The sequence below is a fragment of the Orcinus orca genome, chromosome 5, assembly GCF_937001465.1.
Source record: "Orcinus orca chromosome 5, mOrcOrc1.1, whole genome shotgun sequence".
NCBI lineage: Eukaryota > Metazoa > Chordata > Mammalia > Artiodactyla > Delphinidae > Orcinus > Orcinus orca.
In genome coordinates, this window is record NC_064563.1 from 145,920,465 (window position 1) to 145,981,412 (window position 60,948).

At 49.6% G+C, this 60,948-nt stretch overlaps 1 protein-coding gene and 1 non-coding gene across 2 annotated transcripts; one reads left to right on the plus strand and one right to left on the minus strand.

Moving 5' to 3' along the window:
* The first annotated feature begins 2,299 nt into the window (after nucleotides 1–2,299).
* UBASH3A (ubiquitin associated and SH3 domain containing A) lies at nucleotides 2,300–43,195 on the plus strand. The gene is made up of 14 exons (XM_004264589.4): nucleotides 2,300–2,688; nucleotides 4,662–4,715; nucleotides 7,420–7,606; nucleotides 10,297–10,495; nucleotides 14,372–14,541; nucleotides 15,469–15,677; nucleotides 22,085–22,208; nucleotides 27,730–27,829; nucleotides 30,619–30,741; nucleotides 32,051–32,143; nucleotides 36,574–36,718; nucleotides 37,373–37,479; nucleotides 40,685–40,794; nucleotides 42,655–43,195. The coding sequence occupies exons 1-14, from the start codon at nucleotides 2,576–2,578 to the stop codon at nucleotides 42,790–42,792; spliced, it is 1,872 nt and encodes a 623-aa protein (XP_004264637.2). The 5' UTR covers nucleotides 2,300–2,575; the 3' UTR covers nucleotides 42,793–43,195.
* Nucleotides 20,940–21,067, minus strand: LOC117199336 (small nucleolar RNA SNORA61). The gene has a single exon (XR_004480563.1). It is a non-coding gene; the product is annotated as a small nucleolar RNA SNORA61 (small nucleolar RNA).
* Nucleotides 43,196–60,948: the final 17,753 nt, after the last annotated feature.

Below are 60,948 nucleotides of genomic sequence, written 5' to 3' on the forward strand. Positions count from 1 at the left end.
GTCAGGGCTTCCCTGGTGGCGCGGTGGTTGAGAGCCCGCCTGCCGATGCAGGGGACACGGGTTCGTGCCCCGGTCCGGGAAGATCCCACGTGCCGCGGAGCGGCTGGGCCCGTGAGCCATGGCCGCTGAGCCTGTACATCCGGAGCCTGTGCTCCGCAACGGGAGAGGCCACAGCGGTGAGAGGCTCGCGTACCGCAAAAAATAAAAATAAAAAAAAAGAAGACACAAATCAGAGGCCTTAGCATTATAGTAATTAAAATAGTGTAGTGTGGACACAAAAATGAACAAATCAAACAGGAAAACAGAGTCAGACACAGACTAATACATATTCAGTCTACTGACTTATAATAAGCATTCTACTGCAATTCACTGGGCAGAGGATGGTCTTATCCATGAATAAAGAAAGGTATAGGGAAATAAGTGAACTTTTATGCCTACCTCCCACCATATAGAGAATGAATTCAAGGGGATCATAGAGCTAAATATGAACCGCAAACATGGAAAAGCTCCTAGCAGGAAACATAGGAGACAATCTTCGTCAATGTTGGATTAACAATGATTTCTTAAATAAGATGTAGGAAGTTCTAACCATAAAAGAAAAGATTGCTACATTAATTTTTATTCAAATTAAGAACTTTTGTTTTGCCCAAAGACATTAGTAAGAGATTAAAAAAGCAAACCAAAGCCTGGAAGAAGTTACCTGTAAAGGCATCCAACCAAACACTCATCTCTAGGGCTTCCCTGGTGGCGCAGTGGTTGAGAGTCTGCCTGCTAATGCAGGGGACACGGGTTCGAGCCCTGGTCTGGGAGGATCCCACATGCCGCGGAGCAACTAGGCCTGTGAGCCACAACTACTGAGCCTGCACGTCTGGAGCCTGTGCTCTGCAACAAGAGAGGCCGCGATAGTGAGGGGCCCGTGCACCGCGATGAAGAGTGGGCCCCGCTTGCCACAACTAGAGAAAGCCCTCGCACAGAAATGAAGACCCAACACAGCAAAAATAAATTAATTAATTAATAAACTCCTACCCCTAACATCCTAAAAAAAAAAAAAAAGACTCATCTCTAGAGTTTCCACAAATTGATAAGCAAGCACAAACAATTCAATTTAAAAATGGCAGACAACTAGAGGAGGCCCATCCCCAAAGAGGAAATTCAGATGGTCAACAGCCTGTCTCATGGTGGTCAGTGTCACTGACATTTGGGGAAACGCAAATGAGAACCACAGTGAGATACAACGACGCAGCCCCAGACTGGCTGAAAGACTGATAACATCAAGTGTGGGCAAGGACGTAGAGCAGAAGGAACTTTCATCCGCTGCTGGCAAGGGGGCAAGTTGGTACAAGTGCTTCACAATTGCTTAGCAGTTTCTAATGAAGGATGCACATGTCCTATGACCTCACTATCCCACACCTAGATGGGTGCCTAACAGAAATGCATGCATGGGGCACTCAAACACATAGACAAGAATGTGTGCAGTGGCAAAACTGGAAACCCCCCAAATGTACATCAACTGAGAACTAGAGAAATAAATGATGGTGCATTTATCTGATAGTTCACAGCAGTACAGTGAACCATGGCTACACTCAATAACGTGGATAAATTTCACACTCATAATTTTGGGCAAAAGGAATCAGACATGAAAGAGTACATGCTATACGGTTCTGTTTATGTCAGATTCAAAGATGAGCAAAATTAATATACAAGTGAGCACAGCAGCTACATTTTGGGGGAGGGAGGAGAAAACGAGGAGGCTGGGGGAATGATGCTGGGGGCCAGGGGTTTTCTGAGGTTCTGGTGATGTTCTAGAACAGGGTTTCTCAACCTTGACACTGTTGACATCTTGGTCTGGGCCCTTCTTTGCTGTCATATACGCTGCAGCATTCCTGGCCTCAGCCCACTGGGTGCACGTAGCAAACACCCCCTCCTCCAGCTCTGACAACTAAAAATGTCTCCAAACATTGCCAAAGGTCCCTGGGGATGGGGGCCAAAATTCCCCTGGTTGAGGACCTTTGTTTTATTGCTGGTCTTGGAGGGTTAGGTTAGCGAGCTCACTTTGTGAAAATGCATTGAGCTATACATGTAGGATTCATCAGCTTTTCTGCATGCATATTAAACTTTAAGAGTTTTTTAAATTAAAAAAAAAAAAGTCAATGAATAACTAGAAGAGCCAAAACTTTTAGAGCTAGCAGGGACACTAGATGCAGTGCCTTGCAGATAAGGAAGCTAAGATAACAGTGGCTCAGAGTTAACCCCACACCGGCTTCCCCTCCCCCACCCTGCCCCCTCCCTCTCAGCCCGACTCGCTCCCCAATACAGCCCAAGTCAGAGCCAAGGCCGATCCCCTGCAGGTACTCGGTTGGACCTCTAGACTCCAAACCCCACTGTGGAAGGGGCTTGGTTGACCTTACACCCATACTCTGCAAAGAGAATTCTGAAAACCAATAGCTCATGCAAACAGGATATTAGCTTTTGTCAGAAAGATCAAAACGGGCTTGAGGTTTTTCTTCTCAGCCTCAGCCTCCCCTGCCTCTCCCTCCCTGCTTTATCTGCTCGCTTCAGTCGGCATCAGGAAGAGATGGCAGCGGTCGAGACTCAGATCTATGCCAAGGTTTCCAACAAGCTCAAGGGCCGCAGCACCACCTCGCTCCTGGACCCCCTCCTGGGCATGGGCTTCCCGGCACACACCGCGTGAGTACCGCCCTGGCTGGCCATGTGCCCTGGACCCTGAGCTGGCCCCTCTGGGGCCACCAAACTGCAGGTGGCTCAGAGCACTTACTTCCTGTCAAGGGGTGCACCGTGCCAGGCCAGAGACTGGCTCAAAATGAGGCCTTTTCTGCTTTTATAAATGACACGATCTTTGCCTTTTAAAGACAAACTCTGCTGGCTGGTGATGGAGGGACCTTGAAATTTGTGAAAATTGGAAGCAGGGTTTGGAGGGGCCTGGCTGTACCTCCTCTGTGGGCAGCTCAGTGAATCTGAGACAGCTTTTTAGACTCGAATTTGAAAGCCCCAAAGCCGGGTGGGTCTCTGATGCTGGGATCTCTTGAAATACACAAGAATGTAGTTCTAAATGTGCAGGGAAACCCCTTGTCCTTAGGGGGGGACTCTCTTGAATGTCTGATAATGGAGCGAAATGGTTAAGGAACTCCCCGAGCAGGGTGGACATGAGCCTACTTGTCCAAGGAGAAGGGCCACACAGAGACAACTCCACCTTGAAGGTTACCCTCCGGGAGAGGACAGGGTCCCCCAAAACAATGAGCTTGAGACTGACATCAGGTTGCAGCTTCCACAGTGTTCTTAGATCTGGTGCTTTTCACGTGTTTATTCATGTGGGAAATACATCATAAGTCCCCTTAAGTAACCTCGGATTTGGGGGGGAGGGGGCAAACTCTCCTTAGACAGATGACAAACCCTTGCCCAGCTGCGTGGAATGACTGAGGCTGGACCCCTTTCCTCCCCAACCCAAATCAGGACTTTGTTGTCATGGTATGCTCATAGTAAATCGGGGGTCTGTGAGACGGGAACAGAACCAGGCGTGTGCAGGGTGCTTGCCGTGGGCCGGGCACCGTCCGTCAGGGGCAGATGGGGACACCGAGGCTGGAGAGGGCAGATTCTGGAGGGGCAGGGCTGGAACCCCACTCCCAGTAACACTCACGCTTTCAACACTCACGCTTTATTATGTGACCGAAGCCACCATCGGAGACATACTCAAAATTCCTTCCAGTTTAAACAGCTGCGTGTTGGAGGTGGAGAAACGTGTTTTAAACGTCTCCCTTAGGCGAGAGTGCCCAGGTAAGGCTCCTGTTAACGTCTCCAAGCAGCCTCATCCCCGCCAGTATCCTCTGAAATAGCAGCGCTGGGCACTGGCCATCTTGGGTGCCTGGTCAACTCCAGCTATTTCCAGGCTGAATTCCCGGATGAGTTACCTTCACCAAACTCCATCTGTCCAGTTCAGTCGCCTTCAGTTAAACTCCATTCAGTGTACATTCATCCCAGTTTCAAGGATGATTGAGACTTGGTTGGGCCCAGGGAGCTTGTGGTCCAGTTGATCAGGTAGATGGACTCAAGTCCATTGAGATGAGGGGCAAGGTGGCCATATGTGCGGTGGGGAAGTGCAGGAGAGCTGCACGGGCATCCTGCTTGGGTGGTTTGCGGAGGGCTTCCTGGAAGAGAAACCTCTGAGCCGAGCCTGGAAGACCCAGTGCCATTTGCCCCAGGGCATGTTGGCACCGGGCCTAATCTTGGCAGGGAGGCAGGTGTGCAAGCCTGGGACATGGCCCTGCACAGCCGACTCAAGGGTCCAAGAGCGGGTCCACCTGGCTTGGGAGCAGGTGCGTTGGGGAGGGATGGGGACGCAGGATTCAGGTGTGGGTGGACCTCGGGACAGGAGCCCTTGGACTCCGTGCCAGGGACTGGGGGTGGGGGCCAGGGAAGGAAAATGATGGGCTGAGATGCAGGGCGTCTGCGTTTCCAAAACCACAGTGATGCCACGCGGAGGGCGGAGGCCTGGGCGCTGCATCCCACTGTGAGGTCTGGCCGTCCAGCCCCTGGGGGGGACCCCCTAAGGTCCCATGTGCTGCAGGGACACTCCTGTCTCTCTGACCTTTTCCAAAGAACAGAAGGCAGGTTCTGAGAGCTCCTCGCGTTCTCCCTCCCCACAGGCTCAAGGCGTTGGCGGCGACTGGAAGGAAGACGGCGGTGGAGGCGTCAGACTGGTAGGTGCGGTGAGGTGTCTGCAGGGTGAGCGCTGGGAAGTGCCCAGGACACTCCAGGGGGCGGGGAACCTCCACGCCGCCCACCCAGTACCCAGGGAAAGGAATAAAGAGGCCCCGGTTAAAATGGAAAACAAAAGAGAGAGAACTTTGAACAACGTTTTCTTCACTTAAAAGTCTGATTTAATCCAAACGTGCCTGTCAGTGAAGAGTAATTTCCATGTGATTTGTTGAGTGAACAGGGCAGAGCCATTCCTGCTGATATGAATGCGAGGTTGCCACCGTCTTCACCTCTGATGGGGCGAGAACTTGCAGGCGGTGCTGAATGCCCCCCAAGGCCTCGCACGTTGCCCCTCAGGGTGCCAGGTGCCTGGGGGCTGGGGGGAGCTCTGGGTTCCAGGAGCTCTGCGGCTCTGCCAGCCTCCTGCTGCTACGGGCCTCGGTTTCCGACCCTGGGAATCAAAGAGGACACCCCATTCTCTAAAACTCAGTCCCGCCCGCGTGTGGCCTGATGCCATCATCCTTCCCCTGGTGGGAAGTCCCCTCGTGCTCCGCCCCGGAATAGCTGCAGTGAAAATCAAACAAAAACCCCAGGTCCCGCCAGGCTGGGGTGCCCTCCCCAGAGCAGGATGGCAGACACAGGCACCAGGCCTCTTAGGGCTCAGCGTGTCCTCGGCGGGAACCCCCTCCTCCTCCAACAACTCTAGGCCAAGGGCAAAAATGCCCGCCCTGTACGGGACAAAGGGAAGCACCTGGGACCCTCTGGGCTAGGCTAACCCTAAAGTCCATTGGAATTAAAAACCAAACCCACTGCCCTGAGGGTCGTGCTAGTGGTGACTCAGCCAGAAAGCCCAGCAGACCCGCCGAAGAACAGGGAGGTGGTGGGTCCCCGAGATTCTGTGAGAGCGGGCGCAACCGCACTCCTAATCGGGGGCGGGGGGGCTGCAAATCAGGATGCCGTTAACAGCAAAAGGCGGCTTCGAGTGTTGGTGAGAATGAGGGGAAGGTGGTCTCTCGCTTTCTCAGCTGCAATAGCGGTGAATATCAACACTGAAAATGTGTAGCTGCCCCCCAGAAGTTCATGTCCAAGTACATTCCCTGGAGAAACACAGAGGACCTAAAAGGACATGGACAAAGATCTCGATCACAGAGCTGTGAAATTTTAAAAAAAGAAAACAATTTAACTGTCCATCAATGGCATGGGTGGATGAGCTATGTAGATGGTGCACTGTTATACAGACCTTAGAAGGTTCATTCTGACAAACTTCCCCAGATGTATGTGTATCGATGTGGAGAGATTACAAAAACACAGGGTTGAGTAAAAAATGCAAGTTGCTGAATTATTTGAACAATAGCTTATGATTTATATAAAACACACACAAGTGCTATCTGGATTGGTTACCTAAATGTCTCGAAGAAAACAAAGCAGGTTAAGACTTGAGGTTTCCTCTAGAAAAGGGGAAGTGAGCTACAGTGGAAGGGGTATAGCTTCCTCTATTGGTATTTTTTTTTTATTAAGGAGAAGGTATTTGTGTGTATCTTATGTTTTCTCCAGTGGCTGTACCCTGATTCCTAAATTCAATATTATATCACAAGCACTTCTCTGAGTCATCAAAAATTATTCAAATCCATAATTTCCAATGACTGCATGATAAAGTTGCTATCTTTTCTCTCGTTTTTTCCTTCTTTCCTATTATAAATAACCGTACAATAAATATGTTATATGAAGTCTTATCTATACTTTTTGCCTCGGATAAATTTCTGGAAGTGGAATTATTAGTTCAAATGGAATGGGTATGTTAAGGCTATTGACACATCTTAGCACATTGCTATATGTAAAGGTTGCAGAAATTCATCCTTAAGTCTCACTGCACCTTCGACACAATTAAGCCTAACTTTCACCCTCTCAAAGACATTCTGCTAATTTGACAAGTGAGAAAATTAGTGTCTCGTGGTTGCCTCAATTTTTTTTTTTTTTTTTTTTTTGCGGTACGCGGGCTTCTCACTGTTGTGGCCTCTCCCGTGGCGGAGCACAGGCTCCGGACGCGCAGGCTCAGCGGCCATGGCTCATGGGCCCAGCCGCTCCGCGGCATGTGGGATCCTCCCGGACCGGGGCACGAACCCGTGTCCCCTGCATCGGCAGGCGGACTCTCAACCACTGCGCCACCAGGGAAGCCCCAATTCTTTTTTTATTATTGGTGAGAATGAACTTGAATTGGGGGCTCTATGTCATTTTTCCTAGTATTTTTTTTCTTAGTATTTAAAATAACTTTCTGAATTGAAAGAAAACATAGTAGCCACCTAAGTTCTGTCTAGTTCTTTGTGGCTTTGATTTTTATACTTAATTTGAAGTTGGAGATAAAATTAAAGTGTGAGTTTTTTTCCACAAAATTTTCAACTCTAAGGAGATGACTGGCCCACAAAGACCATTAGAAGACCAGGTTTTGAGTGTTTCTGTCACCTTTCTCTGCTTTTCTGGGTCTTTGGCCTGGGAATCAGACTAGCCAGGATCTGAGACCTGGCTGGACACTGACCTGCTCTGCGGCCACACTCAGCCCCGTGCTCGGCAAGTCCCGCCCGGGCATGGACACCTCTGCTCTGCACGGCCTGCTGTTCTGAGCTGCTGTCACCACTGTCCCGTGTCCTCCATGGGGAAAGACTCTTTTGGCCACGACGCCAGGTAAAAGTGTCCCATTCTCTGTTGCAGGCTGCACTGCCATTGCAATGACCCTTCTCTCGACGACCCCATCCCCCAGGAGTACGCCCTTTTCCTCTGTCCCACGGGACCCCTGCTGGACAAACTTCAAGAGTTCTGGAGAGAGAGCAGGCGTCAGTGCGCAAAGAACAGAGCCCATGAGGTCTTCCCTCACATAACGCTCTGTGACTTCTTCACGGTGAGTCGGTCCAAGCAGTTTTTCATGCTCATTAACACAGCAGCTGAGTCATTTTCTGCCAGAACTAGGTGGTGATGGGTCAAAATTGAGGGGTTTCCTTTCACAGGGTGGTCCACAATGGTGGTGTTACCCAGACTCTTTGTGTGAGATATCCTTTACTTTCCTCCTCATCTTCATCTGGTCAACTTCTATTCATCCTTCAGAACCCAACTCATTTATCCCCTCCCTTTTTGAGTCTTCCCCAGCTCCGCAGGCAGAAGGGGTTGCTGCCCTTTGTGCTCCCACCATCCTCTTGTTTCTAAGTCTAGCGGCCCTCTTTCCCTGTTGCATGGCCACGTGTCTGGTTCAGCTCTGCCTCCCTCACTGGACTGAACCGCTCAAGTGAAGGAGGATAATTCACTTACCATTGCTCCCCAGAGACCAGCACCATGCCTCACACAGGTGTGTGATGGATCAACTAAAGAACGGGCTGGCCAGCCACAGATGTAGGACTTCTCCCTGCGTGGGGGACCAGGCATCTCTCTGATACGAAAGATGTTCAGAGAGCCAGCTCCAGCTCCCAGGATGGGGTCCTGGGAAGGTGAGAAGGACCTGGGATGCTCAAAAGACAAGAGGGAGGCATGAGAATGAGAGAAGGAGGGGCAGACACCAGAGGAAAGTACAGAGGGCACACCCTGGCCCCACCCCGCTCTACTGCCAGCAAACTCTAAGGGTCCCACCGGGGCCCAAGGAGCCCTCTGTTCCAGGCTCCTTTGCACTGCATGGAAAGGGGGATGCACACCTGTGCAGGAAGGCTTCCAGAAGATGCCCAGGAGAAGCAGCATCTTCCAAAGCCCTTGACAATCATCCTCATTTGCCAGTGGGGAGGGATTCCCAGGTTCTGAAACCAGGAAAGTCCCAGGCAAACCAGGGTGAGTTGCTCACCCTACTTGCACATTGACGGCATGTGTGACAGGCTCCTTCCTGGCTTGTCCTAGGAGCTCATCAGGGGAAGGAGAGGCAGTGAAGCCAGCAACGAACATGACCTTAGAAATGGACACACCGGGTCCTGACAGCCAGAGAGCTGACCGGGGCCCCCAACTCTTCCTCCCAGCCTGTCGAGGCATGTCCATTTGTGCACGCACACACACATACACAGACACACAGAGACACACACAGCATCTCACACAGACACACAGACACACCACACGCACACCATGTCACACACACAGATATGCACATAGAGACACACACAGCATCTCACACAGACACACAGACACACCACACGCACACACACACACCATGTCACACACACAGACACACACAGCATCTCACACAGACACACAGACACACCACACGCACACACCATGTCACACACACAGATATGCACACAGAGACACACACAACATGACACACAGACACACCACACACACACACACACACACACCATGTCACACACACAGATATACACACAGACACACAGAGACACACACAGCCTCTCACACAGACACACAGACACACCACACGCACACACCATGTCACACACACAGATATGCACACAGAGACACACACAGCATGACACACAGACACACCATACACGTAGATACACACACACACATTTCCCTCCTCTCGAGGTAGCTGCCCCCTCACGCCCACCCCACGTCCCACACTGCCCTGGTGGCTGAGCGCCCCTTTGCAGCACAGGAGTGTAATAGGGATTCACTCTTGCCTTTGGTTCTGTAAAATAACGCTCAACCACCGCACAGCGCCGTCATCCACAGGTCGGTGTGTAACGCAGCTCCTTGCCCCCAGATCACACGAGATGCGTGCCCTCCAGGCACCATGAGGTGAGTGCCCTCCAGGCACCACGTGCTTTCCAGGCCCTACGAGGACTGCAAAGATACAACAGAAAGGGTTGAATTTAGTGCGCTCCTGGTTAGCAGGGGGGCTGAGGGTGCGCATTACTAATGATGATAAGGTTCATAACTCAGAGAATAGAGAGGGCTGTGGGAAGCCCAGAGGGAGCCCGCTGCTGGGGAGAGCGGGATTTGGCCGGCTCCCCGAAGGGGGTCGCTCTGTCAGGGTTCCACTGGGGTCCCACACGGGCGCGTGGAGTCTTTCCCACTGAGCAAGGAGCCAAGGGCTGTGTGGCCAGAGGGCAGGGGAGTGGGTGACAGCAGGGTTGAGGGGGAGCTTGTGAGCCAAGACCATGTCAGAGGAGACCCCGTTGGGGGCAAGGATGGCTCGGTCACTGGCCGAGTGTGTGGCCTGCTGCCGGGTCTGAAGGTCAGCAGCTGAGGGGTAGGCTACAACCCTCCTCAGTAGGGTAGGTTCTGAGCGGTGCGCCCCGGGGCTGCCTTGGCGTCTACAGGAAACCTCCAGTGATGCAGTGCTGAGCCCAGCTGTGGGCCACAGGACCGGAGGACGGGGCTCAGGATGTGATGCAGGGTTGGGTCAACTCAACATGGAGTGAGGCACATGTTCAGAGGGACAGGGGATGTTTGACCTGGGCACTCAAAGGCTATTCTATTCCAAAAAGAGCTCGACCTGAATTCTGTAAGAAACTGGGGACCAGCTATAGAACGGATCCATCGCCCCAAACGCCAGGACTAGTTAAGTTATGTTACAGCATCGTGGACAGAAAGGAGGCTCCCGAGGCTGCCTGATTTATTAGCTAAGGTAACAGGTGACGTCCTGTCTCTGTCCCTCAGTGCGAGGACCAGAAGCTGGAGTGTCTGTACGAAGCGCTGAAGAGAGCCGGGGACAGGACCCTGGGCGCCTTCCCCCCGGCCGTGCCTCTGGTGCTCCATTCTTCCGTCAGCTACCTGGGCTTCTTCGTGAACGACAGCACCGCAGACATCATCCAGGAATTTGCTGTGATGTTCGCCACGGAAGCTTCCATCTTAGCAGGTAGGCAGCCCCAGGCAGAAGCACACGCGGGGCCCGGTTAATAGAAAGTGGTCCCTTTGTGCCTGGGGCTGAGCCCGCCACACTCGGATGCGATGGGCAGACCCCAGGGCCGCAAGAGTGAGGCTGTTTCCCCGATGCAGTGACGGTCATCCTACGGGCTGGCCGGGCACAGGGCTGTCTGCACCCTCACCAGGTCACTTCCACACCCACCTGGCCCTTTACAGCCAGCAGCTATGACATGGCCTTAACCTGAGGCTGAACGATTAGCTAGAACCTCCGTAACGGGCCAGGATGTCCTGCAAAAATGTGAGCTTCGTCAGACAGAGAAAGACAAGTATCATATGACATCATTATACGTGGAATAAAAAAAAATGGTACAGATGAACCTATTTACAAAACAGAAGTAGTCACAGATGTAGAAAACAAACTTACGGTTACCAAGGAGGAAAGGGGTGCGGGGGATAAATTGGGAGATTGGGACTGACATAGCCACACTACTATACACAAAATAGATAACTAATAAGAACCTGCTGTATAGCACAGGGAACCCTACTCAATACTCTGTAATAACCTGTACGGGAATAGAATCTAAAAAAGAGTGGATATATGTATATGTCTAACGGATTCCCTTTGCTGTACAGCAGAAACTAACACAACATTTACATCAATTATACTCCAATAAAAATTAATTAAAAACAAAACAGAGTGAGCGAATAGAAAGGCTCAGAACTAGCAGAGGGCTCTTCTCTGAGTGGGAATAGCCTTGTCTGCATCGATGCGGTTTTTCAAAACACTCAGCCGCGTTCCAGCTGCTGGGAAACTGTCCCAGGAGGGACGGTGTGTGGTCACATGATGACAGGGGATCGTAGGCTGGGGCACCGCCCCCAGCCCCACGCCCACCAGAGGCAGGCCTCCTCACCAGGCCAGCGCTGTATGTAGAACGCAAGTCCTAGCTGATTCATTTTAACGTTCTAGGTATGAGCGTAGTCTTGTCTCCTTGGCCTCTTGGGGGGAAAATTATCTAGACTCACTTTGCAAATCAACCAAATTCACTTTCCTCAGACACCAGCCCCGGTCTGGAGACTGAGGTTCCAGCTGGGGTTTAGCGGGAAGAATTCCAGACTTGACCTCAGGTGTGAATTTTCCCTCGTCTCTGGTTGGTGATGGGACCTGAATCATGTCCTCTGACCCCTGAGTCGTTTTCTTTCTCTGCAAATGGCTGGGGCTCTCGCCCTTTACACAGTGCGGCATGTTTGGGGAACTTCCCCGTGGTCCTGGTACTCAGAGGTGCTCCGCACAGCTGTGCTTTGCTGAGTCTGAAACTCGAAGAGGCCGTAGCACCCTGGTAGCAGGACCCCTCCCTGCCCCCTGCAGACATGTATGAAGGCAGATGCCGGTCACATGAATAATTTCCTTAGTCCCAGATCTCCATTTGGAGGCTCGCTTGTCGAGTCTGGGGTCATATTTGCAGCTAATGATAACCTTACCCATGTCCTTGCGGGTTGCCTCCCTTATGTAAATGTGAGTTCAGGGGATGGTTCTTGAATCTCCTTGTCTCTAGAAGGACGACGGACATGGCTCTTGTCCTGATGCAGTGTATCAGCCGCTTGCCTCCGAGCAGGCCTAGTACCTCACTTACTCCCATACCCCCCAAAAGTAGCTCTTAATGACCACTCATTTAAAAATAGAGTGACCGAGGGCTGTGCAGGGTAAAGTGCCTGCCCAAGGTCACTGTCATGGGTTGAAAAGTGTCCCCTAAAATTCAAGTCCACCAAAACCTCAGAAAAGGACCTTATTTGGAAATAGGGTCTCTATTAGATGTAATTAGTTGAGGTCACACTGGAGTAGGACAGGCCCTAAGTCAGATGTCCTTGTATGACAAGAAGACACAGAGACACAGAGGAAAGGCCATGTGACCACGGAGGCAGGCATTGAAGGGATGTGGCCACAAGCAAAGGAATGCTGGGGCCACAGGAGCTGGAGGAGGCCGGGAGGGACCCTCCCCGGGAGCCTTCAGCGGGGGGCACTGCCCTGCAACACCTTGGTTTTGGACTTGCAGCCTCCAGACGCATGAGAACAAATTTCTGTTGTTCTAGGCCACCCAGGGTGTGGCCATCTGTGACAACAGAGTCCCCAAGCCAGTGGGTGGTGGACCTGGCATTAGAGCCCGGCCACGTCCTGCTTCACGTCTCCTGGGCTTCGTGCTGACCCGCTCCGCACCCCGGGAAACGGGCTTTGACCTCACGTCCAACGCCCACCCCTTAGCAGGCTCCGCCCTGCCCTCCACGGCCGGCACCCTGGGCCTGACCCTGATGGATCGGGAGGCACCAGGCACAGCTCAGCCAGCGAGCGTGATCCTGGCCAGCTCACGGTCCCCAGGGGCATGGGCCACACAGAGAAATAGACAAGCGCCCATTCAGATCAGGTGACTCAGTGATCTCTCTGACGGTGACCTCAGCGGGCCTTTCCCAGGCCACGCTGACTCATCCACGGCAAGGCCGTCCCCCCCACCTCGTCTGGAACACCCGAGAAAAGGAATTTCCCCGCCACCCACATGCTCTCTTGCTTCGAGCTCCTCTCCCCCGCAGCTCAGGGCCTGGAGACCTCGCCGGTTTCTCTTTTGCTACCAAAGGCTCAGATAGAGGACGGGAGACATCAATGGGGTTTTGCCAAGTCTGGGCTCCAGGAAGTGGGTGCATCACCCTTGACGTTTTTCAGGGGGAAGACGGATCCTGTGTGTTGCTAAGTGTTGCCTGTGAGAAAGGTAGCAGGTAACTAAGATTTACTGAAAGTTTCCTGGGGACCTTACGGTTAAGAGGTCGGTTTCCCAGGACAGCCCGTCCAATCCTCAAGTTGTTGCTGTCGAAACTGAAGCTGAGTCAGACCAGGATGGTCCCCAAAGTCAGTTGCCAAACGGGGCAGCTGGGTCTAAAGTCAGGTCTATCCGATTCCAGAGTCTGTGCAGTTCCACTAATCACCGCCTCCCCGGAACAAAGCTGCTTTGTGACCTGGCTGAAACCGGATCCTGGCTGCCTCGGGGACGCTGCTGCCCACTAACCTGAGGGCCCTGGGATGGGGTCCAGGAGGGCTGGGGCCATGAGGGCAGAGGTCACTCCAAAAGACCAGGGCCTGGTGGCGCAGGGGTTGAGGGTCCGCCTGCCGATGCAGGGGACGCGGGTTCGTGCCCCGGTCCGGGAAGATCCCACATGCTGCGGAGCAGCTGGGCCCGTGGGCCATGGCCGCTGAGCCTGCGCGTCCGGAGCCTGTGCTCTGCAACGGGAGAGGCCACAGCAGTGAGAGGCCCGCGTAAAAAAAAAAAAAAAAAAAGACCAGGGCCTTGGCCGCTCCAAGGGCTTCCTGCTTCACCAAAGTCAGCAGAATATTAGAGGCACTGCGATGCCTGATGGAATCGCATTGCTTAGGGCATTTTCTTCCAGAGACTCCGCAACTGAACAAAAAGCCATTGACTGGAGCGTGAGCCCACCCGTTCAGGCCACTGTGTCACATGCACACCCCGGGGGATGAAGGAGATTTGAATCAATTGTCGGGGCAATTAGCTTGCAAATTGATGGGCCACAAACAGCCGCCCCCAAAAGCTGTGTCTCTATACCCTCTGCTTTCCTGCTTCTTCGTAGAATCTGCGAGTACCCGGCCACCTCCTTAGCAAGGTGACCTCTGTGTGGTGGCCCGTCTGGGCCAACTCCTTGCCCTGGCGGGGGAGCGCTGGTGTGGGGAGGGGAGTGGGCAGAGGCAGGAGGTGCATGTGTAAAGGCGTTTGCACCTCCAGCCCGGGTTCGTGGCCGCCCCGGATGCGGAGACCCCGGGCGTGCAGTGCGGACGTCCGGGTCAAGGTGCCTCGTTTGCGTGATTTCACAGACTGCACCGTGAAGCCCTGCACCAAGCAGCTGCATCTCACCCTGGCCCACAAGTTCTATCCCCACCACCAGAGGACGCTGGAGCAGCTGGCCAGAGCCGTCCACCCCGGCCACGGCTGCCAGTGGACGGCCGCACTCTACTCTCGGGACATGCGCTTTGTACACTACCAGGTGAGCGAATGCAGGCGGACGGCTGGACTGGACCCCGCCATGGGAATAGGTGAACGCTGCCCTCCTGACGGAGCCCTGACCCGCAGGAGCCCTCGGATGGAGGTATTTCAGCAGAAGGACGAACTTCTATCCCTTGTCTAAAATCATTCTGTGGCCTGTGTTTGGGAATTAACATTCTTTTGTATATATGAGTCGCAGACACAGAAATTTGGGGGAAAAGTGGAAACATTTCCGGTATTAAAGATGGACGGTTGCAAAGATTTATGAATACATTGTGCTGCTTGCTAATTTGTTTAGATAATGATTTGAGTGAAGCCTCGGTTCAAGACTCCCTCCCCACGGGATTGATTGCTTTAGATGGAAAGCTTGTTACGCTCCTTTCAGACCCATGGAACAAGTATGAATGAATCCACCGTGTTCTGTGGTGTGGGAGAAGCTGTAAATAACCTCACTCCAAGGGGGCCAGATGTGAACATCTGGTTATACTTTGAGATTTTCATATAAGAAATAAGTAAACAGAGATAAATAGGTAGGTAGATAGTAGACTGATAAAATAGGTAGATGATAGAGATAGATAGATGATAGATAGGTAGATAGATAAATTGATAGGTAGATAAGAGGTAGATAGATAATAGATTAGCTAGATAGGTGATTGATAGATACAGATAGGTAAATAGATGATAGATAGATAGATGATTGATATGTATAGATAGATGATAGGTAGAGAGATAATAGATAGATGATAGATAGATAATAACTAGAGAGACAGATGATAGATAGATACCAAAATTCATTTCTGAATGTATCTGAACAAGTGTATACTTCCTTTTGTCATAGTCTACTGTCATCAGACAGAGGCTTGGATGTGTCTTGGAGACACAGAACCCATCCTTGCTTGAGACGTGAAGACACTTTCCTCCATTCTAGACCCTGAGGGTCCTGTTCCAGTACAAGCCGCAGAACATGGATGAGCTGACCCTCAGCCCCGGTGACTACATCTTCGTGGACCCCACGCAGCAGGAGGAAGCCAGCGAGGGCTGGGTGTTTGGGATCTCGCAGCAGACCGGCTGCCGGGGCTTCCTGCCCGAGAACTACACGGAGCGAGCTAGCGAGTGTGACACCTGGGTGAAGCACAGGTGAGCGCCGCTCTGCCCCTGCAGCCTCTGAGAGCGTCTTTTTGGAAACAGTGGCCATGGTGCTTGTATGCTTCTAGACAGTTCCATTGTTGGTAAAAATTGCCTTCTCCGTGCTGGCAACATTATCCCTGCAGGTATATGGTAAATATCTTGGTTGATTTGTGGTTTTCCACTGAAAACATTCAGAAAACATCAATTACTCTACAAAACTTTTCTGAGATCATAATCCCAAAAGGACTACAAAATACCACTTCCTTATTATGAGCATAACAAATTATAGAAGCATACAAGCACCGTAGAAGAGATAATTCAATTAAAGATAAGCCAGTGAAATAAATTATGATACAGCCATACAATAGAATACTGGAGGTTTTTAAAAATGATCACAGGGAAGTATTTTATGTACTGATATAAAAAAATCCAAGAGAAGTTGCAGAACAATGTGTATAGGATAGTACTAACTGTGGGGAACAGATGCATTAAAACATTACCATCTGTACTTCTATCTGCACAATATGTATTTATATGCACGTTCATACGTAAAGGTTCCCTGGAAGGGAAGATGTCTGTAAACGTCTAACAGTGGCTACCTGCAGGATTGAGGGTGGGAGTTGGGAGAATGGAATAGGAATGGGAGGGAGACTTTTCACCCTCTACCACTGCATAATTTTTAACTTTGTGAACCATAGAAATGCATTACTTATTCAAAATCTAAATTAATCAATTTTAAGTTTAAAGAAAAGAATATAAGGGAACTGGGTCAAAGGGAGAATAAAGGGAGAGAAGTCAGACAAACCCAGGGCCAAGCTCTGTGCACACCATGCACGCTGTGGGCCCCAGGCTCCGAGCTCTCCCACACCCAATGTGGAAAGGGATATGGCTTCCACGAAAAGATCACAGCCATCCCAGGTGTGGGTAGACCAGTCGTCCCGGAGAAGCACAGTTTTGCAGGTGTGGACATGGCCATGTGTCCAGTGGCCACAACAAAATCACAGGACATTGGTGTCACGAGGGACTGCAGAGATAATCAGGTACATCGTCATCCCTGAGAGCTGAGAACACTTGGGCCCAGGGAGGTGGAGGGGCCAGATGACATCACGCAATCAGGGAAGCACTTGGTTCCTTTTAGAACCAGCTCAGACCATCACCCGGTCCAATGAACCATTTAAGGAGTAACAAGGGAGAAGATGCCGGTTCCACCCCAACTGACCATCTGAGGTCCAGGTGGTGTGGGCTCCCGTCTGGTCCCTGTCCTCTAGCAAGTCCTCCAATCCTTGCTCAGGACGAGAGAGCATCACTGTCGCCAGGCAGTCGGCAAACTGGATGTTTCTAGAACTATGCAGCTAAGATTCTGGAGAAAATGAGTTTGTGGCTATTGCACCTTTCACCTCACAGTTAATCTATTATTAGTCACCTGTCACCAAAGTAACGGTTCAGCTTTTAAGCTGAACATTTCTGGGACTATTCCTTCTAGAAACAAGTTTCCCCTAGGAATTGATAAGTATTAACAAGAATTATAGCAAAAGAAGAGAAAACTAAGTACTGGGCTGGGCTGTGGGGTGTCTGATTGGCCGTGTTTTGGAAGCACCCCAGCTGTGCTGGGGAAGAAGTAAGACAAACTGTGACATGTGATTATGGGTCAGAAGGACAGAGAGCCAGCACTGTTGTCGGACTCAGCTGTCCTGGCTAAGTCTTTTAAAATGGCCCAAAGTGTACTTTACTAAACTTCAAACTTTCAAATTCAGAAAATGGCCCTAGAATGTCTGGACACCTTACTAATTCGTTGAGCAGAAATGCCGTCCAATGATACTGTCCCAAGGCTACTTTAGCTGTGGGCAGACAAACTGTTGTTTATAGACAGTGGATAAATATCTCTGACAGTGTCAGCACAGAATTCACACTTGGGACGTGCAACCCAAGCAGGAAAAATTATTGGCCTTACATCGGTGACCCATCACCAGTGCGACAATTCAGCCTTTGTGCCAATGGTTCAGGGTCTCTGGATTTACTCAGCAACAAAATGACCCCATAGTATTTGCCTGTTACTTTGAAGAAAAAGATCAGAGGTGACCACTGTGATATTGATGGAACATAGTCATGCATCACAGCAGTTTTCAACCCTCCACGGACAAGAATGTATGTAGCATAATCTCGAACAAGGAGCCATGAACGTTAGAGCTTAGAGGACACTTTGTCCTCTTTGAGCCAAGATGAGAGGACCAACCCTGGAGCAATACATGCTCAGCAACTTTCCAAAACCACAGAGCAAGCTCCCGGCAAGTAGCTCAGACATAATAGAGAGATTGTCATGGGCCGCATTGTGTCCCCCAGATTCGCACGTTGATGTCTGAAGCCCCAGCACCTCACAATGTGATTGTATTTAGAGATGGGTCTTTAAAGAGGTGACTAAGGTAAGATGAGGTCACAGGGTGGGGCCCTAATCCAATTTGCCTGGTGTCCTTATGAGAAGAGGAGATCCGGACGCACACACACAAGGATGATCGTGTGAGGACACAGGGAGGAGACGGCCGCGCACACACCAAGGAGAGCGGCCTCTGGAGGCACTAACCCCGCCCATACCTCGATCTTGGACTCAGCCCCCAGACTGTATGAGAATAAGTATCTGTTACTTTAGCTGCCCTGTCCATGGTACCTCGCTACGGCATCCCTAGCAGACACAGTCCACACAGCCCCACAGACGGCAGCTGTGCCCCTTTTAAAAGCCAGGGAGAATTCAAATATATCTATTTCTATGGTGTAAGTTAAGCAGTAAGTGGGTCTCCGACGTTTCAGAAAAAAACAGAAGTATTAAAATGCTACGTTCTTTCCTTTCTCTTCTCATCACCAGCATCTCCGTCGTAATCAAGGTTGTATTTCATTTGAAGGAGTAGCAAAAAAAAAAAATTCAATTTTTCTCTCCAGCTGTAAGCTTCACAGATGTTATTTATAGATAAGGAGGCTTCACTCTCTGCCCCGAGGGCCGGGAGCAGGGTTCGGGAGGGCCACACCTCGCCCTCAGGAAGGGGAAACCCACCAGCATTTCCTGTGTCAACATGAGACTCTGCAAATACTGAGAGCGTGCTCACTAGAAGAGGGAAATGTCAATGGTCTGCATATGGGGATCACGTTCTTGTCTATTTACGACCAGTTAAAGATGTCCAATGTGCTGACATCTGACTCTGTGAGAATATGAGCCTGTAAATCTATTTGACCTGGATCCTGCTGTTACGGACCAGGGCTCTTAGCTTCCTTAATCAATGGAAATTGATCAGAGGCCAGACAAGAAATTCAGGCGCGGCTTTGTTGGGACCACTGCTGCCACAGGGGGGAGTGAGAACCAACAACAGGTTCCCTTGCTTGCCTGCTCCCCGAGGGGGGGCGAGCTAGTTCCTTATATGGGGTGAGGGTAGGGTGTGTCCAGGGGTCAGGCTGGAGGGGCAACTTAGGTGGTCTGCCCACCCCTTGGTGGTGGTGTGTGCAGGGGGCACGCGCAGTGCCCTGCTTTTGCTCCCGACACCCTGTTTCTGCTCCAGGCTCTTCAAAAGTGGCAGTTGGGTTTTTTGGTCTCTTTGTATCTTTTGGGTCCAGAATTTGACCCAACTGGGTATGCACTCAGTTATTTTTAGTCCTGTACAGTTTCTTTGTATTCTGTTGCTGGAGGAGAGGTGTGTCCAGGTGCAAGGCCTGCAGCAAAGGGTCCCAGGTCCCAGCAAAAGGTCCCAGGTCCCAGCCTGTCTCACCGCCAGTAGGATTTACCGCTCAAGACAGGACAGGCAACAAGATGGGAAGAGAAGGTACGACTGGCAGACAGTTTCAGAAGTGAGTTCACTACATCGAAACACCGCATGGGCACTGAGGGTCCCGGGCGTATGGTTTTGATGGTGAAAAGCAGGTGGCCTGAGCCTGTGGGCCCCTGAGATGCAGGAGAAATGATGCCACTCCCAGCTCAGGACCCGGTTAGGGTCTCAGGATGGAGGCCTGGGAGCCATCAGCTTTACGAGAACTGGGGGACTTGGGGCCACTGTGGGAGAGAAAGGCAAACATTTACAAATGGGCCGAATAAGTAGAAACACACCACGTTCATGATGGAGCAAAATGAATCCTCCCAGAGCCATTTCCAGGTTTAATGAAATTCCAGGGAAAATCCCAATGGGATCGTCTGTTGGAACTTCACTGAGTGCTTGAAAAATTTATCTGGGAGAATAACTAGGAGAGAAGAGCTGAGAACACTTTGAAAAATAAAAGGGATGAGAGGAGATATTTACCCTACCAGATATTAAAAGCATGTTATAAATCTATAATATGGTACTGACTTGAGGGAAAGAGAAAAAATAGATCCGTGGAACAGACTAGCTAACAGAGCAGGAGACCTGGTATATTAGGAGGTTCCTATCTGATAAATACATCAGAAATAGGAAAATAAATGGGTGTAAAATAAAAGATGTTCTGTATGACCTCACAGCACACACTGATATCAGTTTAATTCTGAGTCAAGAATTAAACAGAAAAAGAAACTCATTTAAAAATAGAAGGCAGTTTAAACGACTGTATTTCTGATTTCTGGACTGGGGAGAGCTTTGAAAGCAGAGAAGCAGTGGAATGGATCTTAGGGTGAGACTTAACAGATGTGTCTTTAATACTGATTATTAAATGCTTAAAATGTAAGCCTTCTGTATGTTAAAACTCATAAAGAATACTACAATTTAAAGAGCAAGATGAGAACATGCTTTCCAGAGAACAGGAATAAAGATGACGTTCCCTTACCAGTCACTCACGTGAGCGGACTGTCTGCCTCCTTCTCTTCCCCCGTAAACTGGAGGCCCAGGCATCCCTGGACACTCTGCCCACCCGTTGATTTGTGTCCAATTTTTTCATTGAACCCAGAGGCCACCTACTGCATTCCTCACTCCTATCCACCGGGACAGGTGAACGTCAGAAGGGTGTCCACCAGCTCTGGTCACCTGCAGCCTCTGGGCCCACGTGCCGTTCTCCCCACAGCACACTGTGATGCTGGGCCCAAACTCCTAGCCAAGGCCACCTGTTCACGGCGTGTTGCATCCCATCCCTCCTGGGCATCCCATGCCCTCCAAGGGCATCACGCCAGCATCACCTGTCATCCCAAGGCCCTCCCCAATGGCTCCCACCAGCAAGCAAACATGCTGTCATCTTAAAAACAAAGTCAAGCACAAGCTATCTTTTTTTCCCATTTCTCTCTCTAGCTACTGTCCATTTCTCTCCTCTGATTGTTTCTTTTTCACTCAGCCTTGTTTGAAACTAGCCCACATGCTCTAAAGCAGACAGCTCCTGAGGACAGCTTCAGTCTAACTAGTCGTCCTTTTACGACCACCAGGACAGGTGTTCAGATCCCATGGGAAAGGGAACCAGAGGTGCTTGTAAATTGTTTTTAACTAGAGGTTACAAAGATGGCCTTTCGCTTTCTAAAGGGAATCTCCCCTGGGAACCTGGCCATTTCTTGCTCTTGGAAGATTTGCATCCATGACGGTCGGCGCCTGGCCCCTCCCCTGTTCCTCACCTCGGCACCAGCAGCCACTCGCCTTCTGGAGTTCTCACAGCTCTGGTGTGCCATGACCTTTGCCCTCAGTGGTCCTCAGAGCTCCCAAACGCCTGCCCACCCGGGGCACCTTTCTTGATCCCCTAGACGAGCAGCAGTTTCTTCTCTGCCTGCAACTGCTCGGGCACCGTGGTCACCCGCCCGCCCGCTAACGCATCTGTACCTTTCCTGTGTGTTGCCATGGTGTTTAATGTGTCTGTTCTGCTCCCTTATCCCTGTTCCCAACCACGAGCATCTTCACACCTTTGGTTATTTTAGAAGGCGATTCTTAGAGGATGATGCATTGGTTTGCTCGGGCCTCATAACAAGATATCACAGACATGGTGACTTAAAGAGCAGGTGTCCCTTCTCTTGCAGCCCTGGAGGCTGGAGGTCCAAGCTGAAGCTGGTCCCTCCCGAGGCCTCTCTCCCGGGTGTGTAGATGGCCGTCTCCTCCCAGTGTCCCCACATTGTCGTCCCTGTGTCCTGATCTCCTCTTCTCAAAAGGACCCAGTCAGATTGAATTAGCACCCACCCTAGTGACCTCATTTTACCTTCATCAGCTCTTTAAAGGTCCGACCTCCAAATAGGGTCCCATTCGGAGGTCCTGGGGGTCAGGACTATACACCTGAGGGCACACAGTTCAGTCTGTAACAGGTGGTGACGGAGAACGTGAACCACCACCACTGGCTCAGGAGCTGCTATGTGCTGGGCACTGAGCCGTTTTGAACCATTGTTTCGTTTCATCCCCATGATGACCCAACCCACCTGTCGTGTCGCAGGCGTGCTCTCCATCACGTGACGACCGGATGCTTCCTGGGGTCGTCACGACACTGATCTCTTTCCTCTCCCACAGGACGTACACCTTCGGTGTAGCCCCAGACCCGAGCTCCGGGAAGGACGGTGAAGCCGGCAGCAGACGGAACGGGGAGCCTCAGCCTCTGCCCGTGTCCCAGAGCAGCAGCCTGCAGTCCCTACAGGTGACGGGGCCCTGAGGTCAAATGAGCCACTCACAGCCCGACTCTGTGTCAACTCTGGGTAGACTCAGCTTCTCAGGGGCAGCTTTCATTCAGACACTGCTGCCCTGAGCTCAGACCCAGGTGGGCCAGCAAGGGCCCCATCTCTCTGCTACCAGGTCCCCCTGCTCCGTCCACCCCGGGCAGAGGGTGACCCCCGCACACACTCACACGCTGTGAGCCTGACCACTGTCATCATGGCACTAGGTCACGGGGCAGGAAAGGGGCAGAGACCCAGCCCTCCTGGGGGGCCACACTCTCACCCTAACTCTGCCATCGGCCAGCTGCCGCCTTCCCCAAGAGCCCACCGGCCCCCAGAGCTTGCCTCCAGTTCAGACAAGAGCTGAGCGCAGGGCAGGGGACCCTGGGAGGACAATGGGTGACCTCTTTAGCTGGGCCTTCAGGGGGTGAACGGCCTGGGTGGAGAAGCTGCAGACTGGGAGCCAGAGGCCTGCCAGCCCCAGACCGATGAAAATGGGGCCCCCGGCCCAGACTCTCTGGGAATGAGGGGGGCTGGCCTGGACTGGGGCCGTGGGCTCCCTGAGGCTGAGCCCCCCTTTCAGATTGAAGGAGGGGAGGAGCTGGCTTGCAATGGTCAGCCCCGAGCTCGAGCTCGGCCTCTGTCTGAACACTGGTGCTTTAAATGAACGAGAACCTGACACCGTCCCCGATAACAGAACCCTCCCCTGGCCTGAGGTCACTCCAACCAGGTAGTGAGAAAGGAAAACTGGCCATCCTTTTGCTATGGTCGAGTAGTGGGCTGAAAAACGTCTCCAAAGAGGTAAGGTCCCAATTCCTGCCACCTATTATGAGGAAAATGGTCTTTGCATGTGGGACTGAGATAAGGATCTTGATGGGGAGATTATCTTGCAGGCCCTAAACCTAATCACAGGAAACAGGGGATGTGATGCTCATAGACGAGGAGACAGGCACACAGGGAGAAGCCACGTGACCTCGGGGCAGAGACTGCAGCTGAACGGCCACACGTCAAGGATGCTGGGGCCACCGGGACCCTCCCCTAGAGCCTCTGAGGGGGCCTGGCCCTGCGACACCTTGATTTTGGACTTCCGGTCTTCAGAATTGGAAGAGAATAAGCTTCCTTTGTTTTCAGCCCCCGCAGTTGGTGCTTTGTTACAGCAGTCCCAGGAAAGGCATCCGGCGCCTTCTGTCCAAAGATCTGATGTGGGCTTTCCTGGCGGCGCAGTGGTTGAGAGTCCTCCTGCCGATGCAGGGGACACGGGTTCGTGCCCCGGTCCAGGAAGATCCCACATACCGCGGAGCGGCTGGGCCCGTGAGCCATGGCCGCTGAGCCTGCGCGTCCGGAGCCTGTGCTCCGCAATGGGAGAGGCCACAACAGTGAGAGGCCCGCGCACCGCAAAAAAAAAAAAAAAAAGATCTGATGCAGCCCTGCTGTTGTGTGGACCCGGGGGTTAGTCCATTCCATTCCCCACGGACCTTCCACTTTATCATAATATTCCTGATGCAAAGCTCTGCATTTCAAAGTTCAACTCCTCCGTGCTCTTCCAGGGAAGAAAATGCCCCCAATCCAAAACCGCAGCCCAAGGCAGTGATGTGCTTTGAGACCATCAGGGAGCAGATCCAGGTTGGGAGCACGTGTGTGTCCTGTGACCTACCGGGAAGATCCGTCCTTGGCAGGGGGAATGAAATAGAAAGGAGGTCCTGGTGTCCGTGCAGGCAGTCCCACAGCCATACTTCAAAATGTAAGACAGCAACGGGACTTCCCTGGTGGCACAGTGGCTGGGACTCCGTGCTCCAAAGGCAGGGGGCTCGGGTTCGATCCTCGGTCAGGGAACTAGATCCCACATGCACGCCACAACTAAGGAGCCCGCATGCTGCAACTAAGAAGCCCACATGCTGCAACTAAGACCCAGTACAACCAAATAAATAATTTTAAAAAAATGTAAGACAGCAAGACGACCTTCCCCTTGCAGCTGCCGGAGGTCGGTGTTTGCATCCTGGACCAAACATCGGCGCCCTCCACCACAGTATTCACTTCACCTTGACCTTGTGCCCATTTTGAAGACTCCGCCCCAAGGCCCCGAGAAACTACATATGGAGATTTTGACCGTCCCATCGGCTCACAAACACCGCATTTCATGCGCCCGTCAGAACGCAGTCAGGTCCACTGAGGAGAACACTGCATGTCAAGCAGCTGGAGATCCTGCACCCCCCCGGGGGGGGGTGGGCCCCATGAGGGGTTGGGAGGGTCTGGCTGGGGCTGCCCATGGTGTCGGACCCAAGAGCGCTTGTGAGGCAGGTGCAGTTTGCCCGAGACCCGACTTTCTGGTGTCTGCCCTTCTCAGCAATTCCCAACCACTTTCCAACATGCGGGGACTCTGCTGGGGCCCCTTCATCCTTCTTGATGAACTTGAAGACGTGCTGGAGGGGCAGCCAGAGGTGCAGACCCTCGAGGCCCCACCCCTGTTGGCAGAATCAATCCCAAGGGCGTGGTCAGTAGCACTGGCTAGTTTCAAATGAACGCTGTGTCTCTCAGGGTGTTTACCTGTTAAAAATACCTACATTTTCCTCTCCAGTATTTGGGGGAAACCAGAGTGTGATTCTGGGTCTGGTGATGGAGTTCACACTGAGGAGGGCCACATCTCGTCACCTCTTCCTCACCTCACTCAATAGCAAAGATACAGGGACTTCTCCGGTGGTCCAGTGGTTAAGACTCCACACTTCCGATGCAGGGGGCGAGAGTTCGATCCCCAGTCAGGGAACTAAGCTCCCACAGGCTGCGCAGAACAGCCAAAAGAAAAAAATAGCAGATACAAAACTATCAGCTTCTCTCATTTGCACCCCGAAGCCCACCTTCAGAGGGACGTGAGGCCAAAGATGGGGAGGGAGAGAAAGGGTCCACCTGAGGAAGAGGAGTGGTCAGGGCAAAGCAGACCTCTGGCTGGAGCTGTCTCCTGTCCAGACGCCCTCCCCCTTCTGACCGTCCCTGGTGATCATGGCTCCAGGCATGACCAAGTCCCGTGTCTTCCCTGGAGTCCCCCCAGCCCACCTCCTGTGGCAGGCACTGTCAGCTCTGCCCCTCGTCCTCTGCCATCTGTGACTCATATTCCCATGTTGGTCCAGAGGCCCCAGTGAGATCCGAGGCCCCCTAAGTGGGGCACCTGTGGACGACACCTTGTGTCCCAGCATCTGGCACGCGTGTCCCCGGACCCTGACGGCGTGAGTCCCCAGAGGCAGCGGGCCTGTGCTGATGTGGAATTTCCCATCCTGCTCCAGAGTCGAGTCCCCTGAATGGTCTGGGCCTGGCACTGGGCAGCATCAACCCCGCCCCCGGGGCTGGGAGGCGAGCTCCTTCAGGGTCCCGGCCCAGCCTCAGCGCCTCCCTCGAGAGGTTCTCTGTCACCTCTGGGGCTCCCGGGGGAGGCCTGTGCCCCACACAGCTGTCCTGGAAGCTCCACGTCGGCTCCACCCTCAGCCTCTGCAGGTCACTCTCACCTCTCTGGCCATCTCAGCTCTCCCTCATTCTCTCCGTCTGTTTTGCAGAAAATGTGCTCAGGCTTCCTCTCAAGGTCAACCTCTCCCTCCGACATAGCACAGCGAGGAGAAGGTTCAGCCCCAGCTCCCCTGAGGAAACCCCCAGCCACCCCGCATATAGAGACCCCCTCCTCAAAGACCCCCCATGCCACAGCCTGGAATGCAGCCCTTGGGTTAATTCACCGAAGCACTGACCTCCCCAAGAGCAAAGGTGGACATGAGCCCTGCAGTTTTGAGGCCCAAAGGCCGTCTGAGCCCCTGCCCAAAGCAAAGGGGGAGAGCTCTAGAGAGCTCTGCTGTTTCCACAGCTGGACCCTGCTAACCTCCTGTCGATGCCTTTCTCTCCCCAAAATAAATAAAGTAAAATAAAGTGCTGTTTTCCCCTAGCACTCAGCCAAACAGAAAAACGCCAGCTATGGGAAAGAAGGACCAGCAAGAAAGGAGAAGGAAGGGGTAGATGCAGGGCTTCTCCCCTGGGTGCCCAGAGCTGAACACATGCCCTGGCACCCTGGAGAACAGGGTGAACCACATTTAAGCAGAGAACCACATTTAACACACCAACACTGGGGTGGTCCCAGAGGGCCCCTCGGAAGAAAACGAGTGCCAACAACAGAGGAGACTAGGATGGATGGATGGATGGTTAAATGATAGATAGATTAGATAGAGAGATAGATAGGTAGATAGATAGATAGATAGAGAGATAGGTAGATAGATAGATAGGTAGATAGATACATAGATAGATAGGTAGATAGATAGATAGATGATTGATAAATAGATAGTAGATAATAGATAGATTTTATAGATAGATATAGATATAGATATACACACACAGATGGTCCCCAACTTACAATGGTTCGACTTACAGTTGTTTGACTTTAAGATGATGCAAAAGCAATATGCATTCAGTAGAATTTTGAATACTTGAATTTTGAATTTTCCCAGACTAGTGACATGTGGTCCAATCCTCTCTCTGATGTTGGGCAGATATCAAATGATATTAAATGCATTTTTTACTTAAGATATTTTCAATTTATATGCGTTTATTGGGATGTAACCCCATCCTATGTTGAGGAAGATTTGTACATATCTACATAGTATATACATATATCTATTATATATAATAGATATTATGTAATCTATAATATAATAGATAGTATATTATAATATAGTGCATTATGATAGATATATTATAATATAGTATATTATAAAGATTATAATTATATTATATAATTGAATTACAATTACATCTCATATTATAAAGTAATAAATGTATATATTATTATATTTAGATAGATTCAGATCATTTCCTAAGAAGTCACTATGGAAGGGTGAATATTTGTGTCCCCCACCAAATTCCTATGTTGAAATCTTGTTGATCAATGTGATGGTGTTTGGAGGTGGGGCTTAGGTCATGCGGGTGGGGCTCTCATGAAAGGGGTTAGTGACCTTATGGAAAAGACCCCAGAGAGCTCCCTTACCCCCCACCGTGTGAGGACACAGTGAGATGTTAGCCCGAAAGAGGGCCCTCACCTAACTGTGCTGGTGCCTGATCTCTGGCACCCTGAGACTTCCAGCCTCCAGAACCATGAGACACAAATTTCTGTTGTTTTTAAGCCACCCAGGGTATTTTATTACAGCAGCCCGAAGGGACCAAGACAAAGGGTAAGAACTTGGAAGAGACAGAAAGTAGATAGTTGATGTGTCGTGATGTGGGTCATTTGTTCCACTTTCTTTTCATTTCCTATGTGTGCTGTAGTGCCCAGAAAATTAAAAGTTGCAAGAAATTAGAGATCACCTGCAATTCCTAGCCCCTTCTTGTCATAATGATCCTGGTAAAACGGGCTGTAGCTACTGAGCGAGGAAGGAAGAGACGTGGTGTCCAGGCCACCACCGGATGAGGGGGAGAAGCTGCTGGAACAAGTCTCATAAGGTGGGTGTTCACTCTCATGTGCCTTTCTTTCCACCATTCCAGGCCACCATACTGAGGAAAAGCGTCCTGGTGGTGCGCCATGGGGAGAGAGTGGACCAGATCTTCGGGAAGTCCTGGCTGCAGCAGTGTTCCACTCCCGACGGTAGGTGCAGTCCTGGAGAATCCAGAGGCAGGAATTAGACAGAGCTAACAGATGGGATCACGTCTCAGACTTCTTAGCCAGAGCCCCTGGGGCACCATTCTTCAGAATGACCATGCATAGATTGTTCATGTGGGATAGACACACGCTCCATCTCTCTCCACAGGCATTACATGTGTGCATGTGAGCGTGTATGCATCTGTAAGTATCTTACCTCAAACGCTTTGGGGAAGATAGAGGAATGGTTTTCAATAGTAAGCAAGTCTGCTGGAGTGACACGTGGACAGCCCTGTGTGTCCTGGCAGCACACACGTGGCATTTGGTTAGTGGGTAAGGCACTGCCTTGAAAGCCAGTCACTCTGACCGCAGTCACGGACCCTCAGCTGCTGGTACATACCCCAACTTGCAATCTCACAGCTGCATCTTTCTGAGGTCATCTTCCCTGTGGTGGTTGCTTCCCTACAATGTCTGGCCGTGCTATACTCAACTGAAGGGCATATTTTTTAACGTATTGGGTGCTTACCCCAACTTCACCCCTCTGGATGCCAAGAACTGAGAACAGGGCTTGTGAATACAAAATACCCACAGTCTCTGTACTGATCCACAATTGTATCACACACATCCCCTAATGGAAAGCCCAGAGTGCCACTATTCCTGAGCCATGGATAATTATATAAATGAAAGTATTAAGTGAACCTAGTGATAAAATCCATTCACAGTGGCTGGACTTGCTGAGCCCTTGGGGATCCCTCCAGGAGCCCAACAGGCCAAGAAAGGGGGAGGTGAATAGGGGAAGCATTGGCAGATGACCTGAATGCAGAAGAAAATTCCTGAGCAAATGACGTCATGACTACACCTATCGCCAAGAACCCATAGAACTAATGCAATGCTTGTCTCTACAAAACAAGACCAAGTAGAGGCACAAAGGCTCAGGGAAGAAACAGGTGGCTCTGAAGATGCATTGGCATTCAAACAGAATTATAAGACACTTCTTGCAATAAAACAATTACTAAAACTACAGACTGAAATGGCACACACGTCAGTAGGTATATGATGGTGGTGGTGGTGTGAGAACCAGACCAAACAACCAACATCAAAAAAGAGTGACTGGACTTCATAAAAAGAGGGAAAAGATTTGGTCATCTATGCAAAAGATCAAGTCACCTATAAGGGAAAATATTTTAAAGGCACTGGAAGTTCCCAGCTTAGAGGAAGCTGCTGATGGGTCTTCTACCAGGTAAGGAAGCCCTGGTAAAGTGCGTTGTGACTGTCTACTTGGTCTGAATTCTGCAAGTTGCAGTGTTTGATCAATTACAATGACGGGTATTTGGGGACACTGCTGGCCTCCCCTTGCATTCCGGCGTCCCTCCTGGTTTCTGCTCACTTCTGGACGAAGGACCCACACCCTCTATGGCCCCTGACTTCCCAGCGGCACTGGCCCAGGGCACCCCTATTCACTCAGACTGTACTCCCGTCAGAACCCAACCACCCCCCAGGTCCTCAGCTTCTTCTGAGCTCTGCCGTCTGCCTCCCAACGTGATCACAGATAAAGCATCAGTGAGGGCAAAAGACCTCAATGGAGTAGTTTCACATTTGGGGATGACAGATGCCCTTGAGAATATGACAGAAGTGACGGACCTTCTCTTTGAATGAAAAACAAATACCAGCTTTCCCTGCGGGCACACCTAACACTGGCATTTAATAAAGGTCTGTAAAGCTTACGGTTCAAACAAAGTCTCTGCCAGTGGAAATTCCAGGGAGGCAGCTTCCAGAAAAATCTTGCATGGAACCTAAAAACACAAGGCATGCAGATAGCCTCCGCCTGCCTCTCCTTGGTGAACTGCTGGGAGGCTGGGGTGGCGTGTTCAGGAGCAAGTGACAGGCCAGCCGTATGACGTATGGCAGGTCTCAGGAGAGGCAGGTTGGCTGCTAGAATCTGTTGTAGCCAGGAGGTTTGGGGGCCGCTTGGGAGGATGAGAGGGCTTGGTGTGGTGTGGCGTGATTATCCATTTATCCGCAGGGATAATTGGATAATCTGAGGATGAGATCAGACCTGACCCTATTGGCCACTACCTCTGAGCCAGGCTCCGGGCTCCAAGCATTATCTTGCTGATTCATTCAGACAACTCTGTTGTTTCCCAATTTTTATTGATAAGGGAGATTAGTCAGTTGCCTCTACACACACAGCTAGTAACTGGTGGTGCCAGGATTTGCACCAGATCGTCCAATCTTCGAGCCCAAGGTCAAACTCAAAGTGAACCAAGGTGCTCTGAGCCTCTGAATGGGTGGTGGTGGTGGGGAGTCCCAGTGGAGCCCCCTGATGTCCAGTCCTACCTCAAGCAGCTGACTAATAATACACAATGCAGGACCCTCTCCCACCATCTGTATTCTGTCCCGTAGGCAATGGGACATCTTCAAGCTATGGGGATGGGTTGAGTTTCATCTAATTAATTAATACCAATTTGAGATTCTTATCGAGTTAAGCTAAATCAGTCTCGGTTCTTAATCAGGAAAATTGTATGAATGACTCTTCGTGGGGGGGGGGGTGTTGAGAGGACAAGGAAGGTCTCATGGTTCCTATGGCTGAAACATACGTTTTCTGTGTTTGAGGGAATGAGAGTAGGACTTCCTCCTGGAATCCACATCACAGAGCATGCTCAAGGAAAAACACAGTCGACCACAATGTAAATAATTACCATGTTTCAAATGTGGGTCTTGATCTTAAGAGTTTAGTGGGACAAATGTGCACTAACTCAGTGGAACTGAGCATCTGGTACGTATTTATGCTTTAGGGAAATACTACCGGCCAGACCTGAACTTCCCTCGCAGTCTGCCCAGACGGAGCCGAGGTATCAAAGACTTTGAAAACGATCCACCTTTATCGTCCTGTGGAATTTTCCAGTCCAGAATGGCAGGTATGTTTGAGGATCATTCTCGTAGGAATAGTAACAATAGTGGTAGCAGTGATTATCACTCACGTGTATTGAGTCCTTGCTACGTGCCCTTTGAGGTCAGATCTCCCCTTTATATGAGGGCACCAGTCCTCATAAATTGCTCGTCTTAACTTGATCACCTCTATAAAGACCCTACATTCAAAGAAGGTCACACTGTGAGGCATGGGGTTAGGACTCCAACATGTGAATTTAGGGAACAGAAATCAGCCCATCACAACACCCACGGAAACCTCACTGGGGTTGGTACCGTGCAGATTTTGTACTGAAGAGATCTCCTTCTTTCCCAAAGACCAGGTCCTCTAATTTTGCAAGAAGAAATGTGATTTACAGGCTTGTCCTTCCATGAGCCCCAGGGGACTTGAGTTTCCATTACTACAGATGACCATGAACTTGAAACAGCACCCACTTGATGCTCACAGTTCTGTGGGTCAGAAACACAAACACAGCATGGCTGGGTTCTCTGTTCAGGGTCTGAACTCTGATATCAAGCTGCTGGCTGGGCTGACTTCCCACCTGGAGCCTCCTGGAAGCAGTTCCACATTCGTTGGGCTGGTGGGAGAATTCAGTTCCTTGTGGTTGTAGGACTGAAGTCCTCACTTCCTTGCCTGGTGCCAGCACAGGGCCTGCTGGATTCCTAGAGCCCACCCACCTTCCTTGCAACATGGCCCCCTCCATCTTGGAAGCCAACAATAGAGAATTTATTGCATGTCAAATCCCTCTACCTTTGGTTTTTAAAAAAATTTTTATTAAAGTATAGTTGATTTACAATATCATATAAGTTTCAGGTGTACAGCAAAGTGGTTCCGTTTTAGATAGACAGACAGATAGATAGATAGATGTTCTTTATCAGATTCTTTTCCCTTATGGGTTATTACAAAATATTGAGTCTAGTTCCCTGTGCTATGAAGAAGGACCTTGTTGGTTGTCTGTTTTATACATAGCAGTGTGAATATGTTATCTGACTTCATTTCCGTGACCGGCTGGAGAAATCTCTGCTTTTAATGGGCTCACCTGAATGGGTCTGGCCCACCTGTGATAATCTCCCTTCTGCCTTATAACATAACCTGGTCACAGGGGTGCTAGCTCACCGTACTCACAGCTTCCACCCACACACCAGGGGGTTATACAGGGTGTGTATACGGGGTGGTGGTGGGGATTCTTGGGGCCACTTAAGACCCTGCCTGCCACGGGTAGTAAGCCACCTGTTGGAGTTGCCACCATGGGTAGCTAGAGTTATGAAGAGAGTACTTCTCCACCTGCTGTCTTCCAGGGGAAGCTCTGCTGGACAGTGGCATCAGGATCACCTCCGTCTTCACCTCCCCAGCCCTCCGCTGTGTGCAGACAGCCAAACACATCCTGGAAGGTCAGTGAGAACTGTAGCTAGCTTCTCATGTGGCCTTGACCTCATGACTCTTCTCCTGGGGGAGACGACAGTGAGCAGAGGTGAGACTGGGGTGGGTGACCACGAATGGCCACACAAAGTCACAAGACAGCTGTGAACCAGCCCTCGAGGACTGTTAGGAGGCACTGAGCCAGTTAGCATTTCTGGAAGGTCAGGATTGTAATTCGCCTTTGGCCTGCTTCTGCCATGTGTTTTTTAAAAAGCTGGGGGCGAGGGTGTTCCCAGAGAGCTGAGAACTGCTGTGGTCCCTTCTCAAGTCCAAAATGCAAGACTCCCTGGGCAAGGGAATCGGCTCCTGGGAGCTGTTCGGCACCATCAAAAGCTGCTGTGTGATCGGAAGCCAGTGGCAGACCCTTCTGAGCGAGCGTCCACCTACAGGAAGAAGCAACTTCCTGCCAGAGATAGGCAGCCTGCCCTGGAGGTCCTGGTTCCGCCCCTCCCAGTGTGGGGAAGGGGGCACAAGACCTAGGTCGCCATGCATGCACGGCCGGTCCTCCACAGTGATGGGAATGAGGGCAGAGCGTGTGGACACAGGCGTAGCAGGTGGGCACATGTGGAGGAGGTGGCTTGCCTCTGCTTTCTCAGAGACACAGGAAGTCAGGTCACGAGGTGAGCATGAGAAAGGGGAGTGCTGAACGTGTGACATGCTTATTGGGGAGGGGGGCCAGGACAGGGATGGGGAAGTACAAGGTGACCATTGGGCAGCACAAAGGCCACTTGACGTCATGGGCACAGCCTTACACGGAGACCCATCAGCTGGGCTGGGGCTGCCCCCAGGCATGGGCCAGGAGGAGCGGAAGGACCTGGGACTGTAACCCCGGACGGGTTTGAGAAGTGAGTACGATGAAGCAAGAAAGGGTGCGAGGTGCACAAGGAAGGGCCGTGGAGATTGAGTGGAGATTTTAAGCTGTGTAAGGTAGGGAGTTAGGGGCTGGGGGAGGCCAATGATACCAAGAAAAGAGTCAGCTCCGTGGAGTGAAATCCCGGGAGGTGGCTGGAGGGTTGGAATCCGACACGAGGGACAGGAGGCTGCAGAGAAAGGAAGGCTGGCTGGAGACAGAGAAGGGGATGGCACTGAGCTTAGAGGGGGTTGCAGCTGCTGGGAATGACCTACTAGATCAAGGTCAGGGAGGAAGGACATCAGTGGAGGAAGGGGACAAAGCAGAAAGAGGCTACTGCTGGAGCGGTGTCAGAAAGAGGGCAGCAAGCGGACCTTCACGGGAGGAGCTGTTGAAACGATGGCGGGTCCGCCAGCCCGAGCCCCTCCCCGATATCTCCTCCACGTAGATCAGAGAAGCTCGGACAAAGTGCCTTCCCAACTCTGCCATGTAGCCGGGAGTCCCTCCCAGGGATGGACCTGATCCTTGCACAGGACCCGTGTGGGCCCGCGGCCAATCCAGTCCTTTCCTACCTTCTCATTAACGTGCTGTCTCTTGATCCACTGGCTAAGTTGTGAGGGTAGAAACCCATTTCATCACCGTCCACTTTCCGCACATTTAAAACTCGGAGGTCGTCTCTGTGCATCGTCAGCCCTGCAGACGTCCTCCGTTTGTCATTTCTCATCCGAGCATGACAGGGGACCCTGGACTCCCCTGCACGGTTTCTCGGGTCCCTGAGATGGAGAAACGCCCATGGTTTCCCCCACTGTTGAGATGTGCACGTTCATTGCTTTGCTTCCCTGCAGCTCTGGGCTCTGGACCCATGGAGCCGAGGGCAGGTTAACGCACAATGTCAGCTGCTAAACAAACCCGGGAGGGGCCCAGGACCCCGCCGTGTGTGCTCTGTTTCCATTTGATAACTCTTAATAAATAGGACAGAAGAAAGCAAAATAAATATGAAGTCATTCTATCCCCGGATAGCTTAGGATCAATATATGTGTAATTAACTCAACCGCTACAGTGATCAGATGTGAAGAAAGTAAGAAACACGCACAAATACAGGATAAAAGGTGACAGGCTCATCCCTGGTTCTCCTATGCCCCCCACCCGCCTTTAAACCTGCCATTTAATGGAACTTATTTTGTTTTAACCCATCCGAGAGGCTGATACGTTTCCACTAACCTAAAAAAACACTTGAATTTCCATCTGAGGCTGGCAGCCCACAGGTGAGCGGGGGTGACACCTGCAGATAGCCCGTGTCCAGCCAGGCCAGCACGCGCATGTCTCTGACGGTGACTACTTCCTCCGAGTCGCCAGGCCCTTTCCTGATGATGCTCTCGGGCTCCCTTTCCCCACCCAGCCTCCCAGCCACGGTCACAATGTATTAAAAAAAGATAAAGGAATATTCTTTTGGCCTTAAACGAATGTAACTGAGAGCTTCAAAAACATTTTTCATAACTTTATCCCCTTTTGGTTATCATTCATGTTTCTTCATTATGAACGTATCTGTTCCAATTTCTCTGACTTCTATTATGTGGATCTCTTGCATTTAAAATAAAAGCTCCCCAAAATGTTTTCTGACCATGATCATGTCAATGTCTTTAACATGATCTCTCATTGACTTTTACTCTATGTGCAGGTGGGGAGAGGACAACAAAGTCAGTTAAAAGAGCATAAATCCATAAATCCTGTGTTAATCCAGAAAGCAGGATGCCCGGCCTTCTTCATATGTCCTCGAACATGACCATCCTGTTCCCCAGAATGCTAAGCTTTATCTCACCACCATGTCAGTGAACGTGTCCAGATGGACCATTTCCCAAAGTGTGACCCACAGAACAGGAAGAGGGCCCAATGCCATTTGGGACACTCTCCAGACTCCTTTTTTTTAATTTTGTAGAGTATTATTTTTCTTTTTTCAATTTATTTTTTATTGAAGAATCGTTGAATTACAATGTTGTGTTAATTTCTGCTGTACAGCAAAGTGACTCAGGTATATGCATATATATTCTTTTTTGTATTCTTTTCCATTATGGTTTATCACAGGATATTGAATGTAGTTCCCTGCGCTCTACAGTAGGACCTTGTTGTTTATCCAGCCTATATATAATAGTTTGCATCTGCTAATCTCAAACTCCCAATCCATCCCTCTCCAAACTCTTTCTTCGTGTCACCTATTCCCGGTGGACACGAGCCCCTCACAGGCTGCGGGAGAGCCCAGGAGCCCCATCAACCAGGCTTACCTCTCTTTTCTAAATGTGCTTTGCAAAGGAACCCATTTCATGAGCCTGAAATACATTTGGGGAATGGGTTTTATTGCCAGCATTTCCGTTTAATGTCATTTTCTCCATTTCGAATAAAAACAATAAGGTCTTGTTTTTCCCCCACTCAAAAAGAGGTGACTTTAGGGTGGGAGGGAGGGAGACGCAAGAGGGAAGACATACGGGAACATATGTTTATGTATGACTGATTCACTTTGTTATAAAGCAGAAACTAACACACCATTGTAAAGCAATTATACCCCAATAAAGATGTTAAAAAAAAAAAAAAAAAAGAGGTGACTTTAGATTATAGGTCTCTTACTGAAGGTATTAAAAAAAATGTCAGCTTATGGAATGTGCTTTTCTGTAGCAAACATATGTACTATTTTTGGCAAAACAGATGAAGTATACTTAGATGCAAATATGATTATATGAAGTCTTGTCCAAAACAACTTCACCAGTTAGATTTTACTGAATTCATGACTTCCATTTCCAGTTTTGTTTAATTTACAATAGCAAGTGGAGGTTTTTTTTCATTAAAAAAAATCGGGCTTCCCTGGTGGCGCAGTGGTTGAGAGTCCGCCTGCCGATGCAGGGGACACGGGTTCGTGCCCCGGTCTGGGAAGATCCCACATGCTGCGGAGCGGCTGGGCCCGTGAGCCATGCCCGCTGAGCCTGTGCGTCCGGAGCCTGTGCTCTGCAACGGGAGAGGCCACAGCAGTGAGAGGCCTGCGTACTGCAAAAAAAAAAAAAAAAAAAAAATCCTAGGGAAGGGCCAGTTGTGAGAGATAGAATGTTCCAGAAGGTGACTCCCATCCACCCTCTGCTTCAGCTCAGTCCGGGGTAAGTGTTTACCAGGATGGCGCTTCCGTGTGACTAACAAGCTCCACGATTGCCCTCGTCTTTTCCTCAGATCATTGGACCAGCCAAGTCCTCATAGGTGCAGGTTCCTTCTTGACCCAAGGAGGCGCGCGGATGCCGCGCGCTATGGGGCTGCATCTGGTGACCAGGATGAGCTCCAGGGAGGCTGCTGCCAGTGGCACCTCCCAGATCCCAAGAGACTCTGGCCCTTCCTGATGAACACAGGGTCATCACTCCTCTCATACCCTCCAACTGCCCGGTGGCTTTTGTCTGAGAAATAGTGTAAAGTCAGATTTTTTTCCAAAGGTTTGATGTAGACCTAGGAAGAGACTTCTTTACAGAAAGCCAGAACAGATGCCGAAGATGATAAACACTTGTATTCTGTTGAATCCAGAGCTCAAACTGGAGAAGAAAATTAAGATAAGAGTGGAGCCCGGAATCTTCGAATGGACCAAATGGGAGGCTGGCAAAACTACCCCGACCCTCATGACCCTGGAAGAGCTGAAAGGGGCGAACTTCAACGTCAGCATGGATTATAGGTGAGCCGCCTCGCGTCGTCTGCTGCTGGGGTTTTCTCGTTCTTGTTAAAGAAAAATTACCACGACGCTTGGTAAAGATACCAAGGAAGGCTTTATTCAAGAGGGACCACTGCAGTGGGGGGTTGCAGAACGGGAGGAAGATCAGATTCCCCTCCGAACATAAGGCCAAGTGGGGATTCTTCCTCCCAGGAGTAGGGTGGGGCGATGGGAGATTTTTTAGGGAACAGGATGATTCTTGCTAAACGGAACCTAAAAGGATCCTTTCCGCAGGCAGGCCAGGGGATCGGACACCTCCTGGGGTTGGAGGGGAAGCCGAGTTTGCTCGGATATCCAGAGTGGTCAGATACGGGGGTGGGCGATTCTGGCTAAACTGAGTCCACAAGGTTGGATGTGAAGCCCACAAGTCGGGTCCGCTGAGAAGAGGGTCAGTCAGTCTGGCTAGAGTTCGTCAGCCAGAGGACCTGCATCTCCCTCTGCCCGTGGCTGGCCGCCATCACAAGCCCGTGTGGCAGGTGCGCAGTGAGAAGGCACGCTGGAGGCCCAACGCCAGCTCTTTGCTGGTTTTGAGCACAGATCTGGAGGCTTGCTGCTGACCGCGAGCCCTGGCTAGAGGCGAGCCGTCACCTTTCTTCTGTTCCCCTCCCCCTCCTCCAGGCCCGCCTTCCCCCTTCCCTCCCTCCTGCCCGCCGAGCGCTACGAGGATTACTTGCACAGGTGTGCGGTGAGCATGGAACAGATGGTCAGCATCCGCCCGCAGGATGGTAAGTGCCCCCGTCGTCCTCGGGTACCAGCCGCCCTGGGGGTTGGGTTCTCACCTCCGGGAGGGAAATGATGGATTTTTGAACCTAGGGATGCCCCAGCTTCCCCTGCCCCATTTCCCTGCCACTGGAGTGCTACACCGCTGCCTCTGCATAGACACGTGCCCCCCGACCCAGGCCCTGGGGCCCCTGATTTCGGAACCAAGACCTGATGGGATCCAGGACAGAAGGGTCAACACAGACCACCCAAGCCCACTTCCTAGGAAACAAAAGAAACTAAGGAGCAAACAGCCAGATGTTGGGTCATGTTTAAATGACAGTTTGGACAAAGCGTCTGTTTAAGTTGATGGTTGAGACCATTAAAGAAATTTGAACATGGAATTTAAATCTGGAATCTGAATATGGAAGTATTTGAGAAATATTAACGCTAATTTTGTGAGGTGTGATAATAGCATGGTTGTTGTGTAAGAATGAAAAGTCCTCATTTGGAGATGCAAACCGAGGTATGTCCTGTGAAATGACGTGATGTTTGGGATGTGCTTTAAAACACTTCACTGAGTGTCCATCAACCAATGAATGGATTAAGAAGATGTGGTGCATATACACAATGGAATATTACTCAGCCATAAAAAAGAATGAAATTTTGACATTTGCAGCAACATGGATGGACTTGAAGGGCGTTACGCCAAGTGAAATTAGTCAGGCAGAGAAAGACAAACACTTATATGTGGAATCTAAAAAATACAACAAACTAGTGAGTATAACAAAAAAGAGGCAGACTCACAGGTATTGAAAACAAACGAGGAGTACCAGTGGGGAGAGGAAACGGGGAGGGGCACGATAGGGGTAGGGGATTAAGAGGTGCAAGCTATTAGGTATAAAATAAGCTATAAGGATATATTGTACAACATAGGGAACATAGCCAATATTTTATAGCAACTAAATGGCGTATAGCCTTTAAAAATTGTGAATCAGGGGCTTCCCTGGTGGCGCAGTGGTTGAGAGTCTGCCTGCCGATGCAGGGGCCGCGGGTTCGTGTCCCGGTCCGGGAAGATCACACATGCCGCGGAGCAGCTGGGCCCGTGAGCCATGGCCACTGAGCCTGCGCGTCCGGAGCCAGAGGCCACAACAGTGAGAGGCCCGCGTACCACAAAAAAAAAAAAAAAATTGTGAATCACTATATTGTACACCTTATATAATATTGTAACTTATACAGTATAATATTGTACATAAACTATACTTCAGTAAAAATAAAATAAAAATACTTCACAGAAAAGACCGTGGGGTAGCAGACAGATGATACAAGATAGGCAAAATGTCAGCAACCGTTGGAGCTCCCTGATGGGAGCACGGAGATTCATCAGACCCGCTTTTGGGGTATATATGAAAATGTCCGTAGTAAAACTCGAAGAACGAATCCTATAAGATTTAAGTTAGCAAGTGCGTATCGAACATCAGCAATGTGTCAGGTACCAGATAAAGCATCATGGGAAAAATCTAAGCAAAGAAGACACACGTTCTGCCCTCAAAGCGTATGAACGTTGTTGGAGGAAAAGACGCAAACGTCTGGAGTATTAGGAATATTAAATAACATGAAAAAGAGCTCAGAAGGAGTCGATAAGGGACCACCCGGCCCGCTTGCCCCACCATCGTTCTTTCCATCCCTTGTCCAAAGGAGCTCAGGGGACCAAAGACTCTGATGACCAGGACCTCGGGGACAGCTGAGCCCCTGCCCTCCCGCCAGAGTCCCCAGTGCACCGTGGGGCACAGGCTCTGAGGCCTCAACCTTGCGGTGTCCAGCGCCGCACGCACACCCGGCCCCGAGACGGGTCCACGTGACCTGTTTTGACTGATGGACGCCCTGGGGAAGGTGCGTTTGGAAACCACACCTTAGTGGCCTTTGATTCATCATCAGTCTCCCGTTGCTCACAATTATCGCTACAGGCCATCAGAGGACAGAATGAAATGAGGGCCTTTCCTGCACCCAGGCCCCGCCCTGGCCCACCTGTCTGCACCTGACCCAGGCTGAAATTCAGTGTCCATGGATGACCTTCCTTCCAAGCATCTCCCTACGGTCCTGAGGGCTTCTGGAAGAGGACGCAGAACCATTGCTTCATTGCCTCTAGGGTCTACTGAGCCCTGCCTGTGACGCAGGTGGCCGTGGCCTGCTGCAGGGATGCAGACCCATCCACCCATGGCTGAGGCACCCGGGACGCAGCACCTGAGCCGTGGAATGAGTGGGGTTTGGAAGGCAAAGGCGGGGCCAGGAGGAGGCAGAGACGTGTGGATCCAGCGGACAGAGCAACGGAAAGTCCAGTGGGGCTGGAGGGTAAAACCTAACACCTGCCAATCCTGCGGCACTGGCGGCCCGTCACAGGCTTTACCTGTTAGGTCCTCACCCTCCCGTGCGGTCTGAGATATCACCTCCACTGACACCATGTGACTTGGAAGCTCAGAGTGTCTAGGAGGCCACCGTGTCCAGGTGGCCCGGCTGGAGAGCACAGCCCAGGGGTCAAACCTGCATGTCCGGCAACCTCACCATGACCTTGGAGGCCAAAGAAATGAGTGTGAAATTACTCAGAAATAACACAGGAGAAGCAGGCGGGGGCTTGGCTCTGGGGGTCACACCGGAGAATTTATAGCCACATTAGGGGCAAATGAATAGATCGCTCTGTGACTCTCAGCTTTCCAGGGAAGCTCGGGTTCTGATTCCGTCCTCAGGTGGCGTGCTGGGTCCGGCCTTGGGGCCTCCCTGGCTCACGCGCGGTTCTAACTCCCAGCCTTGCCCGCGCCCGTCACCTTTAGGAGACTCACTCGGCCCTGGACTCTGGAGGTCTTTCTGTAAAGAGAGAGTCATCCGTGGCCCCTTCGGCACTGAGCAGCTGATCTTTCGCAAGCTCACAGACGAGGCCTGGACGAGGCCACTCAGCGCACGGCGCCGGCCCATCCCTGAAGCTTGCGGGCGGGTGCAGCCACCCGAGCCCCGCACAGGATGCGACGGGCTCAGAAGAACTTCTACACAAACGAGAGGCCGACTGCCAGTGTTAATGAGCTCTTACCAACCACGCCTCCCTCCTACCCGGGGTCCCTCAAGGCCTCGGGGCACCACAAGCCTGTTCCGCCCGACAATTTTGCCCCCCCCCCCCACCGTCTAATAAGATGCGTTCTCTGTGCCTGCTCTGACCTCGGGGTGTCCTTCCTCCCACAGTGGGCGTCATCCTGGTCGTGGGCCATGGCTCGGCGCTGGACTCCTGCACGCGCCCACTCCTTGGGCTGCCGCCCCGGGACTGCACAGTGTTCACCCAGCTAGTGAGGAAGGTACGCGCCCCCTCGTTCGTGTTTCTGCCGCAGAAACAGGCAGCCCGATGATGCGGCGTCACCACACGCCCCTCTCAGGATGAAGACAAGCGTCCTGACAACCCAGGGCAGCAGGGACCCACCTGTCACCTGAGAACATGCCCACCTGCTCTAACGCAAAGGGCAGCCTTGGGCAGGGAGCTGACGGGGAGGTTTGTCATCTTTACCATTATGGCAACTGTGGCCATTTGCTACCCACATAATATAAAAAACAAGACAGAGAACTTTTATTATCAGGTCACATGATAATTCCTGTCACTCCAGTAGTTGAGCACTTGGTCCAGTGGGGGGTGAGACATTTGGATAAGAAGAGAAAGGGCGGTTGCTGGGCTCACTTGCTCTGGGGACTGGGGGGCTGACGGCCAGAAGGGAGCCCCTCCCTCTTGCCTTTGGAGTCATCCAGCCTCGGAACACACGAGCTGGTCAAAGCTGCTGGGGTGCCTGGTGCCGGGCCGGGGCCGTATAAACACATACGCGGATGTGTAGAGAAGGATAACGGGTACTTTGGACCAAACTGTGGAGCATCACCCGGCAAAGCAGAGGTGGCTTTTATCCAGAGGGCGAGGTGAATGGAGGCGGGAAACTCAGGACTCAGACCCCGCCCCCATCCCTGCCCCCTAAATCCACTCAGGGCCTTGCTGCTGCTGACATCCCCACGTCTCCCGTCCCCACGTACTCCGACGTGGCCGCTCCTATTCTTGAAGCCCTTCCCACCCCGGGGCCCCCTGGGGGTCCTCGTTATCCATGCAGACAGCAGTGCTGCACACGCCAGACGCTGACTGAGACTGCAGGTCAATTGCATGTTGACACGGTTCCAAAATCCCATTAGTCTTTGTGGCCAAATTCCCACCCACTCCCCTGACCCTTGGCCTCCCCTCTCGAGATGCCAGCCTTGCACTTCCACACTCCCGCCACTTTCTTACACTGAGGATTCAGAGTCCACCCCACCCCATCCCCAAGTTAGCTGGACTTGCCAGTTAATATCAGAAATTCATCAAGGGCTTTACCAACCAAGGATGGGCCTTAAAGTCAGGGGCAGCCGAAAACGGACATTCGGGAGCCCACCCCCATCACACTCATCCCCGAACCCTCCGCCCAGTCTCTACACACAGAAGGAGAGGGTGTCCCTGAGTCAACGCCAGCCCCCACTTGCATCCTGCCCCCCAGGTTGGAATTTTTGCACGTTTCTTCTAAGCAAGGAATTTCCGGACATTGAAAAGAGAGGGGGAAAAAAGGACAGCAGAACACGCAAACAAACAAAGCCTTAAAAACAAAGATCTGCTCCAAACCATTTATTTTACAGGGAATTGAGGTCTAAAGTTTCGCTTTGTCCTTTAATCTTGGGTTTGAAAACACAATACCTGTATCCTTTTGTGACGCTGAATTTGAGAATGGAAGCCGCTCTTGAAGCAGTAGGGTAGACAGAAGGGGTTCTCAGTCTCAACACTGTTGCCATCTGGGCGGGACGATGCTGTGCTATGGGGACTGTCCTGTGCATTGTGGGATGTTTAGCAGCATCCCTGGCCTCTACTCCTGAGATGCCGTAGCACCCCAGCTGTGACCAAGAGTAAGGTCTGCAGACATTTCCCACTGCCCGTGGGAGGGCGGGGAGGCCCCACTGAGGGCTGCTGCGTTGGGTGTTAGCGCTGCCCGTGGGAGGGGCGGGGAGGCCCCACTGATGGCTGCTGCGTTGGGTGTTAGCGCTGCATTGAAGGCATCGTGGGGACGTCACGCCAGCCTCCAAGGCTGTTGCCTTTGGAACAAGTCTGAAATCCATGGACCTGGTATAAAATAATAATAAGTGATTTAACTCTGTTCTAGATCCCTTCTCTGGGTATGTGCTTCTTAGAAGAAAACAAAGAAGAAGGAAAATGGGAGCTGGTGAACCCTCCCGTGAAGACACTGACTCATGGCTCAAACTCAGCGTTTAACTGGAGTAACTGGATCCCGGGCAACTAAGAGCCGCCTCTATGTTTGCATAATTCACAATGATGAAGAGGGGAAACGCTTCGCAGTGGCTGTAGGATACTGTTATTTCGAAGAGGTCATAGTCTCCCCTAATGTGACTTGTAGAAGCACAAAAGGCACTTTTAGATACCAGAGTGTTTGCCCTCTGCGGACCGTCATCCTGTGAGCTTAGCTGTGGGGATGCCACCGTGTACCATGTGCATTGGCCATGTGGCTTGGAGGGGAATGAGGAACCATGACACTGACCCCACAGAAAATTCTACTTTACTTTATATGTTTTTATTCATCAAGTTCCCAATCATTTTTTTCTTTTTCTGTTTCAATCAGTCTTTGGCTATGTCCACATAGGCCAAAAGAGGTGGAATATTGAATAAAATGTTGCAAGGAAACCACCTACCAGATCAAAACCGGGAAACAGGCTTGGTGACCACAGACCAGGTATTAGCTTCCTGTTGCTGCTGTGACAAGTAACTGCACAGTACTGATTAGAGTCACAACTTTTTGAACACACACGTGTTAACTCTGTTACAGTCCTGCAGGTCAGCAGTTCTGAAACGGGCCAGCGGGTCCCTTTCCTTCCACGGCCCTGGGGAGAGTCGGCTTCCCTGCTTCTCCAGGCTTTAGAGGTTCCTGCATTCCTTGGTTCACAGCACCTTCCTCTGTCTTCAAAGGCAGCAGTGGTGCCCCTTCAGATCTCCCTGTTCCTCTACTTACAGTCACATTGCCTTCTGCTTCTGACCTTCCTGTCTCCCTTTTGTAAATTCCCCTGGGATTACATTGAACCCACCCAATAATCCCAATAATCTGGGACTATCTCCCCATCTCAAGACCCATAATTTAATCCCACCTGCAAAGTCCCCTTTGCCATGTGATGGAACGTAGTCACAGGTCCAGGGATTAGGATGTGCACAACTCTGGGGCCGCTCAGTCTTCAGCCCACCCCACCCCCAGTCCTTCCAAGCACTTCCAGCTGCTTATACAGAGGCCAGGGTGTAAGGATTTGTGACATCCGCCCTTGGTGCAGGTCTTATTCAGCTTCTCTTTTTCTCCCTTTGATCAAGTGGAGGGGGGAGGGGAGCTTTGCAGATGGAGGCAGTGGGTCCTGCCCTAACTAATAGGAAGGAAAAACCAGAGAGCCCCCAAGCCCACCAGGCACAGTGAAGTATCCAGAGATGGTGTATCCAATGGTGCTCTGACTTTGAAGAAGCTGGTCCAGGCAGTCGAGGGGGGGCCCCCAGCGGTGTCCTCTCACCCCAACCGTGCTGAAGAAACAGAAAAAGTTCTCCAAGTGCTCAGAGGGAGGGCACAGTCGTGGTTGGATGTGCTACACCACCACCTCGCAATCCCTCTGCATTCTCTCCTGGGTATCCCAGTGCCACACAGACCCTCCTAATCACGATGATGATAAAAACTTCACAAATCAAGCAAATGGGGTTTCCATAGTGGTCACTGCTCGGGGGTGGTCCACAAGATGTCCAGGTTCACCCTCTCACGGGGGAGGCTTCCGGGTCTCACGCCCCTGGGTGATGAAGGGGGCAGACAACGACCTCGTCTTCACTGGGCTGCTGATGGGGGTTTACACGGGATGACGAGATGGGTTTGAATCTCGGAGATTGAAGTCAAGTTTGCAAGAAACACTGTTTTCTTTATATTCTCTAATTCTTCTGACTAGCCCCCCACTTCTGCTGCAAAGATAGAAAAGCCCACTTCTGTCATTCTCGGCTTCCAGAATGACCCTCACTGTGCGGGGCGTCCTTGGGCACAGAGCTGTCCTGCGGAGGGGTAAGGAGGGAGGTGCCTTTGGAAGCTTTTCATTATTTGGTGTAAGTTTTCAACTCTATGAACTAATAAGGAACCAAAAAAGAAGGAAAGAGGGCTTCCCTGGTGGCGCAGCGGTTGAGAGTCCACCTGTTGATGCAGGGGACACGGGTTCGTGCCCTGGTCCGGGAAGATCCCACATGCCGCGGAGCAGCTGGGCCCGTGAGCCATGGCCGCTGAGCCTGCGCATCCGGAGCCTGTGCTCCGCAACGGGAGAGGCCACAACAGTGAGAGGCCCGTGTACCGCAAAAAAAAAAAAAAAAGAAGGAAAGAAAGATTTCTGAGCACTCTCCTCTTTCCTCTTTCCTTTGGCCCTGCTGGTCCTCAGGTGTTGACAAGCCTAGTCTGAGCCCTGCTGACGTCATCTGGAAATAGATGTCCTGTGCCCACTGGTGCCCACCTCCGATCCCGCCCACATTATCTCTTTGATTTCCTCACCTGTGAGCTCGAAAACACAAACCTGGAAAGGGGCCCTCCACCGTGTTTTACTTGCTGCCCCCCACACGGTGGAGGTTAACGTTGTTTAATAACTTTGCGGCACAGTGACTGGGGCTCCTCCTGGCCAGTACTTGGCTCCTTCGGAAGATGAGAGGAGGCTGAAAGCGGGGGGAGGAGCTGGCCTTGGGCTGGGCTGCAAAGGAATTGAGGGGCCTGAGCTCATGCCTGTGACAGAGAAGCCCTCAGCCACAGGTCTGGGGCCACCCATCCCTGCAAACGCTGCTAAGTTTCTCTGAGAAGAAAGAGCCGTCATAATTTTCCACTGAAGCAAGTCTTATTTTAGCACCAAATTTGAGATGCTTTAGGTATGAGTCATGTTGGTGAATTTTATGGGTTGAATCCTGTCCCCCTAAATTTTATAAGCTGAAGTCCTAACCCACAGCACTTCAGAATGTGACTTCTATTGGAGATGGGTCTTTAAAGCGGTGATAAAACTACAATGAGGTCATTGGGGTGGGGCCCTAATCCAGGATGACTGGAGTCCTTATAAGAAGAGGAGATTAGGACACAGACATACAGAGAGACAATCATGTGAGGACATGGGGAGAAGAAGGCCATCTACATGCCCAGGAGAGAGGCCTCAGAGGGACCAGCCCTGCCCACACCTCAATCTTAAACTTCAAACCTCCAGAGTATAAGACTAAAATAAACAACTATTTTTTGAGCCGCCCAGCCTGTGGCACTTTGTCAAGGCAGCCCCAAGACTCTACTACAGAGCATAAAAAACATTGACACAAACACCAAACATGGATACTTCTGAAGGGCTGGTTACTGGCCAGGGCACGCAGCTCAACGCAAGGCCCGTAATAAATGTCACCGTCAACCGAGCCTATTTAAAGCGCCCAGATCCATACACGACCCCTCCTGACTTTTTCTGTACTTATTTTCAGTTAACATAAAAATCTAACTCCCTGTGGGCAGGTCTTGTGAGGAGTAAAGGCCAGAACCTGGGTCACCTAAAAGTCCTCCCTCCCTGGCCTTGGGGAAGAACGAGGTGCAGGGACATTTGTGCTGACCCCCTCTTCCCACCCCAGTTATTTCTGGGAGTCCTCTGGGGAGCACGGGTGCTCGGGAAGGGATCTGTGGGACACTGCCCTTCTCAGCCCCCAAGTTCAAGAGCCCTTAGTGGCTTTGCCATCCTACTGTCTAGAGAAAGGCACCCACCTAGGGTCACGGCCCACGCTCCCAGAACCTCCTACACAGAGCCAGGCTGGAGGTCTCATCCTCTCCAAGTCCCTTTGTCACCCAGTCTCAGGGGCTCACAAAGGCCTACAAACAGCCCTAACTGCTTCTTCCACTCCATCAGACCCCCAGATCAGTCCAAGGAGCGTGGCGGAGGAAGTGGGGAACAGAGGCGTCCCTCCTACCCACGTGCAGAGACCCTGCACCCTCTGGCCACACATCGAAAGCCAGTTGTCAGTACTTGCAGATGCTGGGACCATAAGCCTGGAACCCCAAGAAATGGACTGAAATCCTCGTACCCCAGGAAGAGAATTCAGCCACATGGCTGAGCTCATGGGTAAGTTCAAACATCAATAGCTTTTGTTTAGGCCCACATCCTTAGGAGATACGACACAGAGAATGTCCCGTTTGCATGGCCATGACAGCACAACATGAAACACCTAGGAATACACTTACAGGACTCATAAGAACTTAACATACCACCGAGGGGCACAGAAGAAGGCTGGAATGGTTGGAAAGGCATGCCATGTTCCCCCATAGAAAGTAAGACTCAACATCACAAGGATGCCATCTCCTAAATTCATCCACAGGGTGATCACAATCAAATTCAAATCATGAAAATGACTTTTGAGGGAGAAATGAGTGGATTCTGAAGTTCATGAGGAAAAAACAAACTTCCAGGAGGAATAACTAACAAAATCCAAAAGGGAGTGTTGGGATAAAGAGGGGAAGTAACCCCAACAGATATTAAACCCATTATAAAGCTACTGTAGTTAAAACAGTGTGGCAGAAGCACTGGATTTTAGGCAGAGCGATCAGAGGTATAAATAGAAAGACAGGAATCAGCCCTGAAATATAGGCGTTTATGTATGTTAAACTGGGTAATGGAATGACTGGGTGGGGTGGGGGGGAGATGATTAAGTCAGTGATATTGGGACAATAGGGTCGCCATCCGGTGAAGAGAAGGTTGGAGTCGTTCCTCACTCCTTGCAAGAAAAAAAAAAAAATCAAAGGTTTACATGTACAAAGTAAAATTGTAAAAGTACTAGAAGACACCATGTGAGAACTTTTTAAAAGTATCTCAGAGTGGGGGGAAGGCCTTTGTAACCATGACACAGAAATCTGGAACTATAAAAGGAAAAATAGATAAATTCAACTAAAATATTCTTCAAATCTGCTTTAAAAAGCACCTTAAACAAAGTTTAAAAGTACAAGCTGGGAAAGTACAAAATTTAAAAGTACTACAAGCGTAACCCTACCCCCAGCCCACCCAGCCTCCTCCCTCTGCACCCCAGGGACCCTGATGCCCTTGGCCATGCTCTGCCTCGCTCTGCTGTTTGCTGTCACTTGTTTGTGTAGACATTGCTTATTTCAAAGGGTGCAACGGTGACCACGTGCCAAGTTCACCACAAGCCCAGGACCTGGGCAGGGAGTGGCACCCCGTCACCTCTGTGACAGTGATTCACCTGCGAACCTGCTCCATTTACGTGGTCCAGGGTTTCCCAACCTCGGCACTGCTGACACTGGGGAGGGATAATTCCTTCTTGTGGGGGCTGTCCTGTGCATTGTGGGCATCCGGCAGCATCCTTGGTCTGGACCCAGTAAGATGCCAGAAGCACCCCTCCTCCCCATTGTGATAACCAGAAACGTCTCTGGACATTGCCAAATGTGTCTGGGGGAGCAAAATCACCCCAGTTGAGAACCACTGATGTATCCCCTTCCCAGAGATGCCGAGAGCCCTGTCCCCAGGTGATGACACGTGAAGTCACCCGGGCTCCCCAGGACCCACACACGTGTGCCGGTGGAACCCCTGCTGGGTACACGTGCTATCATGGAGACAAATGCCTTAACCAATAGGTCCCTATCTTGAGCTGAGCAGCTTGTATTGCTCTGAAGGGCAGGGCTTTGTGCATCACAGGACAGAGGAAGCCCGGGGGTACCTGTGAACAGCTGTGTGAGCCTGGGGGGCTGCACGGAGGGATGGCCGAGACCAGCAGGGGAGAGCTCTGTCAAGTGGGTCTTTCTGTCCGGGTGGCCGAGACCTGGTGACAACCCAGCCTTGTTTCTAGTCTTTTAGTCCATTTGACCGAGTCCCCCAACCAAATTCTAGAACTTGAAAGTCTGTTTTTGTGTTTTTTAATTTTTACTTTATATTGGAGTACAGTTGATTTACAATGTTGTGTTAGTTTCAGGTGTACAGCCAAGTGATTCAGTTATACATGTACATATATCTATTCTTTTTCAGATTCTTCTCCCATATAGGTTGTTATGGAGTATTGAGTCCCCTGTGCTATACAGTAGATCCTCATTGATTTATCTATTTTATATATAGTAGTTATGTATGTTAATCCCAACCTCCTAATTTATTCCACCCCCCACCTTTCCCCTTTGGCAACCATCAGTCTGTTTCCTAAGTCTGTTTGTTTTGTAAATAAGCTCCTTTGTATCGTTTTTTCAGATTCCACGTATAAGTGATACTGTATGAAAGTCTGCCATGAACGCCCAATGGCTGTAGTCTTTGGACACAGCGCATGGTCCCAAATCAGAGTAATCTTCTCCATCCCTATCCCGTACTTCCTCCCTCCCCCAGACCCCAAGGGCCAGCAGAAAAAGGATACACACAAAATTAATAGAATTGCAAGAAATAGTTTCCAATAACGAAGGAGACATTAATTATTCAATGTCACCACCAGCATTGTCCAGAGGAATTAAATTGGGTTTGGGAGACCTGGGTTTGAGCTCCGATTCTGTCTTTTACTCATGTGACCTCGGGTACCCTTTCTGTGTGTTTTGCGTGCGCCACTGTGACCTGGCATTGGGTAACAGCATCCTACCCTCTATTCAGGAGGAAGTGGCACCCTCTTAGCAGTGAGCACTGGGGGGCTGAGCTGGGGTGTCTGTGGCGTTTGCCCATTTCCATGATGCAAATGCTCCTCCCACCGTGGTGGATTCTGAGCCATCATCAACGTTTTAACAGTCGGTTTACAAAATGCCTGAGAATTTCAAAAGCCGCTCTCCTGAGCTGGCGTGAGCCGGCTGCAGCCCACCACTGCTCTGTGGGGAGAGGTCAGGGTTAGTGAGAGGGGCTTCGACTGGCCTGCGGGCACCATCGCAGCCATGTGCTTCGGGCTGGTGCCCACTTCCTGCTAAAGAAAACAAGCCTCCTTCACAAAGAGGGGGACGGGCAGGAGGAGGGAGCCAGAACCGGAGAGTGAGGAGACCATGGCCCTGGGCTGGGACGAAAGACTTGGCAGGAGAGCCGGGCCAGGGGGTATCAAGTGAGATGGTGTGCTGGGCTCTGGACAGACGTTTGGCTCCTAGGATCCCTCCAAGGTTGTGTCTCTTCCGGGTTCCGGGTCCAACCAGCGACTCTGGCGTCTGGACCCTGCCTGGGGGGAGCCCCACCGCTTGCCTGTACCCAGTCTCCCTGTTCAACTGGGCACCACCTGCTTCCACCCCCTCCTGACCTGCTGTCCCCCCTACACACACACGAGAAAACCACACACTTCCTCCAAGGCAAGACAAAGCCTGCACACTCCACGCACTGAGTAAAGTCTGGGGGGTGGAGATGGCAAACTACCAAGCTGAACTTGACTTTTAGAGACGTCACAGATTTTACAGGCTTCTCCATCGCAAAGGGTAGTAGGAACTCAGCTGTGTCGAAAGGTCTTCGCAAGTCTCCGCAGAAAATTTCCAGAATCCTTAGCTTCTGATCCCTGTTTGGTTCCAAGTAAATGCCACTTCCAGCTGTTGAATACCATTTGCTTCTAAAACTGAAGCCCCCCCAAAAGCTAAGAATTAGACACACACACACATACACACACATGATCTCCTCAGTGGAGCAGAGACGTTCTTGGAGAAATCATTCCAAAAATGAATGATCTGGAAATGTCAGATTTCTCCTTCTCCCTCCAAAAGTGTTTCTTTCAACTGGTAACTCATTATCTTTCATTCTGTTCCACTCACAATACGGTGAGAATCTGTTAGTGCAATGAGCCAAAGTGTTTTCCCAAGAAGCTACAGCACATAAATCCCAAAGGAGAAATGCTCTGAGTGAGCTGCAGGTAGGCTCTCCCCCAAAACCCTTCCCAGAAAGGCAGCCCAGCTGATTTTAGCGGTTGATTCTGGAAAGTACACGTTTTACTGCCTTCAGTGATCCTTGGACCATTTTGCTCTCCTTGCTCGGGGTGCTGACGGAAGGGAGGACCCTCTACCCTGGCTCACGTCGACATTACTAAAAACCGGGGGTCCCAGAGCTTATTATCTGGGAAAACACAACCAGTCTTTGAGGAAAAGCAAGGAACCCTGAATAAGCCATCTATCAGCTTGCTTCTCAAACATGCAGTGGGATGGGCATCACCTGGGCGCGTGTTAGAAGTGCAGAGTCTCAGGCCCCTCACTCACCTGCTGGGTCAGAAGCTGCATTTTGACTCAGTCCCCAGCGGGTCTGCATGAAGTGAACGTGAAGAGGTGCTGTCTGCCTTGAAGAAAATATATTATGTCACGTGCCATGCGAAGATGAAAAGGGACACAGCAGAGAAGGGAACACAGGGATGGTGACACAGCATTTGTGATAGAAATGTGCCACCACGCCCTGACCCTCTGAGGTCCCAGTTGACTGCTCTAGCATCTTCCTAACTAGTCCTCTTCCTTCCTTCCATCCTTCCTTAAGATAAGTGAACCCCCTTATCTTAAGTGGCTACTACTCATCCACGAAAAAGAAAGAAATAATGCCATTTGCAGCAACGAGGATGGACCTGGAGATGATCATACGAAGTGAAGTAAGTCAGACAGAGAAAGACAAATATCATATGGTATCACTTATATGCGGAAACTAAAAAAACGGTACAAATGAACTTATTTACAGAACAGAAAGAGACTCACAGACATAGAAAACAAACGTATGGTTACCAAAGGGGTGGAGGGATAAATTAGGAGTTTAGGATTAGCAGATACACACTACTATATATAAAATAGATAAACAACAAGGACCCGCTGTGTAGCACGGGGAACTATATTCAGTATCTTGTAATAACCCGTAATGGAAAAGAATCTGAAAAGAATATATGTGTAACTGAATCACTTTGCGGTACACCTGAAACTAACACAACACTATAAACCAACTCGACTTCAATAAAAATAAAAGGTAAGTGAACCCAGATTTTACCACTAGCGGGAAAGCTTTCTTCCACCCTTAAGACCTCCTCGGAAGCCTCAGAGCTTATGTGAGATGAACATGGGCATCATCTACATGGGCAGCTGGAGGCCCTGGAGACAGAAACTTAGACTCAGTCCCCGCCGTGCGCAGGACATGCATGGGTGAGCGAGCAATGGGACATCATCGGGGCATGTGGGGGTCTGGGGAGCCCCAAGGAGACCGTCTCACCTGATCAAGTCTGAATGGGCACATCTCCAGTGCCCATTCGCTGTTACATAAACGTCATCCCGGTCGTGTCCTCTGGCTCTGCAGCCCAGCCCCACCGAGGAGGTCTGAGCAGCAGCGGGAAGATAGCCAACCAGGAGGCTGGGAGAAAACACTGGTCGCTTCATGTGAGCTAGAGATGAAACGAAGCTCAAAAAGAGAGCCAGCCCCCAAACTGAACCCCGGTGAACTGAGTACAGCTGTCCACCCCAGGGGTTATAAAGAAAGAAGAGTGGACCAAGCAGTCCTTGTTCACAGCAGACTGGTTCTCGACTCAGGATGTAAACCCAACCTGGTCCTGGGCCCTGCTGGGTGGATGGACTCATCTTTCAGGAGCAGTGCAGGGGACGGGGGCTTGGTTATCACACCTGACAGTTGCCTGTAGAGGCTCAGGAAGAAGGACACACTGGAATCTGTGGGCTGGATGGGTGGATGAGCTGGGCCAGGCCTGCTCCGGGGCTGAAGAGCTCACCCTGGGCTCTCACCCTGCAAGAATCCAGGCCTCCAGCCACCCTGCCAGCAGGCGCAGGGGACAAGGGAGGGAAGCAGAGCTACGGCCCGGCCAGGACGTCATCTGGGGAGGACATAAATCATCTTGCCATGTCTATGCTTCTTGAGTCTCCTGTTCCATCTCGCTTGTATAGAGCACGGAGCAGGACACTGGAGCTGGGGAACCTCTGTGGACTGTTTGCAGTCATGATTGGCGTGGGTGACGTCAGAGCACGTGAAGTGGCCCAATCTGGTCATTAGGTCACGGTGGTGCAGAGGAGCTAAAAAGAGCACAAGTTTCAAGTCAGAAAACTCTGAGTTAAGCCCACACTTGACACTCACCTACTTTGTGACCTGGAGTCATTTAATTATCTAAACTTCTATTTTCTCACCTAAAAAATGGACATATGTTAGTACCTCCTTCATAGGATCGTTGTGAGGTGAAGCTAACCAATGTTCTTTACATAAAATATTTAGCATAATGCCTAGAACACAGTGATCTCAATTTGTGTTGGAAGCTCTGTTATTTTTTATATCGTAGCTTCGATTACCAATAAAACCACTCAGGTTTTTTCTAGATTCCCTCTTCCACTCTGGCCCTGTGAGCCTAGGTGTGGAGTGTTTAAGGGATATTTACATGGGGTATTGTGAACCGAGAGGGAAGCAGGACCTAGAGCTTGAGAAAATTGATTTAAATCAATTTTTCTATGCACTTGGATTTAAAAGAATTATATACAAAAAGGTAAAGTAGTCATTTGTTGTAATCAGAAAGTTAGAGCAATTTAGAAGAGAAAATGGCTCCTGAAAAGAGCAAGATGACAAATAACAGTAGCTTCTACAGAATGCTTTTTATTTTCTTGAATCATTTTCTATTCTTTCAGTTTATGCTTTTAGCACTTTATAAGAGGATGAGTAATACCATCTCAGTATTAGGGAAAAGGTGTGGCTTTTCAAGTCAAATACCTCGTAAGTGATGGAGCCCAGGTGAGAAGAGATGGGTACGGGTTTAGAAACATTTAGATGCAGTATCAAAAGTGAAACTGGGTCCTGGAAGTAATTGCTATGGCCCTCGCCTTCTCACCAGGAACAATGAGAAGGTTCATCAAAGATATAGCAAACAGGTTTTTCTCAGATGTTGGACAACGGGCAGTGCAGCAATTGTCCATCTCACTGCCTGAAGAGAGGGTTTCCAGGTCAGAGTACAGAGAGCGAGAACCTAGGTAAGCCCAGTAGGCTGCCTGAGTAGATGAGGAGGGGTGAGAGTTTGTAGAGACAGGGCAGCAGGGATTCACCAGTACCAGACAAGAGAGTGGCACAGAGAGAGCTCCAGGGACCTGTGGATGGTAAACTTCAATTATTCAGCAGAGCACTTACTTAAGTCAAATTTCTTGAGAGGAAAACTATAATGACTGAGACTTAAAAACACATTGGATAGAACTGCAGAAGAAAAAGATTGGTGAATACGAGCACATAACAGTAAAAACTAACCAAATTGAAACAGAGAGAAAAATGACCGACAATGAAATGAACAAAGCATCGGCGACTTGTAGGAAAATATTGAGCAGGCTAGCACGTGAAGAACTGGAGTCCCTGAAAGGGACGGGGGAAGAAAAAATATTTTTGGAACGCAAGAGCCAAAATGTTTTAAAATCTCATGAAAACTACAAACCCTCAGTCAAGAATCTCAACAAACTCCAAGCACAAGAAATATAATGAAAATTACATGAGAAAAAATTATAATCAGATCGTTCAAAACCAGGAATTAGGAGAAATCTTAAAAGCAGAGAGAGTAAAAATAGACAGAACAGACAGAGACACAAATTTAAGAATAACAGCAGACTTTTTGTCAGAAACAATACAGGTAATGTCGAGCAGCATCTCTAAGTACTGAAGGAAAAAACTGCCAACATAGAGTTCTATACCCAGCGAACACGTGCATCGAAAATAAAAGTGAAACAGAAACTTCTTCAAATATAAAAAGCTAACGAAATGTGTCACCAGCAAACTCACAGGATAAGAAATCTTAAGGAAATTCTTCATCAGAAGGAAAATGATGCCAGATGGAAATCTGAATGTACACAAAGGAATAAAGAGCATCTACGACGTTAACTGCATGGATAAGTATATAATATTTATTCTTATTGTTATTTTTAAGAGACTGTGGGATACATAAACAAAAAGAATAACAATGTAGGATGGGGTTTATAATATCTGTAAATTAAAATATAAGACAACAGTAGCCTGGGAACAGAGAAGTAGAAATAGGGTTCTTATGCTACACAAGAACTGATATACTATCACTTGAAAGCGGAGTGCGAAGAACTAAATATGTGTACTGTAGACCCTAAAACAATGACTAAAAGAGAAGACAAAGATTTATATCTAATAATCCAAGAACATTGATAAAGGGAACCATAAAAACAATCTAAAAGAAGACAAAAAGGGGGGAGAGGGTAATAAAATGACAGTTGGTATTTAAACCTAGTCACATCGAGGATACCATTAAACATCAATAGTCTAAACATACCCATTAAACAGCATAGCTCAACAGATAAGATAAATAATCAAGACCTAACTGTATGCTACCTACGTGAAACCTCTTTTGCCTCTCTTTAAAAATTATTAGAAGTAAAAGAATGGAGAAAGATATACCCTGCTAACTCTATTCAGAATAAAGCTGGAATGGCTATATTGATGTTAAACATTTCAGAGCAAAGATTATGGCCAGAGATAAAGAAGGAATTTCATCATCATAATTAATGAGTCAACTCATCCAAAGAATATAGCAACCCCAAACATTTGTACTACAGATAACAGAGCTTCCAAAACTGATAGAACTGCAACTGTGGAAAAATCCACAATTCTAGTCATGGATTTCAATCTCTCTCATAATAATTGATAAAAACTAGTAGACAGAAAATAAGTAAGTACATAGAATTTGGCAACACTATCAACCAACTTGGCCTAACCAATATTTATAGAACACTCCACCAAGCAACAGCAGAATTCACATCTTTTTCAAGTGTGCATGGGCCATTTACTAAGATAGACCATACTCTAGGCTAAAAAACAAGTCTTGGTAAGTTTAATAAAAGTACTCAAGTCATTAAATGTATGTTTTCTTACCAAAAAGGAATTAAATGGAAATTGATAACAGTAAAATATCTCGAATATTTGGAAACTAAATAACCCATCTCTAAATAACGCATGGATTAAAGATGAAATCAAAGGGGTAAATGGAAAGTTTTGAACTGAGTTAAAATGAGAATACGAGGTATCAGAACTTGTTAGATGTCATTAAGGCACGATTTGGAAAGAAATTTATAGCACATTAAATGTCATTCTTAGAAGAGAAGTAAAGTCTAAAAGCTATGAGCTTAGCTTCCACCCTAAAAACTAGAAATATAACAGCAAATTAAACCCACCATAAGCCAAAGAAAGGAAATGATATAGATCCAAGGATTTATCAATGAAATAGAAAACAGAAAAACTAATAGAATCAATGAAAACAAAAGCTGGCTCTTTGAACACATTCAAGAAAATGCATAAGCCTCCAACACACTAACCAGAGGGGAAAAGAGAGAGAGAAAAGACAAATTACCACTATCAGGAGAGGTGACATCACTACTGAGTTGGCAGATATTAAAAGACAACATTATGGGGCTTCCCTGGTGGCACAGTGGTTGAGAGTCTGCCTGCTAATGCAGGGGACACAGGTTCGAGCCCTGGTCTGGGAAGATCCCACATGCCGCAGAGCAACTAGGCCCGTGAGCCACAACTACTGAGCCTGCGCGTCTGGAGCCTGTGCTCCACAACAAGAGAGGCCGCGATAATGAGAGGCCCGCGCACCGCGATGAAGAGTGGCCCCCGCTTGCCACAACTAGAGAAAGCCCTCGCACAGAAACGAAGACGCAGCACAGCAAAAATAAAAAAAATAAATTAATAAAACTCCTACCCCCAACATCTTCTAAAAAAAAAAAAAAAGGAGGAAAAAAACAAAGACAACATTATGAACAACTTTGTACCAACAATTTCCAAAACTTAAATAGAAAATTTCTTAAAGATGCAAACTGTCAAAGCTCAACCAGGAAAAAATAATCTGAACAGTCTTATATCTAATAACAAAATTGAATTTGTAGTTAAAAACCTTTCCACAAAGAAAAGTACAGGTCCAGAAGACTTCACTGGTGAATTCTACCAAACAATGAAGGAAGATGAACAGTCTTATATCTAATAACAAAATTGAATTTGTAGTTAAAAACCTTTCCGCAAAGAAAAGTACAGGTCCAGAAGACTTCACTGGTGAATTCTACCAAACAATGAAGGACGAAATAATACCAATTCTAAACAAACCCTTCCAGAAAATTGAAGAGAAGGGAACACTCACCAACATATTCTATGAAGCCAGCATTACCTTGATAACAAAACTAGAGAAAGACATTTCAAATCAGAAAACTACAAATAAATATCCCTCATAAACATAGTTGCAAAACGTATTAACAAAATTTTAGCAAATCGAATATAACAATATATAAAAAAGGTGATATATCCTGACCAAGTGAGGTTTACCCCAGAAACTGGGTTTATCCCTTTGCTGATGTCCTTATACCCTACTGTTATTCAGTCTAACTTTGCCAGAACCTCTCCCAGCTTTGTATGTGATTTGAGCAGTCATTCAACATAAATGTAATCAATTCCATGAAATCCTACATCTTTTGCAAGATTCAAATTTTCATGTTGCCATCTGTTGGTAATAGACTCGTATTGTATTGTGGAAAATTTGACAATCAGAAAAACTGATTGCCAGAAGTGTGGGCAGGATGGTCAAGGGCAGAAAGATGCCGGCACTGACCAGGGCTCGGTGTTGAGTGAGGATGCGTTCTGGAAGTGGCCGCTGCAGTGGCAAATACGGTCAAGGAAGCCAGACCCCTTTTGCTTCACTGTGTAACAGGGGGTCCTAGGAATAAGCATCCCACTCTAAGTCCCACCTCCAACACACTACCTGGCAAGCAGCTGGCTTTCAGGAAGTATTTGTTGAATGAATGAATTGAAAATTATGAGAAATGGCATAAAGAAAAACAAAAGAGTGCTAGGAGATAGGACATTAGGAGGGGCCTAAAAGAGACTGGGTCAAAGAAGGCCTTTGTGAAGAGGTGAAAGGTAAGGGTGGTGTGAAATAATAGAAAATACATAAATTGGTCTCTGCTCCTGGCACAGAGCTCCTGAAACCCGAGTCATTTTCTAGGTGATAAGACAAGGTGAACTTGTTGACAGTTTGTCAACAATTAAGACAACTAGACAATTAGAATTTGTTCTTATATTTGGTCTTTGACCGCAGAGCTCCTAAATCCCTTGGAATTTCCAGGGTGATAGGAGTGCCTTTTGTTCTAATGAGGTGACTCTGGGCTCCTGAATGGGGGCTGGTCTCACCAGAAAGACCAAGCCACGATTAGAACCTTGGAATTTTCAGCCCCTTCTCCTCAACATTCTCCAGAGATGGGACAGGGGCTGGAAATGGAGTTAATAATCGATCATGCCCTTGCGAGGAAGTCTCCATAAAATCCCAACAGTCTGAGGTTTGAGGAGCTCCCAGTTTGTGCATTTGGAGGGTGATGCACCCCAATTCCATGGGGACAGAAGCTTCTGCACTCAGAAACCTCCCAGACCTCGCCTTTGTACCTCCTCATCTGGGTGTTCATCCGTGTCCCCTATCTCATCCTTTAATAAACTGGTAAATGTAAATAAGTGTTTCCCTGAGTTCTATGAGCTGTTCTTGCAAATTACTGCATCCAAAAGTGAGGCAGTCATGGGAACCTCCGATTCGTAGCCAAGTCGGACAGAAGTTGTGGGTCACCTGGGGACCCACTCCTTGCCATTGGCATCTGAAGTGTGTGGGGGGCAGTCTCGTGGGACTGAGCCCTTAGCCTGTGGGATCTGATGCCATCTCCAGGTAGGTAGTGTCAGAACTGAGTTCAGTCGTGGGACACCAGCTGGGGTCACAGAAGTGCCGGGTATGGAGAAACGCACACATCCGTGTCAGAAGTGCTGTGAGTGTGGCAGTCATGGAGAGTAAATGAGAAATGCAGGAGGTAGATGGAGCTTTTCCTAACACGTGTGGCTTTAGAGGGGGCGTGGCAGGGGCTAAAGGGTCAAGATTCAGCGGGTACAAATCAGAGGCGGGAGACTCAGACTCCGCTGGTGAGGTACCCCGGTGGCGTTTGTCTCTGTAACTCGCATGATGGCAAAGGAGAGAGGGAACAAACACGTTGCACCCTCTGAACCAGCCCCGCACCCCTGGGTTCACATGCTGCCCGAGGAGAGTGGCTGAAAGATCATGCAGCGTCCAGGGTCTGCAGCCTTGCTGGAGGGTTTCCAGAATTCCTGTGCTGCGTGCTCTTTTTAGGTACAGAAATAGATGCTTGTTGCTGTGAGATTCCATTACTGTAGACATCCAGCAGCAGCTCCATTCACCCTCCGTGCCTCTCTTTCTACAATCCTTTCCACCCTCTTTCCCTTCTCTGCTTCCTGCTCATTCACAGCAGCCTTGCTGGAGGCCCTCCTCTTCCCCTGTCCCCCTGCCTGCCCACCCCAAACTGGGACCAAACCAAATCAACAACCCAGAACCAGTGTGCAGGCACCTGGCAGGAGAGCCCAGGAAGCTGGACCCCCGGCTAGAGAGGAGGGGTGAGCCAGCATCCAGACCACCCTTCTGGGCTGGCGGAGAGAAGAATGGGTAGAGTGGAGGGGCTTCTCTGAGGTGGGCTCCCAGACACCTCACTCGGGAAGGCAGTTATGCAGGGAAGGGCCCCGGGATGGGCTCCAGCAGAGGGGGCAGCTCTGAGGAGGTGCCCTGGGCTCAGGCCCAGGACGCCAGAACCCACGGACAGCCCCGGGTGTCAGAAATCCTGAAATATGAATCACTCACATCTTGAGATCAAGATGAATGTCTTACTCATTTCATTTATGGTAAAGACATTTGGTGAACAAAACTCTCCTCTACCCAGCATTACGCACTGAAGGTTCCAAATTCAGTAAGCTCCTTCCAGACCTAGCCCTCCCGCAGATAACAGGAGATAAACTCTGGAGAAGTTACCAGACAACTATCTGATGCCAATGGAGTGAACAAAAACTGGCCAGGACCTGACAGAGAGCTGACACCTGGAGAGGAGATAGAAGGGTGAGCTTCCATGATTATAACTTTAGCCTGGGGCAGTGGTAGCCACACAGAGTGACTAGATGCCCATAGAAAAGGGCACCTCTCTGATCTGAAGAGCTAGAGGACCGGGCTCAGGGCCACCACAGCTGCTGGAAAGTGAGCAGAAAATCCAGGAGCAGAAAAAGCCAGAAAGGAGGAACCTCAACTTCTGTGGATAAATCTGCCCAAATTAGATCATCAGAATTTCAAACTTCTTCTTGTCAAGGACATTGTCAAGAAAAGAGGCAGGGCTTCCCTGGTGGCGCAGTGGTTGAGAGTCTGCCTGCCGATGCAGGGGACACGGGTTCGTGCCCCGGTCCGGGAAGATCCCACATGCCGTGGAGCGGCTGGGCCCGTGAGCCATGGCCGCTGAGCCTGCGCGTCCGGAGCCTGTGCTCCGCAACGGGAGAGGCCACAACAGTGAGAGGCCCGCGTACAGAAAAAAAAAAAAAAAAGAAAAAAAAAAAGAAAAGAGGCCAGCCACAGACGGAAAGCAAACGCGTGTCTGATGAAGGAATTACATCCGGAAGAGATCAAGAACTTCCACAAATCAAAAAATAAGCCAGTTAAAAACTAGAAAAAATATTGAACAAACATTTCACAAAGAATGTTATGTAAATATCCAATAAGCACACGAATAAATGCTGAGTCGTTAATATTAGCTAAAAAGGACATTAAGGGGAAAAATTGATGAAATTTACATAAGGAGTGGGGATTGGGGGAATCATACCAAATTACATCAAGGTGAAGTTTCCTGATTTGGATAATTCTACTGTGGTTATGTAAGAGAATGTCCTTGTTTCTAAAAAATACACTGAAAAACTTAGACATATCTTACATTCAAATGGTTCTGAAGAAATAGTGTATGTATATACTATATATGTATATATACTATATACACATGTATATAGTATACATACATATATATATACAAATAATAGTATATAATATACTATTATATTATTAATATACTATTATAGTATATAATATATACTATATATAATATATATAATAGTGTGTATATATATATGAAATAGTATGTGTATAGATATATATAGCATATCTATAGTATATATACTATACTATAGTATATATAGCATAGATACTATATAGATACCATACATACTATTCTCTTTTTCTGTTTCTAAAGCAAATGGGGCAAAGATGTAAGCAATTAAGTCATTGCTGAGCCTGGTTAAGGAGGATAGCGGAGTTCCTTTTACTATTCTTGTGATGTTTTTGTAAATTTGAAAATACATAAAAATAAATTATAAAAACACTGAGGAAGATGTAATGAAATTTTCAAGGACCAACAGAGTTGTGCCCGAAGGACCAGAAGCCAGCATGAAGAGCTACCGCTGGCCAAAGTTGTGTCTGTTTCAGCACGATAAAGAATAAGAGTTGTAGTGGCTTAAAACACATGGAGTCAATGAAAATCCAGGAGTCCATGATGACGGCTCAAAAAAGAGAGGTCCAGAACAAACTAATCTGTTACCCTCTGAAGCATTTATCGAACTAATGTCTTGCTTTTAACATTGGTAAT

Excerpts from the sequence above, each read along its gene's own strand:
- UBASH3A (XM_004264589.4), top strand. The coding sequence starts at position 2,576 with ATGGCAGCGGTCGAGACTCAGATCTATGCCAAGGTTTCCAACAAGCTC. Across the intron at positions 10,496-14,371 it reads GGAAGCTTCCATCTTAGCAG|ACTGCACCGTGAAGCCCTGC; the intron begins GTAGGCAGCCCC and ends GTGATTTCACAG. Across the intron at positions 30,742-32,050 it reads TTTCCAGTCCAGAATGGCAG|GGGAAGCTCTGCTGGACAGT; the intron begins GTATGTTTGAGG and ends GCTGTCTTCCAG.